Source organism: Impatiens glandulifera, chromosome 7 (assembly GCF_907164915.1).
Source record: "Impatiens glandulifera chromosome 7, dImpGla2.1, whole genome shotgun sequence".
NCBI lineage: Eukaryota > Viridiplantae > Streptophyta > Magnoliopsida > Ericales > Balsaminaceae > Impatiens > Impatiens glandulifera.
This window is the reverse complement of record NC_061868.1, coordinates 32,027,129-32,097,998: the sequence shown is the minus strand read 5'-3', so window position 1 is coordinate 32,097,998 and position 70,870 is coordinate 32,027,129. Positions and strand designations below refer to the sequence as shown.

General features: G+C 34.5%; 9 protein-coding genes across 12 annotated transcripts; 6 read left to right on the top strand and 3 right to left on the bottom strand.

Annotated features, from left to right (window-relative positions):
• The first annotated feature begins 6,500 nt into the window (after positions 1–6,500).
• On the top strand, positions 6,501–7,577 carry LOC124910302 (putative [ribosomal protein S18]-alanine N-acetyltransferase). Of its 2 annotated transcripts, none has more exons than XM_047450930.1 (3): positions 6,501–6,694; positions 6,849–7,107; positions 7,189–7,577. In XM_047450930.1, exons 2-3 carry the CDS (start codon positions 6,861–6,863, stop codon positions 7,416–7,418), a joined length of 477 nt encoding a protein of 158 aa, XP_047306886.1. In that variant the 5' UTR covers positions 6,501–6,694; positions 6,849–6,860; the 3' UTR covers positions 7,419–7,577. The 2 variants fall into 2 exon arrangements, with proteins under 2 accessions (XP_047306886.1, XP_047306885.1); XM_047450929.1 differs by having other exon boundaries at positions 6,840–7,107; positions 7,189–7,576.
• A 3,003-nt stretch (positions 7,578–10,580) lies between these two features.
• LOC124945268 lies at positions 10,581–14,388 on the top strand. The gene is made up of 2 exons (XM_047485668.1): positions 10,581–11,206; positions 12,619–14,388. The coding sequence occupies exons 1-2, from the start codon at positions 10,658–10,660 to the stop codon at positions 14,371–14,373; spliced, it is 2,304 nt and encodes a 767-aa protein (XP_047341624.1). The 5' UTR covers positions 10,581–10,657; the 3' UTR covers positions 14,374–14,388.
• Positions 14,389–24,080: 9,692 nt separating this feature from the next.
• Positions 24,081–24,584, bottom strand: LOC124944682 (histone H4). Its single transcript, XM_047485004.1, has one exon. The coding sequence runs from the start codon at positions 24,536–24,538 to the stop codon at positions 24,227–24,229; it is 312 nt and encodes a 103-aa protein (XP_047340960.1). The 5' UTR covers positions 24,539–24,584; the 3' UTR covers positions 24,081–24,226.
• A 4,410-nt stretch (positions 24,585–28,994) lies between these two features.
• On the top strand, positions 28,995–40,265 carry LOC124909749. Its single transcript, XM_047450396.1, has 5 exons — positions 28,995–29,263; positions 29,648–29,922; positions 32,982–33,019; positions 33,392–33,471; positions 40,251–40,265. The coding sequence occupies exons 2-5, from the start codon at positions 29,693–29,695 to the stop codon at positions 40,263–40,265; spliced, it is 363 nt and encodes a 120-aa protein (XP_047306352.1). The 5' UTR covers positions 28,995–29,263; positions 29,648–29,692.
• A 1,276-nt stretch (positions 40,266–41,541) lies between these two features.
• LOC124944680 (F-box protein SKIP14-like) lies at positions 41,542–44,414 on the top strand. 3 transcript variants are annotated; one of them, XR_007099953.1, is made up of 5 exons: positions 41,542–41,750; positions 41,858–42,041; positions 42,136–42,276; positions 42,365–43,313; positions 43,697–44,414. XR_007099953.1 is itself a non-coding variant. In XM_047485002.1 (4 exons), exons 3-4 carry the CDS (start codon positions 43,236–43,238, stop codon positions 44,183–44,185), a joined length of 567 nt encoding a protein of 188 aa, XP_047340958.1. In that variant the 5' UTR covers positions 41,542–41,750; positions 41,858–42,276; positions 42,365–43,235; the 3' UTR covers positions 44,186–44,414. The 3 variants fall into 3 exon arrangements, 1 of the variants encoding a protein (XP_047340958.1); XR_007099954.1 differs by having other exon boundaries at positions 41,928–42,276; XM_047485002.1 differs by having other exon boundaries at positions 41,858–42,276.
• Positions 44,415–45,726: 1,312 nt separating this feature from the next.
• LOC124944681 (lysophospholipid acyltransferase LPEAT1-like) lies at positions 45,727–46,314 on the top strand. The gene is made up of 2 exons (XM_047485003.1): positions 45,727–45,753; positions 45,874–46,314. Exons 1-2 carry the CDS (start codon positions 45,733–45,735, stop codon positions 46,297–46,299), a joined length of 447 nt encoding a protein of 148 aa, XP_047340959.1. The 5' UTR covers positions 45,727–45,732; the 3' UTR covers positions 46,300–46,314.
• Positions 46,315–48,502: 2,188 nt separating this feature from the next.
• LOC124944683 (histone H4) lies at positions 48,503–48,986 on the top strand. Its single transcript, XM_047485006.1, has one exon. It carries the CDS (start codon positions 48,549–48,551, stop codon positions 48,858–48,860), a length of 312 nt encoding a protein of 103 aa, XP_047340962.1. The 5' UTR covers positions 48,503–48,548; the 3' UTR covers positions 48,861–48,986.
• Positions 48,987–50,598: 1,612 nt separating this feature from the next.
• Positions 50,599–52,248, bottom strand: LOC124946116 (THO complex subunit 4A-like). Its single transcript, XM_047486681.1, has 5 exons — positions 51,945–52,248; positions 51,725–51,853; positions 51,525–51,593; positions 51,245–51,417; positions 50,599–51,008 (listed from the first exon to the last, which is right to left on the bottom strand). Exons 1-5 carry the CDS (start codon positions 52,092–52,094, stop codon positions 50,798–50,800), a joined length of 732 nt encoding a protein of 243 aa, XP_047342637.1. The 5' UTR covers positions 52,095–52,248; the 3' UTR covers positions 50,599–50,797.
• A 5,006-nt stretch (positions 52,249–57,254) lies between these two features.
• On the bottom strand, positions 57,255–57,661 carry LOC124909748. The gene has a single exon (XM_047450395.1). It carries the CDS (start codon positions 57,654–57,656, stop codon positions 57,255–57,257), a length of 402 nt encoding a protein of 133 aa, XP_047306351.1. The 5' UTR covers positions 57,657–57,661.
• Between the last annotated feature and the right edge of the window lie 13,209 nt (positions 57,662–70,870).

The window sequence follows — 70,870 nt, the reverse complement described above, 5'->3', positions numbered from 1 at the left end:
ATGAGGGTCATTACAATATGCATGAGGGTTATTACAACACGCGTGAGAGGAATTACAATATGCATGAGAGGAATTATAATACGCGTGAGGGGAATTACAAAAAGCGTGAGGTGAATTATACAATACCTCATTGTCTTTCTCGTCATTGTCTTCCTTCTCCACCTCTACATCCTCATTGTCTTCCTCCTTCTTTTTCTTCTTCTTCTCCTCTTTCTCCTTGTCTTCCTCCTCCTCCTTCTTCTTCTCTTTCACCTCAACATCCTCCTTCTTCTTCTCCTCCTCCTTCTTCTTCTCCTCATTCCTCTTCAATCTTCTCCTACTTTATTCCTCTAGTTTGGATGATATTATGCATATGTGTTCTTGTAGTTGGTTGAACATCTGAAGTTGATTCTCTTTTATGAGATTTATTTCAGTTTTTAATGCATTTACCTCCTTCGTCAGTTTATCTAATCTACATCCAGTATCAGTATGGGGTGTTGTTATTGAAGATCTCAAACTAGATGTTAGAGTCATTTGATGGACATGTTTTGTTGGTGAGTCATTTGATTGAGTCGCGTCGGTGGGGACAGAAGAATGAGAATGAGAGGTGTTAGGGCTGGGGGGAGTAATTAGTCTCCACTTGGCATTGACAAGTTTTGTAGGAACTACATCTTTAATCTCTTCGTGTTTTCTCTTCCTTGAATCTAGTTCAAATAACGCATCATAAAAATTACCTCCCATATATTCAAACTCCTCACCACCGTATAAGATATTCTCCTATTCAGACACTTCCATCTTTTTGACAACCTTGCCCCTCAGGGCAGTGTGAAGATCCGAGGCAGTGTTCTTTCTGTTGGCTTTGTACGAGTAGAAAGGCTCAGGCGGATGCAGCTCCATCCTCTTGGAAAGTTTGGAGACACACGTTTTCATAACCTCATAGGTCCACACTTGGAGGGCTAATACAAACCCAAATACGGTATAAGAAACATCGACCTTCTTCTCTATGACTTTCTTCTTGGCCAAATATATTGACATGTGGTGTTCCAGGTCTTTATTAAAACTCTTCAGGGTTTCTCTAAAGGAAACATTTTCCCATGGAAATTGGAGGAAAGTGTCGATGTCCTCAATCATGCGGAGGATTTTGATATTTATTATCCTCCTTGCGTCAAGGGAGGAGAGATAATGGGAAGCCAGGAATACCAGCCTCATCTTCCATGCATCTTCCTTAATAGAGTAGAACAGAAATCTTGACTAAAGGTCTGAAGTTCTAACCATCATATTACTCTTAAAATATTTAACTACCAAAGGTGGACATTCTTCAACTTCATTGAAGATGTTTTCCATCGTAGGGAATCTCCCAAAGTTGAGGCTTGTCACTGTGGCATACTCTTTCATCTCAAAGCATAACTTCTTTTCATTCATGAGGAACTTCATCTGCTTGGAATTTGTGTTGTTTTTCCTGATGAGCATTTAATGGATTATCGTTCCTGAGAACCGTAGTCTTGGGGCTCCTTTGAATAAATAGTGGAATTGGGTTTCAAGAACCATTTCCATTAGATTTATTGTAACAAACTTGTTGGTAATGTTTGTCAGGTTGGTTTTCCATGAAACCCTAACAACAAACTCCTCAATTATGGTTGAGACCATCTAAAAAAATAACAACAATAAGTAAAAAATATACAATATGCGTGAGGTGAAATATAATACGCGTGAGGTGAATTGCAATACGCGGAACATTGAAATATGCGGAAAATTATATAAACACTAAACCCTATTCATGATTAGATAATACATGCATGCATGCAGTTGCTATTTTTATTTCTCGTATAGAAATTTCTGAGTTATCTCTTTTCCCTTACCTTACTAGTAAAGTGCCCACGGAGTTAGATCCACCAGAACAAGAACATTGCAATACGCGGAACATTATATAAACTCTAAACCTTAATTATGATCAGATAGTACATGCATTTAGTTGTCAGATCCACCAGAATATGAATATTGTAATACGCAAAATATTATATAAACCCTAATCATTATCAGATAATGCATGCATGTAGTTGTTAGATCCACCAGAATAAGAACATTACAATACTCGTGTGAATAAGAAACATCAGAATATACATACATAAACCCTAAACGGTAGGAATTATCTATTAGAATATATACATACATGCAAAACTCTAAATGTCAGAATAAGAACATTACATAAATCATAAACGCTAAACACACCTGAATATAGGAACGATGAGATAGACGATGAGTCGAAGTGGTGATGATGAGCAGTTAGAAACGGAGACGGAGAGATGATGGGTAGGGTTTCTCAGAACGCACCTATTTTTTTTTGGGGGGGGAAATTAATGTTGTAGAGTCAAGGCGATGATGATGTGGAACGAAGTTGTAGAGTCATGGAGAGTTGGAGATGTTGGAATTTATTGGGTCACTAGTATAATAAATAATTATGCAAATATCATCTTTAATATAAGTCAAAATAATGTGATCTAATGTGAAATTAATTTTATGGTTTATGGGTGTATTTATCATAAATATAAAGTGAGGTACATAAGTGACATTTCTATTTTTATGAAAAGGCTAAATTTAAAGTACTGACAATTCTTCTTTGTGTCCCATCAATAGAGAGAGAAACTATTCACATACTCATAAATTGGAAGAACCATTCCATCTAAAAAAAGTCTAAGGAAAGAGGAATTAATTAAAGACTATTTCCATTGTAAAAATGAAAAGATTCATGATTTTAATTTCTCATAATTTAAATTATGATCTAAATAATTCTAACAATTAGTATTAGAGCCGTCCTAATTTAATTATGAAAATATATATATCATTTGGCGTAATATATATATATTCACTTTAATCATTAGGATATATATTGATTTGAAAATTTCAATCAATTTGATAGAGAATATATATTTTAGATTTGAAAATTTTAATGGAAATATATATATATATATATATATATATATATATTTATCTTTTATTAAGATTCATATATTCTAAATTAATTAAATTTTATGATGTTATATATATCAAAATTGATGGATTAATGGATATTTGAATTCTTTAAAAAAAAATAATGATATAATATATATATATATATATATATATATATATATATATATATATATATATATATATATATATATATATATATATATATATATATATATTATGATAGAATTAAGGATCACATTTCTAAATTAAGAAAAAATTTGATTGTATTATTTGTTTCAAAATTAAAAAGATTATGGTCAATTTTTTTTAATAAATTTGAATGAATTAAAGAAAAATTTTAATTCTCATGTATTGGGTTATAAGGATTTTTTTTTTTTGTTGTTGAAAGTTGGTCAGATAAATCTTGAAGATTTATTATTTATTTAATGTGGGATATTACAAATTTTAAATTCAAGAATTAAGATTTGGCCTACGGTATAATTTTATTTTTTATAATAAAATAAATTACATATTTCTTTGGTAAATTATATATTATTTATTTGGGTTATATACAATAATATGACATTTAAATTCAAATTAATGATATTATTGTTAATTATTTGATTTGTATTGATTGATACAAATAATTACTAAAGTAAAAATGTTTGTTGCAATTAATTCAAGACAATTTTGAATAGTAGTACTGTGTAATTCATGTGATTATATTATTTGGCCTAAAAGCTAATAATTAATTGACGAAATTGCATAAATACTTGTGATGGTAAACATGTAATAATTATAAAGTCTTATTTATGTGAATAATTAATCCATTCAAAGATAGATTGATTATTTGACATGTCTTATTATCAATGTTTGATTATTACACCATAGTACTATTAACCATTAATATTATTGTCCAAAGACTTGATATTAATATTGCATTAAGTATTTTGAGATGAGATAAATCATTATTTGAATTTAGTTATTACTTAAGTTTATAAATGTGAGCAATTATTTTATTGAATATTCTAAGTGATTAAGAACTATAATTTTGATGATGTCAAGTTAAAGATAGGTTTTTTAGAAGAGACTGGAATGTTGTTTTTTTAGGATATTGAGTTTGAAGGAAGAAATGATTTTGTCTTTGAAAATGATTTAGATTAATAATTCTATTGAGGAAGATTTGATTTATATTTCATATGTTTTTGACATTGTTAAGGATTTTATTCCTAGTAATAATAAAGTTCAAAAATCAAGAGTAATAAGATAATATTAATCAAATTCATTAAGTACAAACTCAACAACCTCAAAATTAAGTGTCTTTGCAGTAATCTAGTTTAGTCAAATTACTCTTTATGGACAATTTTATGGCACTTGTTGCATATTTTGATATGGAGCTTCACCAAAACAGATGTTAAGTAGTTTCTCAATGGAGACATTGAAAAATAATTTGGTGTGACAATTTGGTGTGACGAGAAAACTTTGTGTCAAAAAAACAAATTAATATGGTTTGCAAATTAAAAAATTCATTTATGGACTTAAAGAAGCGTTTCGTTAGTGGCACCATAAATTTCACGAAATAGCAATTCTCTCATATGATTTTGAGGTGAATTTAATTGATTATTTGTGTATCACAAGTTCAGTGGGAGTAAATGTCTATTTATGATTTTATATGTGGGTGACATTTTGTTTTCCACAAATTTTGTTTGACATTAAGTAGCCAATGTTATGAGATATTTGAAAAGAATTAAGAATTAAATGTTCACATATAGGAGGTCGGGTAGTCTTGAGATCATTGGGTATTCTGACTCCAATTTTACGTGATGCCAAAACAGTATGAAATTCACTTCAGATTACATTTTTGCTAGCTGATTTAGTCGTTTTTGAAAAAGTGTCAAACAAACACTTACGACTTCATTCACTATTACAGCGGAATTTGTGACATGTTACTAGACATCAAATTAGGTGATATTGACATCAAGTTTCTATTTATGAAAAGAAATGACACAAAGTGGATAGATTTCTATAAAATATTTATGTACAAACTCTATGGTTATGAACACCTTCACAATGGGTTTATCGCCTAATATCTTTCATGAGAATACTGCTTGTATGAGTGTAATAGAGATTAATGATCTCTAACTTTAGTGAGAGTTTGTAGTTTGATTGTCTTTCAATTTAATTATTTTATAGATATTTATGAGCTTTTTATTCTGATCAGAAATTAAGTATTATTCAGTTCATTACCCTTTGTATAATTATGTTTAAAGTATGATCTCACTAAATTCAAGTAGAACCAGTTGAAAAATTGACATAAAAATATCACTTTGCATGGAATTTTCATTCCTCACATTCATGATATGATTTGTCCATTAATTATATTGATTTATGTGATAATTATTGGGTCTAGTTGTGCTTAAATACAAAGACAGCTCTTTGGTCATATATTGATAAAATTGTTTATAAAACATATGATTAAGATGACATAAAACTTCGGGCGCATTATTGTTGACACATTTATTACTTTATATACGTGACCTAGTGGGAGATTGTTGAAATTTATAGGGTCACTAGTATAATAAATAATTGTACAAATGTCATCTTTAATATAAACTAAAATAATGTGATCTAATGTGAAATTAAGTTTATGGTTTATGGGTGTATTTGTCATTAATATAAAGTGAGGATACATAAATGGCATTTCTAATTTTATGAAAAGGCTAAATTAGAAATGACTAAACTATAATAACTAACTTAATGTTGGTTATTTTATAACGGTAATGGTCCTTATTTGAAGTACGGACAATCCTCCTCCGCGTCTCATCAATAGAGAGAGAAACTATTGACGTACTCATCAATTAGAAGAACCATTCCATCTAAAGAAAGTCTAAGGAAATAGAAGATTAAAGACCATTTTCATTGTAAAGAAATAGAAGATTCATGATTATAATTAAGGTACGCTTTCGCCGCATTCAAATTTTAATTTCTCATACATTATATTATGATCTAATTAGGATAATTCTAACAAAAGAGTCGTGGGTTAGAGAGAGAGTCCGGGGTTTTTCGGAACGTGGTTTTAAATTAGGTTTATATATTAGAGTTTGTGCGTGTAGTCACGCGCTCAATATGTATTCTGTGTGACGTGCAATACATATTACGTGTGAGGTGAATTATAATGCTTCTCACGCGTAATATGTTATAATTAATGTCACGTGTAATACATATTATGCGGGCACTCACGAGGCAAGACCGACAAATCGCAGGCCGAAAAGATATTTTTTGTCGAATTTATCAAACGTAGAATTTATCCATATCTGGATCATTTAGTCAAATTTCTCATTTAAATCTAGGTGATGTGAAATTATATTTGTATATGAATATAAAAGTCATAATTTATTATATAACTTTTTAATCAAATCTTGTGATTAGTTAAAAATAAACGAAAAAATATAAAGCGATTTTAAACTCTGCGGATAAATATTTAAAAAATGAACAATGGAGGCCTTTCTTACACATGAAAAAAGATTAACGTCTTAAATAAAAAATAATTAAAATAAAACGGGAGGTTCAATTTTTTCAGAAACGGCAAAGAGAGGCTCAATGCATCTAGCCCTAGTTCTCTCTAGAATCACTGTGATTTGAGAATAAAGCTTGGAGGACTGATCGGAGCCGCTGGAACTGGAGGTGAAGCAAGGAACAGCCGGCACCGGAAATTGTCTCCCGATTATGTTCTTCTTCTCCAAGCAGCTTGGCTCTTCAATCTAAGGTTAGTTCTCTTGGAATTATGAACATCAATCTAAGTTAGAGGCGAAATGATTGATTTAATCAAATAAGATTGGCTTTTGGAGAAGATGGTTCTTCACCATCTAGTTTTTTTTGTTGTTGTATTTTGATTTGTTAATTAATTCTAGGTTATTCAGAATTTGGGCTGAATGGAGGCAAACTGCGTGATCGTAGAGCTTCAGAGGAATTCAACTGATTGGACAAGAGTAGTTGATGAGATAGTTAGAATAGAGAAGAGGGTGTTCCCCAAGCACGAATCTCTCGCTCGATCCTTTGATGACGAGCTGAAGAAGAGAAACGCAGGATTGCTTTACTCTCATGTGGACGGCGATGTTTCTGGATATGTCATGTATTCCTGGCCTACTTCACTTTCCTCTTCAATCACCAAGCTGGCAGGTGAGTAATGCTGTTTAATTTGATCTGATTCATAGTTTGTTAGACCTTAATTGTTGGTTCTGAGTTTGTCTGTAAAAATAGTGAAGGAAAATTACAGAGGGAAAGGAGTGGGAGAGAGTCTATTGAAAGAAGCAATAAAGAAATGCAGAAGTAGAAAAGTACAAAGGGTATGTCTTCATGTTGATCCTTGTAGAATTCCGGCCATGGCTTTGTACAAGAAGTGCGGTTTTCAGACGGATCATCTCATTGAAAGCTACTATTCGAAGGGAAGAGATGCATATAGAATGTATTTGGATTTTGAATGCGACTGACTAATGTCAATCGCACGATGTTATTTGAGTAATTGAGTCGTTATTTTTAAACAAAAGATTCAAAAATGCTTGATTTACCTATAAATATCTCGAGATGTATTTGTTAGGAGAAAGACATATTTTTTGTCGTTATCATTTTGTCCCTTCTTCATATCTTTGGATTTTGATTATATAATGTGAATTCAGTGAAGTTTGAACTAAGAACAAAGAAATGGGTATTCCTTAAGTATCTAGAGGGTGTCAAATACTACATGATGTTGAGGAGTATAGTCGTAAGTCGAGATAAAGAAGAATCACAAGTTGAGGGGAGACATGCAAAGTGCTATTCCACAAAGAATCAAACCATGAGATGAGGTTTTGTTTTGTAGCCAAGAACCGAGACGATTGTCTTAAAATTAATCACACTTGAGAGTTAGTGAACTTATGAAAAGGGTAAGAGACTGGTGGATTACAAGTGAATCGTCAAGAATAATTAATGATTTAATGGATTGAGTATGCTGTGATTAAGTCAAGATTGACAGGAAAATCAATTAGAAGATTATTAAATCCAACTGGTTTGCTAGATTTTGAACTTGATGTCAAGACAATCTATCTCTATCTTCACCGCAAAACTAATGAAACCATTTACATGAGATAACTAGAGTAACTTGTCATTCGAAGTGTTCTAAATAGTTTATTGATGTGGGTTATCTTATATTATAGGTTTTAAATATAAAGTAGTGAAAGAGAATTAAAACAAATAGCAGTGGAGTATTTTTTGATAAGCATTTGATAATTTTTTTATACAAGTAAGTGTGTGCATATTTTTATATTTGGTTTAAATGTTAATTGATAAGTTTACTTTTGGCGAATTATTTGTGTTCAATATGTAACAATATTATGTTTTATGTATACAGTGACACTTATATGAACACAAGGATAATTAGGTGTGCTTTATTTTTCACACAAAATTAAAGGTTCAAAAGATTTTAAAACTGCTCTTTTGTGTGTTTGTAAACCAAATAACTCTAAAACTTTTAAACAAATTGTTATACGATGGAACAACTTATGAATGCTTATATGTGATGATTTTGTTGAATGTTTAATGTTGATTCAATATTATATTTATTAGTTTATGAGAGAATAAAGTTATTGAGATTATATATATATATATATATATATATATATATATATATATATATATATATATATTTTGATATTTTGATATTTTGTTTTTGTAAATTCTAATGTTTCTAAAAAATGAAAAGAGTATGGAATTAAAACTCATATTTACTAAATATTCTTATTTTTGCAAATAAAATATCAATAATGAACGCAAAAGATAAATTAAAATATAGATCTTGCAAAATCAATCGTAAACATCACGTAAAAACATTTGTCAATATAATTGTAAAACTGAACAATATTATACTCTAAAAATTCAATTGCTAATTAACTATATTATTGAATGAAGCATTCAATTCCAATTAGTGACTTTTATCTTTTTCATCATAAATTTTAAAACAAAAGTAATGGTATTTAATTCGTGATGAAAAATTATTCAATTTAATTTTTTATCGCTAAAGAATATTATAAATTTATTCTCATATTTATAAATTATAATCAAAAAAATTATTCTACTTAATAATACTAAATTTTATATTCGATACTCCTTTTATTACAAAATCAATGGATGTTCTTCACATATATTTTATCTCCCAAAATAAAATTTCCAGTAAATAATATTAATAATTAATTTATTGCTATATCAATAGTAATTTTTTCACTATTCTTTTAAAATATTCTTTTAAAATATTCTAATAATAAAGAATAAGTCGCAATATTTATTAATAAAAAATAATGTCAAAATTATGTTGCAGGAAAAATGGTAACTTTGAGTTGTAAAATTATCCACGTCTATTATATTACTGAAATGTTACAAATTATATGGGTAAGATTATTAAATGAAAACTTAGTTCTGTAAATACTAGTGTCACCTCTCAGCCTACTTTTTGAATGGTTCCTTGAATTACAATGTTAGAACTTATACTCAAAGAAAAGGAGAATCAAACCCCCAAAATAACAAAGTCAAAACATGAGATGTGTTAATAGTAGCCCAAAGTAGCTAAAAATCAAACTTGAAGCTTTATTCTTTTATCATATATTCATTGTCATGCACAAGTCTTTTTCATTCACGGTCTTGACTGCTTGTTTTATTCTTTTTTTTTCAATGTTCTCATAAAGAAATTATTTTGGCTTCTTTATTGATTGTACGAGACAAACAATTAAGTTGTGAACTTATTTCATTTGACGTCCAAGATTTGTCATTCTATGTGCATGCCGACAACCCATTCATTCCGGATCTCACCATTGTGAAAAAACTGTGTCAATCAAATGTGGTCTATTTTCCTTCACCACAGTTATGGAAGAAGGTATATATCAATGTGCACAGCTGTTGCCTGTTGAGAAGCACTAAACTCCTTTCCACACATAGAGGAGTATGTAATATGTTAGGGACTCGATCGATGTGTTATGTAATATATTTACTCAATTATATATTGAAGTCTAATCTTTTCAAACCAGACATTTTTAGGGAAAATCAAAGATCAAATATTTTATCTTTTGGACTTCTAACTTTTTCATAATTAATTGTCAAATTTTCATACGCGCAAAAAGAACATGTCAGTTACGTCAATTCCTCCCTTTCCAGTCTCTTGGAATTCATTCATTAACTTGAAACTCATACGTACGTCCACTCATCATCAAATTTACTACCCTAGAGAGCAAGAGAGAGACGGCATGCATGATTGAGTGGCTAATGAGCAATACCTGATGAAGAGGAAACCCGATGACTGTGGACCATTCAAACTGCTTCCCGCTTGCATTTCGATTTGTATGGTTTAATTAGAATGGATTCTAGGCCCCACTCCAATGAAGAATGCTACGTGGCCCCTTACTATTAGCCTTTGCTCTCCATTCGCCATTAATGATCATGACTCATCACCACCCAATCATCGTCTAAGCCGAACCATATTGAAGTTCCCCTTTACTATTCACTCAATGATTCATGTCATACCAAAAAAATAATATAAATATTACATTAATGTCATAAGCCAGCCAGCCAGCCAGCCGGATCTCAACTAAACTTGGCGTTAGTATATATATACAATCACATATTGACAAACCTTATAACTTTCTATATCTTTTTATAACCCCATACAAATTCCATAATTTGATCATCTCCACATATATATACCATCATGGATGAAACCCCGACTACAAAATGGGCTCGGACTCAGTGGAGAATGCGTATGGAGTCTGCTTTGAGAACCTCAGCCGCATGCGCCATAGTGGGTTGTGCCACTATGTACGGGCCTGAACCCATAAGAGCCCAACTAGCTTTTCCTGCATTCTCCTACTTGACAACAATATTGATCGTGCGTGATGCCACTTTAGGCGATGCTCTGAGGGGATGCTGGCATGTTATACTGGCTACCATTTATGTGATTCCGGCTTGTGTTTTAGGGTTGTGGGTACTTGGGCGGGGTTGGTGTTCTATTTGGCCGGTGGCGGCCTTGGTGGTGGCTGTGGGTGGTTTTCTGGTGGCTTTGTCGGGGAAGAATACATCTTTGATGACTAAGAGGATTGGTTTTGGTCAAGTTGTGATTGTTGTAGTTGGGGTTATTGTTCTTGGGGAGAGAGATGGGGTGCTGGAACATCCTTTACATGTGGCGGCAAGCACTGCTCTTGGGGGTTTAGCTTCGGTCTTGGCAATGCTTTTGCCATATCCACGTTTAGCTTATTCCGAGGTAAAGTTTCTATTTGTGGAAAGTTGGTGTTGTTAATTTTCTATGCTTGGGGAGTATATATAATGATTATGTAATTCATTGAGAGAAGCAAACAAAAGAAAATTAAAAATGATGAGGAAATAATTAAATCATATTTTAATTCTGATGCTCAATATTAATTTTGAACATCATTAAAATTTAAGACCAAGGAAACTCTTTTCTTATTTTTACTTTATGCCCTTTTGATTAGTTTTTGGGATGATGTTCTAGGATTAGTTTTATTTTTCAAAGGACTTAATTTTAGTTGTGAAAGTGAGATATTTTCCTATTGAAAATTTATCAATAAATCAAATATTTAATAAAAAACTTTCACCTATACAAAAGTAAATTGTTCCACTAAAAATGTCACAATATCATTTTCTACAACTTACTTTTTAATATTTTTCTCACTCTTTATCATTTCTTTTATAGATGATCTATATTAACTAAGTCATATTTTGATTATCAAATTTTAACTTCATTTAAATAGAAGTATAATTTTCTCATAAACTCTAATATTCTACTATTAACACGTAAAATATATTTTAAAAAGATAAATCATTTTCATTATTTTAATAGTTGTTGAAGAAACATTAAGATCACAACATAAAAAATTAGCAAAAAATAATAAAAATTACTACTCATAATATAACAAAACTTCAAAAAATCTCAAACTTCAATAATTTTGGCCTTCTATTTCTCAGTTTGTGTAAGCTCCTATTTACTCTTTAAATATTAAGAATGTGTAAACTTTATAACTTAAATTAAAGAGATGGTATGACATTGGAATCTCTTTTTCTTTTGTTAAAGAGAAGGGGTGTGATTTGAACTTTGATGCACTTTTCTTGTCTTTCTTTCTTTAGTGTTTGGAATGTTATGGTAATAATTGAATCTAAATCATTTTTTCTATTATTGAAAGGAATATTTCAATCTTCCAATGAGATTCTTTCTCCTCTTGATAGAGAGTGTTCTTATTTTCTTTCTTTTTGTCTTTTAAGATTTGGCATGTAGATAAATGTCAAGTATACTAACATTGGTTATAATTTGTTAAATATATGACTGTCAATTTACATATTTTAAAATTTTAATATAGCTTGTTTGGAAGCACCTCTATCAAATTGTTTCCAATATTTTTTAAGAATAATTAAAACAAATTTCATTAATCTATTTAAACTCTAAGATTGTAACTAATAATAAAAATTAATCCAAAACAATTGAATACAAGTTATTATATAATTTCTTATAAATTTTTTAAGAAAAAAAAAACCATAGATAATTGTGATCACCCTAAATTAACAAAATAATAGATCACAAACACGAGGTCATAAGATACTCATATTTCATAGTCAAAATTTATTTACATTTTCAAATGATCCTAATTATTATCATTACAGGTTAGGAAACTATTGAGGCTTTATGGGGAGAACACAAAAGAGAGAACGGTCATCTTTTTGAGAGCCTTCTTAGCTCCAAATGCTTCAACTGCAGCACAATACATTTCTCTATCTCCTCCTTTTGCTGAAACAGGGGCGAAGCTTCTTCACAACATAAAAAACTTGCAGGGAGGTTTGTTATGGGAGAAACCATGGATTAAAAAACACTCCAAATCATTAGAAGACAGATTACAAGACATTGAGCTTCCAATCAGAGGCTTAGAAATTGCTCTGTCTTCTGGTTTCTTCCCTCTTGATCATCAAGAACTTGCTGAATCTTTGCCAAGAATTGAAATCCAAATCAATCTTAAACTTGACCAAACTCTATCATTCAATGCATCACCAACAACAACTGTCCCAGAATTACAAGAAGATTTCCTTAACAAGTCCCTCAACTGTCTTAAGCCTAATGATCTCACCCCTAAAAATTTACCTTCTTTATTCTTCCTGTTTTGCCTCACACTCCTCCTCCAACCCTCAATTATCACTAGAAAACCAAAAATTCGAAAACCCGACAATTTTTGGCCATGTTTGTCTTGTCCGAGTAAAGAAACGTTGTTGTTTGCTGTCAAGTGTTCGATGTCATTGGGACTGGCGGTTCTGTTTGGATTGACGTTCGATAAGGAAAACGCGTTTTGGGCGGGTCTGACCATCGCGATTAGCTTTTCCAACGAAAGACAAGCGAATTTCACAGTTGCGAATGCCCGTGCACAAGGTACCGCCATGGGATCGGTTTACGGTGTACTAGGATGTTTCTTCTTTCATAGATTTACTCAAGTGAAGTTCTTGGCTCTACTTCCATGGATTGTTTTCACATGTTTTCTTAGGAACAGCCGTATGTATGGTCAACCGGGAGCCATTTCATCAGTTATCGGAGCTTTGTTAATCCTCGGAAGGAAGAATTATGGAAACCCTAAAGAATTCGCTATCGAGAGGTTAACGGAGGCTTTCATCGGCCTGTTTTGTCTAGTATTGGTTGAGAACTTATTGCAGCCGGCCAGAGCTGTCAGTTTGACCAAATTCGAACTTTCCAATAGCTTGAGAGCGCTAAATGAATGCATAGAAGAGATCGTGGATTCAAATTTGAGCGATGAAAAGCAAGAAATATTGAAAACCCATATCAAAAACCTGGAGAAATTTTGTGGGGAAGCAGAGTTAGAACCTAATTTCTGGTTTTCCCCATTTAAAGGAAAATGCTTTTGGAAACTTCACAAGTCTTTGTCAAAGATGTCTGATGTTTTGCACTTTATGGGTTTTGAATTGGAACTAGATGATGATCAGGAGGAGCTTGATCATCTCCAACAATATATAAAGATCTATTTAGAGCGGTTCAAGGACAACATAGCCATCTCGTTGAAACGACTGGAGAGCATCACGTCGATTAAGTCCTCGGCAGTTCATGAAGAAGAGTCGAAACAGAAGGGAACTGATCATGATCTTGAAGCGGGAAGATCAAACAGTGGCGGCGATGGCCTTTTTCTGCAACAGATGAAGGAAGTTACGGATAAAATGCAAAATGGTCAGAAGAAAGGGAATGTAAATGGGGGAAAGATGATTCTCCGTTTGGGGGCTATGGTATTCTGTGTTAATCTTCTGATGAGAGAAATGGAAGAAATTGAGAGAGCGGTTATAGAGCTTGTTCAATGGGAGAATCCTTCAGGCCTCCAAGACTTACATTGTAATAAGATTATTATAGATGAACCCTCTACAAAGTAAATAAATATGATGATTCATAGTGCAGTAATTGGTTGCTAAAAGCTTTCTAAACCATTTATAGGTGATGCATGTACGGATCTAAAATTTTGAGTTAGCGAGAGTAGATAATAAATGTCATATTTATACCGTAAAAAAAATATTATCAGAAGTTTCAACCCACCCCGGGCCTTACATAGATCCACCCCAAAGATGGAGTTTTAGAAAGAACATATCCTAAATGTCTAAGAGTTCAATAAAATTATTTTACTCGGAAGAACTATTATAAAATAATAAGTTATGTAAAATACTTTTATTTAACATTTATGACTGGTCTAGTGTTTGGTTACATGTGGAAAAGACATGAACGGCTCAACGCTAATGGATGCAAGTGTCTAAACTTAATTTCAGCATACATTTAATTTAATGTCATGCACATTATATCCCTAAATATGGTCTAAGAAATTAATGATAATCGAAACTAAAAAAAAATTAAGGATACATTTTGAGAGGGAAGAAGTTTCATAAATCAGAAAATAATCCAAATTCAAAATAAATTTTATATAAGTTAATAAAATATAAGAATCACTTAAGAATTTTTCTCATATTATATGAAAATAGAAAGAAAAAAATTATTAGAGGATAAATGCATGAGCTTGAGCTGAAAATAATTCAAGATAAATGCATGCAACTTGATTTAGAGGATGAGGCTATGAAGTGACATTATCGATTCGGTCATCTTCACTTTAGAGTGTTGACCGAGTTAGTGAAAAAAGGGATGGTGCTTGGACTGCCTAATATGAAATTCGAAAAAAGATTATGTGAAGGATGTGTGATTGGGAAGCAAGCAATGACTTCTTTACCAAGTAGTTCTAAATACTGAGTAAAAGAGCAACTCGAACTGATCCATACCGATTTGTGGGGGCTAGTAACTCTAGAATAATCCAGTGGTAGGAAATATTTTGTTTCTTTAATTGATGATTTCTCAATGAAGAAGTAGGTTTATTTTATGAAGGAGAAGTCAAGAGTGTTTGAAACCTTCAAGAAATTTAAAGTGATGGAGGAGAAAGAAATAAACAAAGTCATCAAAGTAGTTCGATCTGACAGAAGAAGTAAGTTCACTTTTTCTGAGTTCAACAAATACTATGAGGAACATGGGATCAAGCGTTTCTTGATTATGTCATATTCTCCGCAGCAAAACAGTGTAACTGAACGAAAAAATCGAGTTATTCTTAATATTGTTCGATCTATATTGAAAGAAAATAATATGTCGGAAAATTGTAATTAGGCAAAGGCGGTCATTGTGTAGTCTATGTGCAAAATAGATGTCCACCTGCAAAGTTATAAGAGAAGACCCCTCAAGATATTTGTAGTGATATAAAGCCGAGTGTCTTTCATCTAAAGGTGTTCAATAGCATGGCCTATGGGAAAGTATCAAGTTAGCATAGGACAAAATTAGAAAATCAGAACTTACATTTTTATTGGGTATGATGAAAATTTTAAAGCATATAATTGTTTAATCATGTTAACAAAAAAGTAGTGGTGAGCTGAGATGTTCACGTGGAGGAATTAATGGCATGGTATTGGAGTAACCCGATTGAGGAAGAAAAAAGTTCAAAGGTTGATATGCCTCCAATACCAACAATCACTAAGCTTTCAGAAGATGAATATGAGCCTCGGTAATCCAGAATGAGAAGTCTATGGGAGCTATATGACACTACAAATAAAGTCCACATTGTATGTCTCTTGACCGACTTAGAAGATTTGAATTTTGAGAAAATTGTACGAGACGAGAAGTGAAGATCAGTTATGGATGAGAAATTGGGGAATTAAACAAAACAAACCTGAAGTTGACCGACCTTTTTTAAGGAGCTCGACTCATTGGAGTAAAATTAATGTACAAAAAAAGATGAATGTGGAGGGAGAGGTTGAGCGTTATAAGGTTCGACTTGTGGTGAAGAATTATAGATAAAAGGAAAGAAACGACTATGATGAAGTATTTACTCCTGTCACGAGAATGGAGTCAATCCAACATCTAATATCATCAGCTACTTAGAACTAGTGGTCGATTCTACAAATGGATGTGAAGTCGGCCTTTCTAAATGGAGTTTTGAAGGAGGAGGTGTACGTCAGGAAACCACTTGGGTACATGAAGAAAGGAGATGAGAAGAAGGTGTTGAGATTGAGAAAAGTCCTCTACAGGCTGAAGCAGGCTCCTCGTGCCTGAAATGATAGAATTGATGAGTATTTCAAGAAAAATAGGTAAGAGTAATGTCCATACGAGCATGCCTTATACAAAAAAAAAATCATAAATTGATATGATGGGAGTCTTTCTCTATGTCGACGACCTCATATTCACCGGAAACAACGCAAAACTTTAAGAGCGTGTTTTGCGATCTAAAGTTGGTTTGTCTCATGCTTTACATATCCTTTCGAGTGTTCCTCCAATGGAAGGGACACATCGAAGGACTTAACTGGTAAACACGAACCATGTACATTTTAGAAAAATGTTTTTTACAAAAGTTATTCTATAGAACTTTGTGACTTACCTTCCTCTTGAATCTCATTAAAATTAGAAAGGAGAACTATTCTGTTAGGATCTAGATCGACGCTGGTGGACCGAGGGTTGGACCGGTTAGCGGTTCACACTCGAAGGGTGGTGGTTAATCCGGTTAGAGATTAACACCGGGGTTTCAATACTACACAACCTGTCACAGACCCTTGAACTAGGTTCAAGCGCGGAAGAGGTTTGCTTTCAGGTTGAAGCGGCACGATTGTGTGATAGGCAGAATCGGTATTGTATAATGGAAATTTGAAGTTTGATGGATTGGCTTTGGTAATCTGGAAACTCGGCTTGGATAGGATTAGGTTAGTTATAACAGTACGGGTCGGTTAGATAATGAAACCGGCAGACAGTAAATAACAAGACAGATTTTATGGATGTTCGGAGATAAAGCTCCTACGTCACCCTTCCTCTCGAAACCGCGAGAAGGATATTCACTAAGGAATACAAGTACAAACCGATCGAGACTTATTTCCTGCTCGATAATACTCTTACAATTTACACCGAAATTGTAAAACACACTTTATCTTTTAGCACTTAGGCTTTCTAAAACAGCACACTCTTATCACTTGTAGTAAATGCTCTTAGCGTTTCACTTGTCCACTATATCACTTGATATCCCAATGTATGTCCCTTGTCTTCATAATGTATCACACATTTACTCTTCTTCAACTGCCCCTTTTATAGGTGAAATATGCCAACGGTCATATTTCACTGCCTTGAATCTGATTGGTTGAGCAGAGGAGCAGTGATTCAGTGTTTCAGAGGTTCAGACCTGCGGTCGTTTCCTCAGACCTGATGGTCAACCTCAGACCTGGTATTTTGTCTCAGACCTGTCGGTCTGTTCTTCCGGTGTGTAAGACAAGCCTGCCGGGTTTGTCTTTTACTTGATGTAGGCACTGTCTGTTGGACAGTTGTCTGTACTTGGAAGATTTCATTTCTGTCTTATCCCGAAGTGGAAAGATCCGGTAGTACTGTCTTCTGCAGCCTACAGTCTTTCCTCAGACTTGCATGAATATGGAAGTGTTCAGTCTGTTCCTTTGGTATTGTTCTCAACAGATACCCGAATTGTCTTCTTGTACTGGTCGGTCATTTGACTTCACCGAATGGCTTTTGGTATGAGTGATGTAACCGGACTTCTTCCGGTTATTCCTCTGCCTTGTGGATGATCGGTTGTTTGATGATTCCGGTTTTAAGCTTTGGCCGATCCTTTCTTGGTTGGTTTAGTAGCTTGACCGATTAATTTCTTTAGTCGGTTCTTTTGTTCATCCGGTCCGGTTCCTTGTTCCTGCATGGAAAGTTTATTTAAGTTAGGTTTATTTGAACCGGTCTGATTTTATCTAACATATTCATATAGGATGTTGTCTTATCTGTTTGAGATGAGGAACTAAAGAGGAGTTTTATATCATAGACTTTTCCTTGCTTGGCCCATATAGGTTCCATATTAGTATGTGTTCAAAAACGTAATAATTCGGTTGACTTTAAGAGTTTCCACTTTAGTTTACTTTAAAAACAAACTAAAGAAAGAAAATAGAGTATTCAAATATTAAGGGTTCGGTGATTGGTTACGCATGAGGAAATGGTCGTAATAGTTATGTCTTATGCGCCTATCATGTGGGATAGTCTCTACTAAATGTAGTTGGTCATTTGTTTATGAAGGTACATTACACGTTTGCATTCTGAGTTCAGAATTATTTTGCTTGTGTATGTCATAACCTGGTCTCTAATCCAGAAGGAGTAATCCTAGCTCTAATTAGATTCTAATAAAGGTTGGCATCAAGCCATTAGAATTCTTTTGATCTCTATTTATCGTGTTTTAAGTCTATTTAACAAGATACCCTATGTTTAGCTCAAAAGTAATTATGGATTCTCGATAGATTTTTCTAGACTTAAAGAAGATGAAATAGACCCTCAAATGCATAAATTGGGCGCACATGTGAACTTGTGCATTTGCTAATTTGCTTGAAGGTTTTCTTGTTGATATAAACCGTGAATCCTTTCACGCGAATGACTTCACTGGTATATTAGAATGTGGATTAAGAAACGAATAAGAGAAATGGATCCCCGAAGTATGCAACAACCGAAATTGATAATTTTTGCAAAACGAGTTGGAAAGTCGCGAGAGTTTTTATGCATGTCGAATGTATTTTTAGAAACAATTTTCTCATGATTACGGAACATTTCAGGGTTACGAGGCACCCGGTATGACTCCGTTAAAATAATCATTTTTTAAAAAGTATTTCGAAAATTTTGAAAATTTCCAGAGATGTCAAGAATATTTGTATGAATCTACTACGAAAATATCATAATTTTCCGGGCTACGAAGTTCAAGATATGAGTGTTCCAAAATAAGCCGTTTTACAAATGAACCCCAAAAATTATGGGAAAATATTATTATCATTGTCAATAATATTTTTGAACATCCCTAAATTTTAGAATTTTTCTAAAATCATTTAGAGGCTCTAAGTGAAGAAAAAATTGTTTGGTATAAAAGTAACCAAACAACCCTTAAGAAATTTCCCAAAAGTTGAAAATTGAAACTTTATATCCAAAATTGGATGAATATAAAGTCCAGGGACCAAATGTATTCGAATTCTATGAAAATAATTCGAATCTTATAGTTTGAGGTTAAAATTTCACAAGACAAGGAGTTCAACTAAATTAAATAATTAATTTTGAATTAAACTTCTTAGGCAGAATTAAAAGAATGAAGAGAGCATGGACCTCTTTAAACATCCTAGAAGAGTTCAGGGAATCGGAAATTACAAAAGGTTGTAAGAAGAACTCGTTGTCTTGCTCTGCCTACTTCTGCTCCTTCTCGACGCCATGGACAAATTAGAGAGTCTCCGACAGAATGGTTAGGATAGCTACATTCGTCTAGGAATCAGCTCACTTCTTCGTCATTGAGTTTCTCGTCTAGAGCTTATTGGAATCCGACATTGAAGATTAGAGGAACGCTCTATTCCTCCGACCTAAACTTCCAACATTCGATCGCGGTGTCTTTCTGGCTTCTCCTTCCCTCGTCTTCTGGAATATGTCGCGAAAGAGGCTCGTCGAAGCATTAACGGCCTCTAAAGATCATTTCAAGATACAAAAGAAAAGAACAAAGGATTCTAAAGATGACTCCCCTACAATCTGCGGTTACCATCTGTGTTTTCTTCTTCTTCTTCGCCGATGCTTTGGCTCAATGATCAGCACGGAAGCCTTCCTCATTTTCTAGAGCCTCGATTGCACCAATGTAGCACCGAGGAGACGGTATAGAACGCGCTTGAAGAACTGACCAAAAGTTCTTTTTCTGGAGACCAAAACATGATATTTTCATCAAATTCTAGAATTAAGAAACAAGGATAATCTCGACCTGGTTATTCCTAAGTAGACTCAATATATCCTCGAGACTCTAACAGCTAGGTTAACCAAGAAATTAAACAAGCATTCAAACAACAATTCATCAATCAAAATATAAACTGGAATTTAATTAACAAATAGCTATTCAACTCAACGACGACGACGTCGGTGTACGTAACTGACGTCCTAAACGAACTACAAAATCAATAAAATTATATTATATTGGCCTACCTGAAGACAACAGAAGAATCAGAACAGTTGTGGAATCAAATTTTCCAAAAAAAACTTTGAAGCTCGCCGGAATCTCCTTATAGTTGTTCTTGAGTTGGTTGTTTTCTCTCCAATATCTCTCTCTTGTGTAAGTGATAAACCTTGTAAATGAATCAATTGTACTCAATTTTATGAGGCAGCATCTTAAATACCCTTAGACAAGGGTAACTTAGGATCTAGTTTTTATAGATAAATTGGTAACTCGGTTGGCGAGTAAAACCGACCTATTTTCCTTTTGATCCGTGCCTGGGCTGATTTTATCATTGTAGGTAACCGGTCAGGCTACACTTTGAGCCTTTGTTTGAAAAAAATTGTCAAGTGTAGGCCAAGTTACATATTTTTTAAGTTAGGCTTTTTCTAGTTTCATTTTTTTGCCAATATGGATCAACTGAAACTTTTAATGGCCATAAATTTTGACTCATATTACCATTGATGTTGATCTAGGGTGCATTGGAAATGTGAAATTTTTAGCTTCCACATTTGTATTGGAAGAAACCTTCAAGACTGGTTGCAAGTCTATACAATTCTTGATGGAGCGTTGAAAGTCTCGAAGTGAACATCTTGTCTTACGGGCAACCAAGTGTGGGCTGTAGGTCGAACCATAAGTGCTACTTGGTATAAAAAAAAATAACTTAAAGGCTTTTCCAATGTTATATCGTTTTCTCAAAATAGTTGATCCAAACAAAACATATGAATTTTCAAAGTCACCCCATGCTTCAGTTCGCTTTAGGAACAAAGTGGGTGAACCTTCACTAGGTTGTCGGGTTAAATTGACCACCTTGTCCGTTGAATGGAGACGCGGGATTGGCTCCATTCGAAATGATTATGTCTTAGCTTTCCAACCATATGTCACAATCCAAAAACAAGCACGATAGATTTAGTTATGAAAATTAGATACCGTGGACATGTCTGGTTTGCTCCCGTCTTGGTCGCATCATCTTGTATCACCGATTCCATGGGGTTAAGAGCGTCGACTTCATTTTGGATAGAAACGAACATCGTAGAGGACTCTTCAAAATTTTCAAATCATCCAAGAACAGATAATTCCGTTAAGAATAACGACCTGAATGAATTTTCCAATTTGAGGGTCCTTCTAGAATTTCTTCAGCGAAATAACACCAAATATATATGATTTGGGAGTTTTTCAAATAACCTTGTGTCTTGCATCAGCATGACATCAGAACAAGTGTTTTATTGAATTCTTTAGCATGCGACTTGGCACGTTGACCTCTGTTGACCCATTCTTAATTTGCCAACTCGATTTTTGACGTTTTTGCCCTTTTGAAAGCCTTCTACACAAAATTGCTAACAATAATATTATACTCAAAATTCATAATTTTTCAAACCGGCCAATCTAAACGTTTCAGGTTTTCCGAATTTCGACAATTTAAGAAAAATAATATTTGGACACACAAACAAGTCTCGAACTAGTTGTTTGGTACATTTTGCTAACAACAATATTATACTCAAAATTCATAATTTTTCGAATCGGTCAATCTAAACGTTTCGGATTTACCGAATTATGATTTTTTTATGAAAAATGACGTTTGGAGCCCCGAACTAGTTGTTTGGTACATTTTGTCCAATAGCAATATTATACTCAGTTTATGATTATTCAAGACGGTCATAAGCTTGAGTATTTTTAGAAATTGGCGTTTGAACCGCTACTCACGGGTCGTTCTAAGAAAATTCAAAAAGTGATTTCTAATTTTTGCTCCCCGGTCCAATAATAAAGTATGAACGTCATACTAGACCGGGTAGATTTATTTTAATTTTGGGGTGTAAAAATTGAGTGTCTACAAATCCGGTTTCTACTCTAATGGAACTCTTAAAGTTTGTTGGAGGAGAACGAGTTGATGTTGGGAGATATCGAAGCTTAATCGGAAGTCTAAGGTATCTTACAAACACGAGACTAACTTAATGTTAAGTGTTGAGATAGCAAACAGATTAATGGAGGATCCAAGCTATACACATTGAAAGGCTTTGAAGAGAATTCTGAGATATGTTTGAGGAACCCTTTCACTTGGTCTTTTCTATTCAAAATTAGATGACTATCGATTAGTGTGTTACTCGTATAGTGATTGGTGTTGTGATATTGATGACCAAAAAAATATTTCAGGTTATGTATTCCTACTCTACCGTTTTTACTTGGCTGTTAAAGAATCAATATATTATAACTTTGTCGACCTACGAGGTTGAGTAAGTGGAGGCCTCTTGGAGCGGGTGTTATGCAGTCTGGCTTTCAAATTTACTAAGGCATCTGGGAGTGATCTGAGACAAAGATACAGTGATCCGAGTTGATAACAAATCGACGATTGAGTTGGGAAAAAACCCGGTTAATCACGGAAGGAGCAAGCACATCGACGTCCGGTTTCATTTCATCCGAGAACAAGTTAGAGAAGAAAATGTCAAGTTGGTGCATGTTAAAAGTCGAACTCAAGTCGCGGACATATTCACCAAGTCATTGTCGACCACACTAAGGGAGTGTTGTAAAAGGCTGATTGAAATGAGAGATAGGGAGAGTAATTATGTTTAAGAGGGAGATTTGTTAAAAACTTTGTTAAAAACTTAAATTAAGAAGTTTTATTTTTTGATGTTTAATATTGCTATAATAATATTAATGGTTTTTGAGTTGAGTGGGATAACCAAGAGATATACGTTATTTCGACATTTAAACAGGCAAGCATTTGAAAAGTCAATGTTTTACTATAAAGACTTATAAGAATCTATTTGGTATGAGGAAAGAAGAAATATAATGAGTTAAAGAAAACAAAGCATTGTCAAATATTATAGTTTTTTTTTATGTAATTGGTGAAATAAAAGGGTATTCAATTGAATATGATAAAATTTGTGACATTGTTTATAGCCTGTGAATTGTGATTTATCATATATTTGGTTAAGAAATAAGAGGAAACAAATACATATTGTTTATTTGTTAGAATTTGCCAGAGAACTTGTTGATGCTCAATTGAAGTTCCTCAAACTTTGTTAAGATCTCAAAAGTTTCTAGTCGAGCTCGATTGGAATCGTCCCCAAAGATATTAAGTTCATTTTCATATAAGTAATGCTATCTAAAGAGGTGCAGTCGTCGAGCTCCGGACATACCTGGCCTGAGAGAAGAGCCATGTAAAGAGCAATAGTCTCGAGCTATCTCGCCGACAAAGGTTAACAGCTAAGAAACCAGAAATACTCGTTTTAGCAAGTCCAATCAGTATTAAAATAGTGCAATTTCCGATCTCTTCAGGACCAGAGCCTTGAAACTTCAAGTTGTTGTAGGCCTCCAATCCAATGGTGATCAGAATAAATCCATTCAGCTGAAAATAATAAGTTATCTCAAGGTTGTTAAACTGACATTCTAGCATATTCGGATTAAGGTTGTATAGGTTAATTCTTTTTTTTATGATTTGCATATTCAAATTAAGGTTGTATAGGTTGAGAATCAGCTGATTATCATAGCCAACAAATTTGATACTACAATTCTAAAACAGAAAACTAAAACCAAATCGATGTGAACTTATATCCCCATCAAACACCAAAAACTGAAATCTCAATGCACAAAAGAAAGGTCATAAGATTAGGAATAAGTAGAAACTTTATATAAATAATGTAAATATAAATCGCTTTCCACTGAATCAAACTTGATAACATCTACATGAGAAAAAGGAAACCCTAGAAAACAAGAGAATGAAGTAAGCAAGATTAACCGCCGAACCCATAAAGTGTTCTTCCTTGCCTCTTGAGAGCATAGACAACATCCATAGCAGTCACGGTTTTGCGGCGAGCATGCTCGGTGTAGGTGACAGCATCACGGATGACGTTTTCAAGGAAGATTTTAAGAACACCGCGAGTTTCCTCATAAATGAGACCGCTAATTCTCTTCACACCTCCCCTGCGAGCAAGTCGCCTGATAGCCGGCTTGGTGATTCCCTGAATGTTATCGCGGAGAACTTTCCGATGACGTTTTGCTCCTCCCTTTCCAAGACCCTTTCCTCCCTTGCCGCGTCCAGACATCTTTTGAAAATAAAACGATTTCGTTTGGAGAAGAAATAGAGGATGGGATTTGTGCTTTGGACTGTACAGTTTATATAGGAGCTGTTTCACTGCGGGAAACAGGGTGATCGTTCGATGGATAGAGTAATCAACGTTTTAAATTTGTAATCCGCGTGATTGGGCTTAAACAAATCGCAACCGTTGATTAGTTTATATGGATGGCCAGATGATCGCGATCTATAAGCGTATTGGATCGTGGTTTTTTTGTTTTAGTTTTGGTTATTGGTTTGAATTTCCCATCCTCGCGCCTTTTTTCCGCTCAAAATTTGTTTTGGAACTTAACATTATAAATATTTTAAATAATAATCAATTAATTCATAAATAATTACATTTTTTTTTTATTTCCTTTTTACTACAAGAGAAACTAATTTAAACAAAACAGGTGAATTCAAAAGGAAATTTGACTATAGGATTATTTTAAAAAATAACAAGCTTTCAATATATTTTTGTAAAAATAACATTTTACTTATGTAAATTCAAATTATCCTTAATAAATTTTTTTCTGCTTATTCTTTTTCTCTTCTACTCTCTTCTTCTCCCTCAGTAAAGGTGAGTTCCCCTCTAACGGCACGTCTATCTCAAGCAAAATAACGTCTTCTTCTGCCTCCCCTCCCGACGTCTAATATTCCTCGACGACTCTATAACATCTACGCTAGATTTAAAAATTGTAAATAATATTTTTTTTATTTCGTTTTTACTATGAAAGAAAAACTAATTTAAAAAAAAAAAAAAAACATGTGAATTCAAAAGGAAAATTTAATCATGTCCCTCGTAATAGGGTTATTTTAAAAAATAACAAGTTTCCAATGTTATTTGTAAAAATAACCTTTTACCTATAGTAAAAGTACAAATTATTCCTAATAACTTTTCTTCTTCTTTTCTCTTTTACTCTCTTATTTATCTCTTCTTCTCCCTTAGCAAGGGCGAGTTCCCCTCCGACGACACGTCTATCCCAAGCAAAGAAACGCCTTCTTTTGTCTCCCCTCCCGACGTCTGGTATCCCCACGACTACTCTATAGTATCTACACTAGATCTAAAAATTATAAATGTGATTTTTTTTATTTCCTTTTTACTATGAAAGAGAAACTAATTTAAACAAAATGTCGTGACCTGTTTGATCACGATCTTGAACAGCTTTCTTTGGTAAGTGAATGTTATATCTTATATCCAGAATTGTGTAAGATGAGAATGGGTTGAAAAGAATAAGACAGAAAGTAAAGAAGATCTTGATAATAAAGAAGAAGAAAGAAGACGATATATTAGAAGAGATGAAAAGTACAATGTTCAAAGTCATAATCATTTACAGCCATTCTATCCTTTATTTATACTAATATGTATTTAGATTATTATTATTAAAAGCCCAATTAACTTCTTTAAAAGTCCATTTAACTTTTGGCCTTTTAAATGATATTAAATCTAAAGGACCGTTTCTGTTTCTGAACAGGTTTCATTTATAGTTTCTAAATCGGTTCCCGTATTATTCTCTAAGATCTGAAGTGAACTGGTTAAAGTTGCTGGACGGTCACGACATTCCCCTTCTCTTAAAGATCCCCTCGTAGAACGTGGCTTACTTCCAGGAAATCGTTCACAAAAGTCTGGAAATTGAGATCTGAAGAACGTCCAATCTTCTCATGTGTCGAATCTTCTATAGGGGTATGTGTCTAGTGAACTAGGGCTTGAGCAACACTATGGCCTCTACGTCTAATCATCATCCTTTCTAATATATTTTCTGGTTGTAGTTTAATTTCTCCATCTTCTCCAACTAACGGCAATGTTGTTTGTACAGCTTCAAGTGGTCCAATCTTAGCTCGAAGAAGAGAGACATGGAACACCGGATTAATCCTGCAATTTTCAGGTAATTTTAACTTGTAAGCTATTTGCCCTATTTTTTCCAAAACAAGAAAAGGTCCAAAAAACTTAGCAGATAGTTTGATGTTTCTTCGTGTAGCTGCTATTGTTTGTCGGTATGTCTGGAGTTTTAGGAAAACCCAATCTCCCACTACAAATTATCGATCTTGTCAATTCTGATCAGCATACTGCTTCATCCGGTTTTGGGCAATGGTTAGATTGTCCTTCATTATCTGGCATATTCGAGTTCTTTTGGTATGAAGTCTTCTACTGCTCCTACTGAAGTTTTGGTCATTGTTCCCAATGGCAGTGGAAGTGGAGCTAATCCGTACAAAGCCTGGTATGATGTTAGTTTTAATGACGTGTGGAAAGTGGTATTATACCACCACTCTTCTAAAGCCACCCATTTGCTCCATTGTTTTGGTTTGTAGCCGCTCATACACCTCAGGTAAGATTCTAAACATTGATTTACACGTTCAGTTTGTCCAACAGTTTTTGGATGATATGTTGTACTTAATAGAGATTTGATGCCAATAACCTTTAACAAATCCTGCCAAAAAAGACTAATAAATATAGGATCTCTATCTATCACAATAGTCTGTGGTAGCCCATGTAACCTATAAATGTTTTCAACAAATAAATTTGCAATTTGTGTTGCAGTATAAGGATGTTTTAGTTTGATAAAATGAGCATATTTTGTAAATCGATCTACCACAACTAACAATGTTGTAAAACCGTCTGATATTGGGAGTCCTTCAATAAAGTCCATGGATATGTGTAACCACGGTGTGTCTGGAATTGGTAATGGTTGTAACAGTCCTACTTTCTTAGAACTTTCCTTTTTGAAACGTTGACAAATATCACAATTTTTAATTAGCTCTTGCACTTCTCGTTTAAGTCCTGACTAGAAAAAGTTTCCTTTTACCCTTTGATATGTAGCCTGTATGTCTGAGTGACCTCCTAAACTTGTGTTATGCAGAACATTTAGAATTTCTTCTCTTAGAGTTCCTTTACTGCCCACACATATTTTGTTTTTATACTTGATGATATTGCCCTCATTTTTGTATAATGGACATTGATCAGGTTGTGAAGCCAACAAAACTATGATTCCCTGTATTTCTTGGTCCTCTTTGTAGGATTCCTCCACCTCTTTCTGCCAAGTTGACGTAACATTGGATAACATAGATAATGAAGCCGATTCTCGTCTCGATAGGGAAGCTGCAGCCATGTTGGTTTTTCCCTGTTTATACATTATTGTGTAATTGTAGATACCCAATTTTTACACCCTAGATACCTGATAAAAAAAAACCGGCCCGAAATAATACTCATGTTTGTTTATTACTCTGTTTTCCCAACCCGTGACATGTTCATGTTGTACGTTTTAAAAAATCTTGAATTTTGAGTATAATATTACTATTTGCAAATTTGTGCAAAAAATGCTCAAAAAGAAGGAAAACAAGAGAACGGGTCAACCCGAGTCAACCTGCCAACCGACGAGTCAACCCGGGTCAAAGATGGATCAAGCACGTGCCAAGTAGAAGTGGAAAAGAGTGGACTGGTCTTCTAAAGTGGGAAAATCGGATTATTTGAAAAGTGGGTTATTTGAAAAGGGGGATTATTGGAAAAGAAAATCAAGAATCCTTAAGTTTGAAGTCCCCATGGAGCTTCCATTCGAACCCTAGACATCATGAATTTATCCCGGCTTCAATACTGGATGAAATTTAATGATGTTGTATGATTTGAAAAGAGAAATTAGTCCTCTTTTATATGGTGTAGCCCAATCTCCCATTGGTGCCCTATATCTAGACGAAATCCGGTCATGAGTGGAAGGTGTTCCTGAAAGGTTTAAACCGAACACCCTTTCACTTAAAAATTCGTAACTTGATCTGTGCTTGATGGTTTTGAATAATTCAAGTTGGGTTGGAAGGATGACTCGCATATATTTCCAATGGTACCATTTCCAAACCGTGATTCTAAGGTTAAGGCCCTCATTCGATCTGTACAAGGGAAGCAGTACTACCGATTCAAATTCTGGGAGCTAGTTGAAACTATGCCACACTTCAAAGCATCATAACTTTCGAACCAATGATCCATTTCGAATGTATGAGCTACTGTTGGAAAGCTCTTTGAATCAGCTCTCCAATGATATCAAGTAATTTTCCCAGTTCGTTGCATAACTCATCCCAGATTTCCCGTAGTGAAGCTGGTACAAGAACCGAAAGGATAAATAGTTGAAGACTTTGAAAAATCATAACTTGAGATACGAATGACCATTTGGGCTAATTCAAAAAGGAGGTTCATTCTTATTATGTTGGAAATTTGTCATAAAAATTTTAGAGCCATTGGATCCGTGATGCGATCAGGGTTATTCTTTTAATGTGAAGGTGCAAAGAAAAAAAATGGAAAAGGAAAAACAGAAAGAAAAAGGGAAAATACATATTTTTTTTATTTATTCCAAGCGTACCCTCGACTTTATTTGATAATTCCAAATGGACCCCTGTGCAAAAAAAAAAGAGAGATTGGTTAAAGAGGGCAGTTTTTAGTTCTAAAGGGAGGGTTTTCAGATCAGGTTTGGGGAGAATTTTTTAGTTTTCTGGAGAGGTTTTCAATCCAATTCTTGAGAGAGAAAATGGCAGTTCCATTTTAGATTTCTTAAACGAATCCCATTCTTGGAGGCTCCGTTCTGTCGAAGAAGAAGCAAGATTCAATAGAGCAGGAAGAAGAAGCAGTTGCAGCAAACTCATACGAAGAACAACAGTAGGTTCCGGCCAGAGCTCTTTCAATTTCAGTCTATTTGTTTCTCATTTTCAGTCTACTTCGTCTGTATTTGCCATTCAGGTAACTCCTACAACAATGTAGACCTTTATTCAATGATTGAGGCATCAATTATGTACACAGATGTTGTTTATTTGTTTAGGGTTTCTATGGTACCATTTAACTGTGGATATTAAATTGCAGGTTTGCATATGAAATTTGTTTAGTTCGATACTGTGTTACTGTATTTTGATTTGGATTGTTGGATGAACAATCAATTGATAGGTGTTAGTCTGGATTTAGCGTAGTCATAGGATTTGATTAGAGTACGTTCTATCCAAAGTCTCAGTTTCGTTTTGAGAAAACTGTGAATGTTCTCGTCGATCGAAAGGAAGGGCAAACAAGCTGTTTTCTTTCTTTTAGTTGCTCTTTCTGTGGCTATTCTTCAATTGAAATCTCGTTGTCAAGGAAAGGTGACTCTGATTCATACACGAGTTCCCGGTGGTTAGGCGAATGGTCACGGCGATTGCGATCTGGAAGAAAAAGAAGATCCAGACGATGTCGATCCGGTATCGCCATTTGGGAAACAATGTCGATCCCTTCTACTTGAGATCGGGATCTGTTCGAATCGACCGAATGAGTCACAAAAGAGGATGGAGACGGAACCCCTGCGAGATGAACGGAATGACGAAGTATCGTCTTCGTGCAGTCTTCAGTTGCAGGTGCAGGGTCGCCGGAGACAGGTGAAGAGCTGACATGTTTATTTTCTAATTCTGTCACATTCATTTCCTCCAACTTCTGTTGAGGTTGCAAAGAGGCCCCTGGGCCTCTTTAGTTTTTAAAATAGCATAAATACTTTAATTTCAAATTAATTATTTAATTCGAAATTAAAGTAGTCCCTAAACTTTTTCCCTCCTTCAATTGGACCTCTAAACTTTCTTTTCTTTTTATTTTAATTTAAAACTTCCAAAAAATAAAAAAATAAAAAAGTAAAAAAACAAAATTAAAATAAACTTAGGTCATGTGTTGTTTCCCAATTTTAACAAACCACCTTAAAATGATGATTCTAACATTCAAACCACTTTCAAACTATCTCAAATTTTCCCAAAAATTCCAAAATATTATTTTTTTCAAAAATAATTTTTCCCGGAATTTTTTAGGGCCCGTTTGGAAAAATTTATATCTTTGCAGTGTCATATCGGGGGTTCTATAACTCCGAAAATTCCAAACTCAATTCCTATGAGCTCCTAATAATATTTTTGACTATCATATGAATTTTGGGAATTATTTTTGAAAATGACTCATTTTAATGAGTTGTACTTAGAGTTTTTCTTAACTTTGAAAATTCTAAAAAATGGGAAACACTTGGGACCTTGAGTTATTTCATCATCTTCTCTCCTTTGTCCAAAGAGCATTATATTTCCAATCTTCAACCCGAAACTTTGTCCTTGTCGTTCACATTTGTATGTCCTCCCTCTAGAATCGTGACTCTTGTTTTTCCTGAGAACTTTGCTATATGCTCTTCGATGCTTTTCAATGCTTTATCCTCTTCAAACACCCCATGAATAGGACTAGCCCCTTGCAAAATGATTAAGATTTTCTCACACAAACAAAAGAGTTCTGAACTCAGAACGAAAACGTAATAATCTTTCAAACATCGTATGGCCAATTACTTAGGAGTAGAGACTGTCTGTAAAGACAGGCGTATAGGACATAGCGCTGTAGGCCCTTTCCTAATACGTAACCAAACACCGAACTCTTAAAATGAATCTCTGATTTTTCTTTTCTTTAGTTTCTTTTGGAAGTAAACTAAAGTGGCGACTCTAAAGTCAATTAGATCGATACATTTGTGAGTGTATCAATTTAAAACCTGTACGGGCCAATTCAATTAAAAAAAAAGGAGCGTATGCCAATAAAAAAAAGGGGGGGCACACGCGCCAGAAAACGGAAGTGAACGAAAATGAACGCGTACAGTAATTAAACCCAAGTAGTTTAGATAGCCATCTTTGTTGTAAAACTGTAGTAATTTTTTGTTCCATTAGAAATTTCAAACTTTGATGATCCGTTCTAATAATAAAGTGTTGCCCATATAAGTAATGTCTCCACTTTGTAACTGCCATCAATACCGCTAATAGTTCTTTTTTATAAGTAGAGAACCCTAAATGAGCATTAGATAAGGCTTTACTTAAATATGCAATAGGTCGTCCCTTCTGCATTAGAACTGCCCTAATTTCATAGTAACACGCATCTGTTTCAACTTCTAAATTAATGTTGAAATCGGGTAATGCTAATACAGGAGTAGTAACGAGTGAATTTTTCAAATTTGTAAATGCCTTTTCTGCATCCTCTAACCATTTAAACATCCCTTTCTTCAAAAGCCCGTGTAGAGGTTTGCTAATAACACCAAATTTACATACAAACCGCCTATAGTATCCAGTTGGCCCTAGGAATCCTCTTAGAGCCTTTATATTTTTTGGAACTGGCCACTCTTGTATGCAACTGATCTTTTGTGGATCGACCTCAACACCTTGACCACTAACAAAATGTCCTAGATATTCCAACTTCTTTAATCCAAAAGAACATTTGGACAGTTTAACGAATAAACTATTGGCCTGCAAAATTTTCAACACTTCTTCAAGATGGGATAAATGTAATTCTAAAGTAGTACTGTAAATGAGAATATCATCAAAAAAAACTAATACTCCCTTTCTTAGCCATTTTCGGAAAATTCCGTTCATGAGTGCTTGAAAAGTTGCAGGTGCATTAGATAATCCAAAAGGCATAATTCGGAATCCAAAAGGACAAAGTACTGCCACTATCGATAAGTATTGTTACTTTTCTCTTCTTAATTTGTCCCACGATCTTTAGAGTAGAGTTACTTGCAGTACCGTTTATGGTTTGAACAGACAGTTCTCCTCCATCCCCCATTGTATCATCATTTGCTACTTCTTTCAATCTTAGTTTTTCTTCCAACTCATCATCTAATTCAATCATGAACAATTGTCGATTTGCACATATATGACCTCTAGTATATTTTTCATCACATTTAAAACAAAGACCTTTCTGTTTCTTTTTCTTGTATCGATGCCCAGTTTACAGATCGAGCATGTTGTTCTGAACTTGAGGTTATTCCCTTATCCTTAGTGGTATTCGTCCATGCTGGTTTTGGATGATTCGTCTTTATGGTCTCTCCCGCAGTTCTACTCGGTTGTTTAACATTCTTTGGTAATGGAGCTAAGAATTCATCTTTAGCATTTGCTAGTCGAATTGTTTTGTCTAATGTTTCAGGTTCCAACAGTTTCAATGCCTCTTTTAATTCATCACGCAAACCACCCAAGAAACTTTGAATATAATATCCTTCACTTTGAGGAACATTCTTGGAAATGACCAATGATCGTAACTCTCTCCACTGGTCAATGTAATTAGTTAGTGTCCCGGTTTGTCTTAGTTGATGAAATTCAATGATAACATTTTGGTGGCCCACTTCTTGAAATGCTAGCAGAACTTCATTAGTAAATTCATCCCACGATTGAATTGAATGATCTACTAAATAATCTGTGATCCAAATATCAGCTCATCCCGTAAAAAAATATATAGCATAATTCACTTTTTTGTAATCCTCCATTATGAAATTTTCGAAGAATAGGTTTGCCCTTCGTACCCAACCCCTTGGATTTGTTCCATCAAACTTATCAAGATCGATTCTAGGATTTCTTAGTGATAAATTCCCTATTGATTGTAACCCCATCCCTTTTGTTGTATGTGGATCGTATGTTGTTTTAACATAATTATTGTCTGACAGGTTTCCATTTGGTCGTCGGAAAATGCCATCTCCTAGAGGTGTGTCTTTCCTTCTTGCGTTTGAAGAATTGGTCCCTTTTGCTCTTTCATCCGGTTGATTGGTAGATTTTGGTATTGATTCACAATTTGCTTTTATATTCTCCAAAAACTATGATTGCATTGTTTCCAGTCGTCTAGTCGCATCTTGTTGTTGTCTTGCAATTTCTTGTTGGTGTCTTGCGGATTCTTGTTGCATGAACTCAAAATGTTTCGCGTTCTCTTGTTGTAATAAAGTGAATTGAGAAATAATCTTTGATTTTGTTGTTCTTTGTTCTTCTTGAATTAATTGATGTATCTCTTCGACTTTGTTTGTGAAGGTTGCCTCTACATTGTTAATTCGCTCGCCTAATTTTTGAAAATTTTCTTCTGTAGCTTGTGATCTCGTCATATTATCAGCGAAAGTGTTGTCGAGGATAGATGGTGTTAGAATTTGTATCTCCCAAATCCTACCAGCTTGAAAACAATCTGTAAAAACACAAGAAAGAAGAACACAAGAACACACAGATTTATAGTGGTTCACTCAAATTGAGCTATATCCACTTCAACCACCACCAAATTTACTATGAAGAAGAAGGAATACAGAGTTTCTTCCTCACACTTTATCTCTCTAGAATTCTATCTACATCATGTAAACCCTTAATAATTACATATTTATAGGATAAACATTCATGTAATAAAACTAAATAACTTTGGTCAGGCCCAAGCCCAAAACCAAAAAAAGATAAACCCAATGAACTCTAATTAACAATGTAGAGTTTATTATAAGTGTAGGCTCCATAACTCAACAATCTCCCACTTGGAGACTAACTTCATCATCTCTCGATCGGTAGTGGCTTTCCATTCGGTTTCTTAACGAAGAAGATCAACTGAAGTTGCACACAACTTCAGTTTCTCATTTGTCACAGTTTTCGTCAACATATCAGCTGGATTCTCACTCCCGGGAATCTTCTTAAGAGCTAATACTCCATCTTCTAAAGCTGACCGGATGAAATGATAACGAACCTGTATATGTTTCGTCCTGCCATGATAAACAGGATTCTTTGCCAAATGAATGGCACTCTGACTGTCGCATCGCAACACACTTCCCTCATAGTCTTGACCCAATTCTCGCAAAAAAGGTTGTAACCACATCATCTCCTTAGCAGCTTCTGTCACAGCAACATACTCTGCCTCACAACTAGAAAGAACAACAATCTTCTGCAATTTTGAAACCCAACTGATTGCACTACCTCCCAGAGTATAAATGTACCCTGTTGTGCTCTTCCTACTATCAACATCACCACCATTGTCAGCATCAACATATCCTTCCAAACCCATATTAGACTTTCGAAAACACAAAGCAAGACCCGTACTTCCTCTTAAGTATCGTAGTATCCACTTTACTACTTCCCAATGTTGTCTACCCAGATTGCTCATTAATCTGCTAACAACTCCCACTGCATGTGCTATGTCTGGTCTTGTGCAAACCATCGCATACATAATACAACCAATGGCAGAGGCATACGGAACAGTTGCCATGTAATTTTTCTCCTCCTCTGTTGAAGGCGACTGATCTTTAGATAGTCTGAAGTAACTAGCTAAGGGGGTAGTAACTAGTTTTGCATCATACAAGTTGAACCTGCTAAGAACTTTCTTCACATATTCTTCTTGTGAAAGCTTGAGAACTTCTTCATCCCTGAAAATTCTCATCCCAAGGATTTGTTTTGCAGCACCCAAATCTTTCATTGCAAACTTTTCAGACAACTCTTTCTTAAGCTTGTTAATCTCATACAAGCTTGCTCCAACAATCAACATGTCATCAACGTAGAGAAGAAGAATAATGTACGATTTATCAAACATCTTGATATAGCAGCAATGATTAGCTTCACACCTCAAAAAATTGTTACTTTTCATGAAGCTATCAAACTTCTTGTACCATTGCCTTGGAGCCTGTTTCAAACCATACAGACTCTTTTGAAGCTTACACACAAGCTCATCTTTTCCTTTGATTTCAAATCCTTCTGGTTGTCGCATATAAATTTCTTCATCTAGATCACCATGAAAAAAGCAGTTTTGACATCCATTTGTTGAAGATGAAGGTCTTCTTTCACAACCAAACTCAAAATAGTTCTAATTGTCATCAATTTAACTACTGGAGAGAAGATTTCATTGTAGTCAATATCTTCTTTTTGTTGAAATCCTTTCACAACCAACCTTACCTTGTACCTCATGGTTTTATCATGTTCTTCTTTAATCCTGAAGATCCATTTGTTGTGAAGTGCTTTCTTTCCCTTTGGTAGCTCGGTAAGCTCCCAAGTCTGATTCAACATCAAAGAGTCCATCTCATGTTTCATCGCAGAATCCCACTTAACCGATTCATCAGATTGTATTGCTTCCTCATAGCATTCAGGTTCACCTCTATCTGTCAACAAGATATAGTTTAGAGATGGAGACCACCTCTCAACTAGTTTTCGATTCCTTGATAATCTTCTCAACTGTATAACTGGTGTTTGCTGATTTACCTCTGGGGCCACATTCTCAACGATTTCATCTTCAACAACACATTGTTCTTCTTCGACAACCGGTATATATTCAGCTGAAAATTCTCTCAAATCGACTGTACCAGTCTCTTCCAACTTGGAATCACCACCTGATGTCTTCCCAACACAATCTTTGTAGAGAACCTGTTCATTGAAGATAACATTTCTGCTACGAATGATCTTCCGATTTTGATTATCTCAGAAACGATAACCAAACTCGATATTACCATAACCAATGAAAAAACATTTATTAGACTTTGGATCAAGCTTGCTCCTATCACATTCATTAATATGAACATATGATAAACATCCAAACACTTTCAAATAAGAAAGGTTTACCTTTTTATTGCACCAAGATTCTTCAGGAATTCTGAATTCAAGAGGAACAGAGGGTCCCCTGTTTATCAAATAGGCAGCAGTATTAATAGCTTCTACCCAGAAGGTTTTAGGCAGCCCTGCATGCAATCTCATTCTTCTAGCACGCTCGTTCAATGTTCGATTCATTCTTTCAGCTACTCCATTCTCTTGAGGCGTTCGGGGAACAGTCTTCACCATACTGATCCCATTCTCAGCACAATACTCTTTGAAATATGAATTGATATATTCACATCCATTGTCGGATCTCAAGCACTTAACTTTCTGATTTGTTTCATTGTCAACCAAAGCCTTCCACTTCTTGAAAATAGCAAATACTTCAGACTTGTGCTTCATAAAGTAAACTCATACTTTTCTTGTTGAATCATCTATAAAAGTCACATAGTAGTATGATCCGCCAATAGAAGAAACAGGTGCAGGTCCCCACACATCAGTGTGTACCAACTCTAGTCTTTCTTTCTTGAGCTCTTTCTCAGTTTTTAAGAAACTCACCCGTTTTTGTTTTCCAAGAATGCAGGTTTCACATAACTGATGTTCAATAGACTTCAGTTCTGGAATCTGCCCATTCTTCAAAAGAATTTTCATCCATTTTTCGCTCATATGGCCCAACTTGCAATGCCACAGCTCACTGTTCTTCGACTCATTAACTACAGCAGCAACTGATTCTCTGCAAGTTGAAGTCGTATATAACGTTTCAGTTTTGTGACCTCGAGCAACAACTATTGCTCCTTTAGTCACCTTCCACGCACCATTTCCACAACTGAAATTGTGACCTTCTTCATCAAGTTGTGTAACAGAGATCAAATTGCGTATTAAACCTGGAATGTGTCTCACCTTATTAATCTTCCAAACAGAACCATTTGCCATCTTCAATTTGATGTCACCAATGCCAACAATATCCAGTGGCTCACCATCTGCGAGATAAACTTTCCCACAGTTTTCAGCCACATAATTCTCCATTAATTCTTTGTGAGCAGTGGTGTGGAAAGACGCTCCTGAGTCCAAAACCCATGAATCTATCGGGCTATCAACAGACAGAAGTAACGTATCATTGACAGATTCTGTAACAACGTTGGCTACATCATTTTTATCATCACCATTTTTCTTCGGTGCTTTGCAGTTCCTCTTTAGATGACCCTGTTTACCACAATTCCAGCACTCAAATGTCCGCCCAGACTTGGACTGACTCCTCCTACTCCTTGACATAGATATGCTCTTACCTCGGTTGAAATTTCTATCATTACCTATTCCCCTGTTTTCCACATTCAAAGCAGAACCTTTGAATGTTTCACCAGAATCAATTTTACGAACCTCTTCAGCAAGAATACGATCTCTAATTTCAACAAATTTTAGTTTAGCATTTCCAACTGAATTACTAATTGCTGCCCTCATAGGTTCCCAGCTATTTGGTAGAGATGCTAACAAAATTAGGGCACTAACTTCATCCCCAAAATCAATCTCAACAGATAGCAATTGATTCACAATTGTATTGAATTCATTCAAATGAGTAGTGACAGAAGTACCATCAACCATTCTTAAGTAAAAGAGTCTTTTCATTAAGTGTACCTTGTTGTTAGCAGATGGTTTCTCATACATATCAGAAAGAGCTTTAATCAGACCCATGGTGATCTTCTCCTTTGCTACATTGTGAGTAACTGTATTGGCTAGCGTCAATCGGACAACTCTCAAAACCTGTCTATCAAGGAGTTTCCATTCAGCTTCATCCATCTTCTCTGGTTTCTCACTCAAAGGAACATGAAGCTTCTTTCCATAGAGATAATCTTCAATCTGCATTCTCTAGAAGGCATAATTTGTTCCATCAAATCTTCCAATCCCATGTCTATACTATTCTCACTTGCCATTGTTTCCAATGCTCAGATCTAGCCTAGCTGCTCTGATACCAGTTGTTATGATTTGTATCTCTCAAATCCTACCAGCTTGAAAACAATCTGTAAAAACACAAGAAAGAAGAACACAAGAACACACAGATTTATAGTGGTTCACTCAAATTGAGCTACATCCACTTCAGCCACCACCATATTTACTATGAAGAAGAAGAAGGAATACAGAGTTTTTGCCTCACACTTTATCTCTCTAGAATTCTATCTACACCATGTAAACCCTTAATAATTACATATTTATAGGGTAAACATTCAGGTAATAATAAACCTAAATAACTTTGGTCAGGCCCAAACCCAAAACCAAAAAAAGATAAACCCAATAAACTGTAATTAACAATGTAGAGTTTATTATAAGTGTAGGTTCCATAACTCAACAGATGGCTATAATACCAATTGTCGTGACCCGTTTGATCACGATCTTGAACAACTTTCTTTGGTAAGTGAATGTTATATCTTATATCCAGAATTGTGTAAGATGAGAATGAATTGAAAAGAATAAGACAAAAAATAAATAAGAACTTGATAATAAAGAAGAAGAAAGAAGACGATATATTAGAAGAGATGAAAAGTACAATGTTCAAAGTCATAATCATTTACAGCCATTCTATCCTTTATTTATACTAATATGTATTTTGATTATTATTATAGGGATTATTATTTTTAAAAGCCCAATTAACTTTTTTAAAAGCCCATTTAACTTTTGGCCTTTTAAATAATATTAAATCTAAAGAATCGTTTCTGTTTCTGAATAGGTTTCATTTATAGCTTCTAAATCGGTTCCCGTATTATTCTCCAAGATCTGAAGTGAACTGGTTAGAGTTGCTGGATGGTCACGACACAAAACATGTGAATTCAAAAGGGAAATTTGATCATGACCCTCATAATAGGGTTATTTTAAAAAATAACATGCCTCCAATGTTATTTGTAAAAATAACCTTTTATCTCTGGTAAAAATACAAATTACCCCTAATAACTTTTCTTCTTATTTTTATTCTTCTCTTCTTCTCCTTAGCAAGGGTGAGTTCCCCTCCGACGACACATCTATCCTAGGCAAAGAAACGCCTTCTTTTGCCTCCCCTCCCGACGTCTGATATCCCCCAACGACTCTATAACATTTACGCTAGATCTAAAAATTGTAAATATTTTTTTTTTCGTTTTTACTATGAAAGAGAAACTAATTTAAACAAAACATGTGAATTCAAAAGGGAAATTTGATCATGACCCTCATAATAGGGTTATTTTAAAAAATAACATGGCTCCAATTTTATTTGTAAAAATAACCTTTTACACCTAGTAAAAGTCCAAATTACCCCTAATTACTTTTCTTCTTATTATTCTTCTTCTCCCTCAGCAAGGACGAGTTCCCCTCCGAAGACACCTCTATCCCAAGAAAAGCAATGCCTTCTTCTGCCTCCCGTCTCGACGCTTGATATCCCTCCAGACGACTTTATAGCATCTACGCTAGATTCAAAAATTGAAAATATGATTTTTTTTTTCTTTTTTACTATGAAAGAGAAACTAATTTAAACAAAACATGTGAATTCAAAAGGGAAATTTGATCATGACCCTCACAATAGGGTTATTTTAAAAAATAACAGGCCTCCAATGTTATTTGTAAAAATAACCTTTTACCCATGGTAAAAGTCCAAATTACCCCTAATAATTTTTCTTCTTCTTTTTCTTCTTCTCTTCTCTTATCCTCTCTTATTTCTCTCTTCTTCTCCCTCAGCAAGGCGAGTTCCCCTCCGACGACACGTCTATCCCAAGCAAAGAAACACCTTCTTCTACCTCCCCTCTCGACGTCTAATATCCCCCGACGACTCTTTAGCATCTACGCTAGATCTTCAATAAACACCGAAGATTGTACCATCCCGTTAGCCCCCGACAATTGTACCATCCCGCTAGGTCTCCAACAAACGTTAAATCAACGGGTAAGCTAAATATTGCTTTGTTTTAGCTAAAATAGTTGTTATTAATCAATTGGGATCGCAAAGTGCACTTTGCGTTGACGCAAAATGTATCTTACGCTTGCGCAAATTGCAACTTACATACTTTGTTGCAGTTTGTTTTAGTTAGTATAAAGTTGTGACATTGTTCTCTATCCATAGGTTTGGCCACTATCAAGGATGATAATAATGGATGAGATAGGAAATAGGTATGATGTTAAGAATATTACCATTGTTTTCTATTGCCTTACAAAAATGTGTTTTGGCCAAAGGGAGAAACCTTATGATGTGAATTATATAGTCCATTTCTTTTAAAGGTGAAAGAGCCGTTAAAGATTTCATCAAGTCTTTAAATTTTGAATGGACAAGGGAAATATTTTATTCCTTCTATGGAATTAAACATAAACAATAAATGCCTTTTTATGACAATGATTTAAATGCTAAAGAATAAAATTTTATGATAGTGGTTTCTTGTCATGTGTCTGGACAGGTTGAATCTTTTTAGAGACTGTAAATTCGGCGCTGGGTGATGCTTCTCTAGAGAAATATAAAAGCTTCAGCCAGTTGGCTTTGTCTTAACCAAACCCTTCATGGATGGTTATTGTGGACAGGCCAACAAGGGCAGCAACAGATAGACTAACAATTACTTCTTGCTGCTTTTAAACCACCTTTCTTCATGCTCTAGTTTCTTGAATGTGTGAATATTCAAATTTATGTGAACTTATATATGATGTTTAATTGTTTTAGACATTTATATTATGTGAAATTTGACAATTATTTGGGGTACCCAAGACACATGTACTATAAAGTATGGATGCAATTATTTGTTTTACTTAAACATGTTTTGTTGAAGTACAAATTTATAAAAAAAAAATAGGATATTGTTCTTATTTGAATTCAAAGACAAAAGAAGGCAGAAGCATGCAATTTTATATATAAACAAGAGGGCATAATGCAAAGTGTGACAATTCTTAAACCCGATAACCATCTACAAACTAAAAGGAAGCTATAAGAAGATGGAAAGGAGGAGACCACACAATATTTAATACACAAATCCTAAATATTGTTGCTTGAATCATTCTCCAACTGATGAGCATTCCCAGAAGAGGAAGAATGGTTGTTAAAATTACTCTTTAACAAGAAAGACTAAATGCATTTGTTAAGGATGATAAAGCGGTTTGCTCAAACTCGACTCCAATATCTCTAATTTATCGTAAGCTCCATCATCATCAACTCCGACGACTCTTTGCTTTTTGGATGACCTTTCAACTTTTGGGCTTTCACGTGGAGAATTAACATGGTAGCTTGAATTCGGGGTATTCAACCCATGTTGAGAAGAAAGTGATTCGTCAACAGAAACTCTCTTTGTTGACACCATGGCACCATTATTATCCAACAATGGCAGTTCAGATGAAGCTGAAGTTGCTGGATCATCAACTTTCACTAGTAAAAAGGGGAAATATCTAGCAAATATGGCGATTGGGGTTTAGAAAAATCGCTACTACTGTTCACTATTGGAATTAAATCTAATCGCAACTAATCATGTAATGATGATTGTTCTTTAACCAATAGCTACTATCTAGAATTATTTATAAGTGGCGATTGGATAAGTAACCAATCGCCATGTCTTGAGTATATAAACCTATTTTATATGTCTTAAGTATATTAACAAAAAAAAAAAAAAAAAAAAAAAAAAAAAAAAAAAAAAAAGAAAAAAAAGAAAAAGAAATAAAAGAGTTCACTAGAGGAGAGAAGAGTTCTCTCTAAAAAGAATCGCCGCACACATCGATTCAAAGCGGTAGGGTTTCAGGTTTTTGCTTAATCGATCGGAGAAGAAAATGAGGGAAATCATCAGCATTCACATCAGACAAGTTTTACTGTCTCTTGATGGGAACTTTACTATCTCGAACATGGAATCCAGACTAACTGCTGTGGAGAATGTCACTTCTCTCAGGGAAAAGTTGAAGCAGAAGCCTCCTCGATACCGATGGTTTGCATTTCGATTTTCATCTCATTCCTTTCTTTCTTTCTTGCATTTGTCATCGATTTCGTCTTTCTTCTTCTTTTGCTAACTTTAGTATCCGTTGCTAATTACAGTGGCTAGATATTCCTTATCGCAAGGTAAAACTTCGGTCACTTTCGATCTGATGGATTTGGTCTGTTGTAGATCTCTGAAGGGAATCAAAATGAAAACATAAAGAAATGATCATAAACTGAGTAGAAACGGAGGAATGGAACCATATAAAGAGCCTCAAGAGCTCACCAGCTCATCTAGTATTTAGTAATTTCTTTTGTCATTCCATCATTCTACTTTTATCCTCTCTTCATCATCTTCATCATCATCATCGGTTTTTCCATCCATTGTTGGCTCACAGATTGAACGAACGAATTCTTCAGATTACTGCCGCTACAGTTACTACTTCCGCTTGAATCATCTGTTACTTTCTCCGTTCTCCTCACCATTTCCCTTTTCAGTTTGTTTATCCTCGATTGAAATATCTCGCCACTTTCTACAGGTAATCTGATTCTGATCTCAAACTCCTTATAATATATTATGTTTATATTCTTTATCTTATTCCTTTATTTTCATTTCGTTTCTTCTAGGTTCCTCCTAAGGAGGAGGCTGGACATTGTGATGTATTTTGGCTATCAATCATATAATTGAGTGTTTTCCATGTAGCTTTTTCCTCACATTGCGTGTCCGTCACATACACATCGGTTTCTTGCATATTATTCCTTGCTCTAGGTATATGTTGATGACGCAATGAGTTTCTGTTCAACAATTAAGATGAGTGCGGAGGAGGATTGTTTAAATCAGAATCCTGATGGTTTTCAGGATAATAATAATACGAGTTTTAGATTTGAAATAGATAATACCATGGGATACCTACTTGAGAGATCAGAGAGATTATCCAATGATATTCTCGATTTGCTTCCAGCTGATCCTTTTGGTATGGATTTTATCTATACTTTTACTGAAGTTTTTGATATGGAAATGGATTCTCTGGGGTTTATTTGTGATGATATTGAGATGGAACTAGGGGAGGACGAATTCTTATATAGAGAATTGGAGGAGGTTAATGAAATATCAATGGAGTTTCTTGTAGGATTAGGGATAGCACTATCTGATGGTGATCCGGTAATGGGTGATAACATAGAAGAGGTGATGTATTATGGCTACGAGAAATATCGGGATGATGAACCTAATAACGAATGTGAAGGGTGGTCATCGATTAATTGTGCTGGTAAAAATTATTTCGAGGATTGTCCACCTGATGTATTGTTTACTATACTTGGTTACCTTGGTGTCAGAGATCTTCTTAATATTCAAAGTGTTAGCAAATGTTTTTGCGATACTATTCGAAACAGTTCTCGTCTTTGGAACTGTATTCACATAGACCGGACATTGAACACCAGGCTCACTGATGATAATTTATTATAGTTGACTAGTAGGGCACGAGGAAATCTTCAATGCATGAGACTTGTACAATGTACTAGAATAACTGTTGGTGGTTTGAGGCTAGTGCTTGAAAGCAACCCAGGGCTGATAAAGGTTAGTGAGTCTATAATTCTTTGAATTCCTATTCCATTTTCTTTATGTAGTTATGCTTCAAATATGTGATTAACCTTTAGGTCATGCTTGCTTGGGTTTAATTGGAATATAGTTTGCATTGGGGGTCTGGTTCCTATTTTGTTTTTTTTGGTGGTACATATAAACTATGATGGAAAATTCTTAATATTAATAATTCTTCCACTTTTCCAAAAATAAGGAATTGAATTGTAATAAGAAATGGAATTTAAATTCTAAAATACCCTTATCAAACATATGTATTATCCTGGCTGATTGTTTTTACATTTTCTTTATTGAAATTGGAGGTTATATTATCTTCTTTTGGTTATGTAGCGAAACTCACTGATTTTCTCTTCCAAATATAGCTTAGCATTCCTGGTTGCGTGAGACTCGACATGGAAAGTATCTTGTGTTGCTTAAAGTCCTTCAAGTCCTTAGGCTTCCCTGGAATAAAGCAACTTAGTGTAGGCAATGTTCAGATTGTTACACAGGACCAATTTGATGAGCTAAACTTGTTACTAAATATTGATCACAAAAAGCAGGTTGCTTCCTACAAGCCTCGGTTCTACGGTGCTGGGAACTTATACTTGTCTTGCACTGATGATCGGCCTATTGATATTGAGAAATGCCCAGGGTGCCAGAAATTTAGACAGGTCTATGATTGCCCTGCAGAGAGTTGTCAAGGATCTAGTGCTCAATTATGTAAAGCTTGTCTCTTTTGTATTACAAGGTGCATAAATTGTGGTCACTGCATTTCTGACAAGAATTATGAGGAAATATTTTGTCTAGATTTTGTCTGCTTGTATTGTTTGATGAAGATTCTAAAATGTCAGGAGGAAGACAGAGATATATAGACAAACAAACAGAAACAGTATGTGCCAGGGCTTTCCTTGACCAGCTTTGTACAAAAATAGTGGATTAAGATGTGAGTACCACCAGGTGAAGGGAAAAACAAGAGAAAGAAATTGATCAAGATGTATATAATTTTTTTTTACACTGTTCTTTATTGTCTTGTGGTATTGAAGCATATGTATCAGGTGAGTTAATCTTTATATATGGCTTACCTTTGCCTTGTTTTTTTTATTAGTGTTCTTTTTCTAGGTATGAGTTTGGATAATTTAAGTGCTTGTTTTATTTCGGGTTATTTTGGGTTAAATGACCAAACAGTTTTTTTTTTTAAATAAAAATATAAATGTCTATGGCGATTGGTTAAAATACCGATCGCCGTTTCCCACAGTTAAAATACCAATCGCCGTACCAATCGCTATATGATTTATGTAGTATCGATTGGTTATTACACCAATCGTTATAGACATATCTATAACGATTGATTATTTACCAATCGCCGTTGCCAAATTATGCAACAACGAGTAAATTCTGTCGATTGAGAACGATTGGTACATGACCAATCGCTATAGGCCTATAACGTTTGGTTTGGAGGTTAATAGCGATTGGTTTACCAATCGCTATATGGTCTTTTTTACTAGTGTTTATTTGATTCCATGGCTGAGATTTTTTCATCTACTACTTCAGATAGGACTCCAATGCGTCTTTGTTGCTCTTCAATTATTTTTTTTAAATACTTTCCTTGGGCTTCTGCACCTCTAATTGCTCATGAAGCCCTTTTTGCACTTCCATCTGTAGCTTCAACGCTTTTGTGATTTGAAGCCCACTGCTATAGTAAGCCTTGCACTCCCATCATTCTAAGAACACCTTTTGGAGTAACACTTACAAGAAAAACTACATTAAAATCCGTAAAAAACAGTAAAAATGAATGATATTTAATTTAACTCACGATTTGGGTCGCCCAATTGAGCAACAACTTTAACAAAATGTTCGTGAAGCTCGTGTGTCCAATGTAATCGTTTCTTTGAGGAAAGACTATTATTAGGGTTGTTGTTGTTACCACCATTCATGGATTCGTCCATCATTATTCAAACTCACTATTATTTAGTCTGTCCAAACAAAGAAGAAAAAATGATACTTTATCACTAGTAAAAAAAATGTTTTTTATAATGAAAGTTAGTAAGCTGTTACGGATCTAATATATTAATATCTGTAACGACTCTAAATAGCCGTTACAAATATTAATATATCTGTAACAGCGTTATATTGTCGTTATTGATGTATAGTATCAGTAACGACTATTAGAAAAAGATAAAAATATATAATAGTAACCGTTGTATTCGTTACTGAAACTTTGCCACCGCCGGATCATTATATTTCAGAAGAAGCTCATCTGTTGACTATATGTTCATCAAAACGGAGATCTCGTGGACCTACCATGACTGCAAAAAAGCTTAAGGTAAGCTGATTTGTTTGATATGGACACTAACTTTGATTTCTTTAATCCGACGCTGCATATGAATGTGGAGATCTTTTTGGGAATGTTCTCTTTCTCATGTTATATGGGTTGATTGAGGTATGATTTCAATCTCTTAAATTTCTCTATTGATCGAAGAATTATTGACGCAAGGAGATGATGATATGTATACATTTTGAAAAGTGATTTCTGTAACTAATCGTAAACCACCGCCGCCAGATGAAGACGACCGTCCGCTCCTTAAATCTAACCGCAATCCGGAATCTACGAACCCTGCGCCACCGCCTTCCGAGACTATCGAGGAGTTGGAGAAGAAATTTGTTGCTTATGTATGTACAGAACGATGTGTATGGAACAATGGGTCTCGGCGAGCTGCCGCTGACGGAGAAGATACTCATTGGAGTTGTGCTAGTCACACTCTTGATGTTGATTGTTTATTACGTGATTTGTCGGATTTGCACTATGTTTTCGTCTCCAAATCGAGCGGATGAACATGAAGATTATGCGCATATGTGTGGATGGAGGAGGGCTGTGATTATCAGGTCTGAAAAGTTCCTCTCTAGGGCTATTCTTTTTGCTATGGGATTTTACTGGAACAAAGAAATTCCTCTTCATCAAGAGGTATATATATTGAGATGGTTTTGATAGTCTCTTCTTAATTATTCCTCACCATCATTGTTTTCTTCACATAATTAAGCATGGAGATTGTAAAAATCAAGCTGAAGACATTGAAAGACCTGGAGTTATCATATCAAATCATGTACCATATGTCTTACTTCTTCCCAAGCTTTGTAGCTGAGGTGAATTAACTTGAAATTTTGCAGTATCATCAGTTTGCTCTTACATATTTATATTCTTATACTGATTTTTACTTTGTTTGTTTACATCTGATTTCCTTTTGCTGAAGAGATATGGAGGAGCAAGAGGCTCTCTCCTCTGTCTCCGATGTAAGTGAGCACCCTTTAAATTGAGATATCTTCACTACCGCAAACATGACCCTAAACGAGCAGTCCACAATAGAAGAAGCAGTTAACCCATGTTTTTTCTTTGGTATTTCCTCACGCAACATCGCTCTGCTATGAGATCACCAAGTATTGTTGGCACATCTTATCATATAATCAATAGGTGCAAGAGTGATGTCGCACAATACACACTCTTATGATACCTTCAAGCAAATGGCCCTATGCCCATATGCAACTAAGCAAGCAAAATTTGTGTTTTACACCCTCTTATTAGATATTTTTTTAGTGTAATGTAATGTCAATAAAAACTATATGGTTTGTTTTGAGTTAAGCATCTTAGTCTCTAATAGAGTCACCAATTTCTATACGCATTTAAAAATGTCTCATCCCGATAAATTCATTCGAGACATATTTTGGCTCCATGTCTTGCCTTCTTCTCGATTCATAAGTGTAAGGATGATGAATTTTAAGGATAGTGCGTGTGTGTTCGAATGAATCCTCAAAAAGGATGTGTTTGACTCAAAATAGGTGGCACCTTATTTGCTATTTTTTTTTTTAAATTAGGAAATAAAAGTTTAAGAAATTCTTTTGGGTCTAGTGCTTGGTTACGTGTAGAAAAATGTATTGGCGCTTTCGGTCATCTTCTTTAGCTTATTCACTTCGTATCTATCATCCGATAAGGAAAATGGAAGAAGTTATGAGATTGAAAAAGACCAAGAAAAAGAAAGAGAATCAGGGTTCATACGCGGTTTGTTTTTGACTACGCATTGTTTATAAGCCTATGAAGTGCTCTAGGCCACCCCTCTGTCTGTCTTATAGTTGCGTGAGAAGGGCTAACGAAGAGAGATCCCTATGTCGTCTAATCCGACCTCAGACTCTTTCTTCCCGACCAATTTGACTCTTTGACCCCAATTATTTAGGTGGTATCCCGAGATTAAAGAGATCGAATTCCTCTCGGAAACACACGAAAGAAAGATATGAACATGCTAAGGTTCACACGCCCGTCCAAAATAACCGATCTTTACTCCAAAAACAACTTTACATTATAGTTTATTTAAATTTTGTCTAAACTAAATTACAACTTACGTTTAATGGGTCATGCCCATTTTGTCTAAAAACATGCTTATAAGGCATTCATGATAATAAGACGTAGTTATAAAAGTTAAGGATAAATTTACCTATCTTTTATTTGAGATGGAAGAAGTGTCAAAATCTGAAATTACCTAAATTTGAAATTAAATTTTATATAGGTCAAGAAAAATATAAAAGTCATTTAACATTTTTTTTTATATATTTTTGGGAATTATAAAGTTTAAGTTGTGATATCATTCTAATAAAAATAAAGAAAACTCTTATTATTATTATTTATTTTTTTTTTTTTATTGTTGGTACTGGTGGTTTTATTTGTATTTACTATTTGGTTCTCTATTTTTCATTTTATTTGTTGCCGTATTTGAACCTTATTTTGAATTCACCTTTTATATAAATTAGTTTCTCTTTTCATAGTAAAAAGAAAATAAAAAAAAATCACATTTACAATGTTTAAATAAAATTTTGGTTGAATGTAATTATTTATGAATTAATTGATTATTATTTAAAATATTTATAATGTTAAGTTCCAAAACAAATTTTGAGCGGAAAAAAGGCGCGAGGATGGGAAATTCAAACCAATAACCAAAACTAAAACAAAAAAACCACGATCCAATACGCTTATAGATCGCGATCATCTGGCCATCCATATAAACTAATCAACGGTTGCGATTTGTTTAAGCCCAATCACGCGGATTACAAATTTAAAACGTTGATTACTCTATCCATCGAACGATCACCCTGTTTCCCGCAGTGAAACAGCTCCTATATAAACTGTACAGTCCAAAGCACAAATCCCATCCTCTATTTCTTCTCCAAACGAAATCGTTTTATTTTCAAAAGATGTCTGGACGCGGCAAGGGAGGAAAGGGTCTTGGAAAGGGAGGAGCAAAACGTCATCGGAAAGTTCTCCGCGATAACATTCAGGGAATCACCAAGCCGGCTATCAGGCGACTTGCTCGCAGGGGAGGTGTGAAGAGAATTAGCGGTCTCATTTATGAGGAAACTCGCGGTGTTCTTAAAATCTTCCTTGAAAACGTCATCCGTGATGCTGTCACCTATACCGAGCATGCTCGCCGCAAAACCGTGACTGCTATGGATGTTGTCTATGCTCTCAAGAGGCAAGGAAGAACACTTTATGGGTTCGGCGGTTAATCTTGCTTGCTTGCTTCATTCTCTTCTTTTCTAGGGTTTCCTTTTCTCATGTAGATGTTATCAAGTTTGATTCAGTGGAAATCGATTTATATTTACATTATTTATATAAAGTTTCTACTTATTCCTCCTAATCTCATGACCTTTCTTTTGTGCATTGAGATTTCAGTTTAATGTTATGAGTACCTCTGAAATGGATAATTTCAGTTTAAACCATCATAAATGTTCAAACATAATTGCATCTTTCTGCATATGAAACTGATAAATTGCAATTTTTAGTGACAAAATCTCTAATCAATAGGAGGCCGATGATTTAACAGTTTGGTGTTTGATGGGTTATGAGTTCAGTTCGATTTGGTTTTAGTTCTGTCTTAGAATAATTGTGGTATCAAATTTGTTGGCTATGAACCTGGATTGTTTTAGAAATGGCAAAACCTATACAATACCCTATAATCCCATTCCCTTCTTTTCACCTTTTATCTACCAAATTCAACCGGCAGAATGCAATAGGGTGAAATTCTTTGTATTATTGAACGGGGAAGATCTATACCTTATTATTGAATCTGGAAGATTTATACCTTAATTCGAATAGACTAGAATGTTCAGTTTAACAGTCTTGAGATAACTTATTCTTATATGATAATCAGCTGAATGGATTTATTGAAGTTATAGGTAATCGGTGAAAACAAAAACCTTCAAAACTATGTTCCTGAAGAGATTGGAAATTGTACTAATTTAGTACTGATTGGACTTTCTAAAACTGAGTATTTCCAGTTTCTTAGCTATTAGCAGTCTGCGAGAAAGTTGGAGACTATTACTCTTTACACAACTCTTCTCTTAGGCCAGATGACTGCACCTCTTTACATAGAATTACTTATATGAAAATGGACTTAATATTTTTGGGGACGATTCCAATGCTCGTCTAGAAGAATTTGATCAGAACTTAACAAAGTTTGAGGAACTTCAATTGAGTGTCAACCAGATCTCTAGCAAATCCCTGAGCTCGATACTAATCAAATCACGGGTTGGATGGAATCGTAACAATCTTCTAAAGTTGACATCTTGAAATCTTGATATGATGAATCTCTTGTAGAATTTATTGAGGTTCAATTCCTAAAGGATATTCGAGTTGCAGAATTTGACCAAGTTGTTGCTTCTCTCAAATAACTTGTGATTATGTCAGAGGTCGGGAAGTCAGAAACTTGTGAAATCTTAATTTAATTTTATGAATCTTGGTTCAAATTGGCTTATTGGTTGGAGTGATCGTTCAAGGCATTGTTGTCGCTCAAGTTAGTTTTAGCTGATTGGAAAAAAGTGAAAAAGAATTCGGGGTAATAGGGTAGGTTAGGATAAAGGTTAATATTTTGTTTGTTTGAAATAATGTGAAGTTGCAAAACTACACAAGAATATGATGTGACAAGAACTTAAATGAATAATTTTACCACATATAAAATATTTTAATTCATTTGACACATACTCTCAAATTTGTACATATAGATACAATTTTAATATTTAAAGAATAAATTTAGCACATTTTATAACTAACTTTGTCCCTAAAATTGACATTATTTTTCAAATTATAATTAATGTTATTTGTATTTAAAATGGATTTATCTTTGATTTAATTGATTATGTGAAATCAATTTTTATTTTTATTTTTCAAATGCTTTGCAAAGAAACTTTTGAGTTTATTTTATTTTAAATAAGGTTCACCATTTGTCAAAAAGAAAACCAAGTGTATGATAAAAATTGAATGAAATATAAATTGGTCTTCTCTAAATCATTATCCAAATGATAATCAATAACAACAATATAAGCACAAATTTCCAGTCATAAACATAATCCAAACTTTTGAAACTATTTGCAAACAACAATATACCTTGTCAAGCACCAATGGACCCAATGGTTGAACTCTCACCTCGTTGAGAAATCAAGTTAGTTTAATTATTAATATTATTATAGTCTTCTTCAAGTAGTATTTCTTGGGCTGCTGCTTTCTCATAATAATTGTCCAAGTCAGCATCCAGTTCTTCAGCTGACATCTTCTCCTTACGATTACCTCTTCCCCGTCCTCGTCCTCCTTCTCGACCTCTCATAGATCTTCCAACACCATTCTGATGCCTTCTCGTGTCAATTGGTCTTACATGATTCCTGCATTTATGAAAATAACAAAATTAAGGATGGTGGTATTGATTTAAAGTAACAAATTCATGTTTCACAAAACATTGAGATGCTAATGAATACTGAAAAATATACTAACTCTAATATGTTTGCAAAAGATCAATCTATAATCTAGATCATGATGCCAAACTAAAAGAAAAAAAGAGTATCAGTTTTCAATAGGAGCTGCAACCAATACAAGAAGAGGTGAGTTGTGAGATTTTGACCTTGTTGGTGCAGTTGTACTTTGATGGTTTCCATGGAAGAGCATGGCAGCAGGAAGATTTGTTCCTAGTACAATCTCAATTTTCATATGCTTTCCATCAAGTTGAACATCATTGTATCTCTTCACTGCTTCTTCAGCATCTCTTCGTCGTGAGAATACTACTTCACCAGTTCCCTGATAGAATGAACGAAAGAAACAATATTTCTGTTTGTTTCCTCTTATTTCTTAACCAAATATATGATAATTCACATGTCACAAACAATGTCAACAGATTATGATACCTTTGATCTTCCACTTTTATCATAATCTATTGAATACCCTTTCACTTCACCAACCACACCAAAAAGTTCCTGCAAGTCAGAGAGTCTTCTTAAATAAAACAGACCCAGAACAAGCATTTCATAAAAGAAACATCAATTCTTTCACAATGTTCAATTTAGGTCATAATAAGCTTCTAAAACATACAAAGTTAAGATCTTACTTTGATATCCTCGTCAGTGACTCCATAATCCAGGTTAGATATTAAGAGCTTCGTGCCGGTCTCTATTGAAGATACACGGCCGGCAAACATATCGTGTTGCTGCAGATTCGACGTGTCTGGGGCTACAACCTGCAGTTTTTCAACCTCTCGTAAGCAACTCTAATTCATATCACCGCCATCCAACAGATTCTGTGGCCGAATTACAAACATAAATAAGAACCTGTCTAATGGAGTATGGAGCAGCGCGGTTTGAGGTGAGATTATGGTGACGGCGAGATGGACCAGGACCGACGGAGTTTCGTGCTCGGCCTCCTTCAGATTTTTTACTCATATTTATGAGATCGTCGAGAGACTTGTCCAGATTCGACATGTTTATACTTCTGCAAGCAAATCTGGGTTTCAGGAATCAAGCTAAGCTAGAGCTGAAGTAACAGAAGCAGGGACATATTACGTGAAGACTGACAAGTCAACACTCAACAGATGAGTAGAAAGAGAGAGATTAAAGAAGATAATTGTATTTTGGACCCCAAGCTTCATTGAATTTTTAATATAATCTCAGATTCATTATCAGTAAGTTTTTGCCTTTGTTTATATATGTGAAACAATTTTGCAGAGGGAATTGTGTGGCGCAATCTGATTTACTATCTTTTTTTCTCACTTTTTATCATTTTCTGATTAATGATGTGCTGACACGTCATTTTCTTCCAAATCCTTCTCCCAAATTCCTTCCCAATATCACTCCTCATATATTAATAAGGTGTTATGTCATTAAACAGAGTAAAAATAATCATAATTTTTTTATTGTTGTTCAAGTACTTGACAACAAATTAAAAGCTAACCAAACTAAAAAATAAATAGCTACAAAAGTGAAATAGCATATTTGAAACTAAAGTTCTTAAAAATTAATTTTGAAGTTCTAGTATATCAGAGCAAGAAAGTTTTAACTGATTAGACAGAGAAACGAATAAATTTGGCGATATATTTTTATAACATACCACATATTCTTCTGTCATGGTGGATGAAGTTGTAATTGTTAGTTTAACACTTTTCAAAGAAACAACTCAGTCAACTAGTATGAAAATGTAATTTGAAGTGGATCTCATATTAGAGTCAAAATACCCAATGATTTCAAAACTATATGATTTCCTATTATATGTTAGTATTTAATTTTTAGTTCTTTCCAAGTATCTCATAATTGTTTTGCCGATTAATGTCAATCAAAATTTTGTGGGAAACAAATTTTCGTCCACATATAAAACTATAAATATGTGTTTAGTCCCACTGAACTTCTGATATACAAAATTATCCATCAAGTTCACCTTAAAAACCAAATGATAGAGTTATTTCGTGAAATTTATGGTACACTCACTAGACCATATAAACTATTTCTTCAATGTCTCCATTGAGAAACGTTTTCTTGACATCCAATTGGTAAAGTTCCATATCAAAATGTGTAACGAGTGTCATGGTTGTCCTTAAAAAATTATTTAATAAAAATGTGTAACGAGTGTCATGAATTATAAATTTTTATTTTGAGAAATAGCTTACGCTATTAATTAAAAAGACCCGAAAAGGATAAAAGGAGTACAAGAGCTGAAAATCTTACAATAATTTGCTCAAAGTCAACACACGATGACTATGAGAAATCTACAGTTGGACTAAGAAACGCACACATACATGAAATCAAAGTACAAAAGTGAATAATGAATGAATTTAGCAATCAATCAACTAAAACAAGACGATAGGGGTTGATTTCCTCGGACTCGTCTCTCTTGTCTTTGCCCTTGTTCTTTCTTTCTTTATTTTTTTGTCACCCTTAGGTCTTTTTGAGATATATTTCCGGATAGAGTTCCGGCTTCTTCGTCTTCGTTAGATTCTCTTGTCACTTTTTCCCTTTTGGGCCTGAGTTTGAAGTTGAGCATATGATTTGTTTTCCTTAAGGTGGTTTCTTTGACAACGTTGCAACTTTCATTGGTTTCAGAGCTCATGGTTTTCGAGATGCTTTGGCTTTCGCTATCATCCACGTCGACGCTGAGCTTTTCGAAACTAATTAGTGGGAAAATGGCCTTAGTTTCAGGCTTGGTGGGATCGAGATCGATTTGGTTCTTGTTCACGTGTTCGTTGTGGCTTTCATTTTATTTGAGGAGTTCAATATAAGATTTCTTGACCACCTTGACAGTCTCTTATTCGGGGATGTCCACGAGCTTCTTTTGCTTTTCCCCGTCCTCTTTTTCCGGTTGCTCGTACTTGACCTCAATGGTGGCCATGTTTCCATTCTGGCATCTTAGCTCGAATTTTTTCGGTTTTGTACTCGTTAAATCGATCTCAATACAAATACGGGCAAACGTGACCCGTTCAAACGAGTCAAAGTCAAGATTGAGCTTAAGCGGCTTTCCAATGAGTCTAGTGAGGTAGGCAAGTGCTTTGGCATTACACATGTGCGGTGGGATGTTTCTCAGTCTCACCCACACTTGTTCGGATTGTGACAATTTGCTATCGATGTCCATTTTTTCATTCCATTTGGCGAGCTTGAAACATAAGTTGAACATGAAGGTGAAATATAAGTCGGCAATGGCTTGGACTTTGGGCTCTATGCTAAAAGTGAGGAAGAAATAGCCAAAGTCGTTGACTTTGACTTTTTTGAGTTCATTTTCGCTCCATTGTCGGAAAATGGCGGCCTTGATTGCTCGGAATGGGGCCTTGTGGGTGCCTATGAAGTGACCGACGACAACTCGTTTCCAATCATTGACACATCCCTCTTCACTTTCCAGGGGGAGTTCGATTTAGAGCGGGTGTTCGAGCGTTTTAATTTTTAGGCTAGGATCCACATTGAGCTTGCCTCCATTATATGTCCCATTTTTGCCCAAAACCTTGTTGGTTTGTAATGTTCAGTTTGCGTTTATTTGTGTAGTGAGTCATAAGTTTTGGGAAGGCGGGGCCCGATGTATCCAAACTCAAAAGGGGCACTTGTATAACTCCCTCATGACACTAACTGACCATAGAACGATTTCCTCGTATTCGGCTTAACTATTATGTCACTGTGCCACAGTTAGATCCAATATCATATATATATATATTAATTAACCTAGAAGACATAAGTTTATTAAGTATTCTTAAAACTAATTATTATTCATTTGGTAAATATACTATATTATATCAATAAGGGTCCGGATCTTCCGTTCTAGTGCGTGTTCCTTTTTTCAAAATTCTTTTCTGTCTTGATAAAAAATTATTTTCTATATGATTTTGAAGAGTTTTGAAAAAGGACAAATGCAGTGGAATAAGCGGTGAAACAACATATTCGAATCTATCAATGGGAAATTTGACAAAATGACTCCAATAAGAGGTCAAATTTAAAAAACAATTTAGGGTTGATAATATTTGTAAAAATGACATTTTGAGCCTGAGAAATGTCCTTATTATCATTCATCGTCACAAACCAATTTGTAGTTTGTGATGATTTGATGTAGGTTCATGACGATCTTGTAAGTTCGTGACGATTTGATATTGTACGGCGATTCAGATTCAAGCTGAGCTAATGTCTTTTAAGTATTAAATTAAGCCGTCTTAGTTCAGCTGGTAGAGCGCATGACTTTTAACCGTGTGGTTGTGGATTTGATTCCCATAGACGGTGTGAAAACTATTTTTTGTTAAATCCTTTTTTGGATAAATACACTTTTTGAATGCTCAAAGGATCGAATCTCATAGTTGATTTACTTATATAATTTATACATCTTTTATTCTTGAACTTGATTATCTCTATTTGAGCATGCAAAAAGAGAATCTACAAGATCGTCACGAACTACAAATAGGTTCGTGACGATGAAGAATAATAAAGACGTTTTATAGGCTTAAAATGTCATTTTTGTAAACATTATCAACCATAAGTTGGGTCATTTTATCAAATTTCCCTATCAATAAGGCTTTAGAGGGGGGGGGGGGGGGGGGGGGGGGGGGGGGGAATTTGATGAAATGAATAAGGGGTCTAATTCTAAAAAAAGCCCACGCTTGATAAACCTTGCAAAAAGGGCATTTTCGCCCTACGAAATGTCTGTTTTGCCCCTCTCGCGCCCACTTACCACTCATTTACGCGAATTACCACTCTAACATTTTATAAAACGCTAGAGTTCATAAACGTGTTTTATATAAACGCGTTTGATATAAAACGCATTTATGAACTCTAGCGTTTTACATGAAAACGCTAGAGTGGTAATTCGTGTATTTCATTGTATATAAACTTAATTTTCCCTAATTTTAAAAAACTCTTTCAATTCACGACTTCCCTCTCTCTCTCCACGACTATAATATCCAACCCACGAAATCCTATCCCTCCCTCCCGCTCCTTTTGCCACGACGCGTTTGACGACCTCCAGTGATCTCGGTTATCTTGGAGGAGAGGTATATATGTGTTTATATTAGTCAGTTTTCAGTGCTTAGATCTGATGAATCTATTTGTATAGTGCTTGTGATTGTTCGAAATTCTGATATGGCACTGATTCTGGTTTGTTTTCAGTGGAGAAGATATGTTGCCTTTGCGAGTTTTGGGGTAGCTATACAAATGAATATATCTGCAAAGAAGATGATATTTGGAGTATCAGGAATTGATCATGAAAGAAGAACTTAATTGATAATTGTTAGAATCTCTTTCCCAAATCTCATCTTTTGAAAAGAACCTCTCAAAACTTCTTAATTGCTTCTGGTAGGTATTGGGCATTGATCTATCATGGAGAATGCACAAGGTATCTGATGGACAGAGAAGACGAGTGCAGATATGCATGGGTCTGTTATATACCTCTCCTCCAAGATAACTGAGATCACCAGAGGTCGTCAAACGCGTCGTGGCAAAGGAAGCGAGAGGGAGGGATAGGGTTTCGTGGGTTGGAGAGTAGAGTTGTGAAGAGAGAGAAAGAGAAGTCGTGAATTGAAAGAGTTTTTTTAAAATTAGGACAAATTAAGTTTATATACGATGAAAGACACGAATTACCAATCTAGCGTTTTAATGTAAAACGCTAGAGTTCATAAACACGTTTTATATAAAATGCGTTTATGAACTCATGGATTTTACAAAATGCTAGAGTGGTAATTCACATAAATGAGCGGTAAGTGAGCGCGAGAGGACAAAACGGAAATTTCATAGGGTGAAAAGGCCATTTTTGCAAGGTTTATCGCCTTTTTTGGAATTAGACCCCTTTTCAAGGCCATTTCATCAATTTTCCTTTGGAGTACGATATGTTTACCTAGAAAAACCATTTCTCCCCTTAAAAAAAAAGTTGACCCGTTCTTTCCTACTATTCACACACAAAAATGCTTAAAATTGTGTTAAGCCATTGTTATGATTTCTTATTCCATCATTGAATCAGTACTGGTAATTTTACTAAACAAATATAAGGTTTTGGCTTATAGAAAAAATGAATTCAAATTACTATTTATTAAAACAACAATTAATCGTGAAATCCGCATACAAACTATACGATTGATTCATTATCTCTTGTTCTATTGTATAAAAGATAAGAACTATGCTCTTTCAGCTTTACTCCAAACCCTCTTCTACTTCACACAATCCCATCGCTCGGACTGCAAAAGCCGAGGCTGTAACAATCACAGCCGCGAATATTGGCGGAACCATAATATCTAGTTTCGAGCGGCTGAACATGTGAGCCGGGAAGCAGAGGATCTCGCTCGGAATGTCGATGGGTATCCGCACTAAGCCATCCGGTCCGAATCCAGTTCCACAGGGCCTGGAGAAGGAGGAATTCGGATTGATCGCCCACACGAACGCAGCCTCCGGCGCGAATGATGCGACGGCGACAAGAGCTGTTAAGATAGTCGTCCAGGCGGCAGCGTAAGTGAGAATCGGCCACCGGTCAGTGAGCCGATCAAAGATGGAAATTAAGAACGGGAAAACCATCTGGAATCTTAACCTCGTCTTCATCGAGATCTAAGGATATAAGTAGGCAAATATGTTGATCTCTACGTAGTTAGAGTAGATAGATATGGATAGTGGCGGAGATGGACCTAATCTCAACTGCTTTAAAGGCGATAAGGAAGAAAGTAAACAGTTTTAACCAACTCCGCTATGTTTGTGTTTTGTCTCCCAATCCCATATTTTAAATTCAAACCCACTTTGTTTTGATAGAATTTCGAACTCCAAAGGGTATCATCTACTATTTTAGAACTTCTATAAAATTGTTAGAGTTCTGAAGAGAGAATCAACTCGAATTAGGTTATAAAAATGAATCTAAGCTCCAACTACGGTGCATGTAAATTTTTTTTATGTAAAGCTTGGATTGAAGCTGCGGTCTCTCTAGGATAGCAATGAAACATTACCTCTTTTGGGTTGTACTGTATCCGATGGTTGTATTGTATACGAGCCTTCTCTAATTTAAATATAGTTATCAATATCCCATTTTTGTGTTTATCTGTAAAGTGTATCTCATATTTAATCTCCATCCTTGATATTCCCGAGAATGATTCTCCACCTGGCATATCAATACTTGATATTATGATAATTATCTCTTTAATTTTATCTTTGTTAACTTAAATAAAACCGAACCAAAAAGATTAGAATATGTTAAATTTAATATTGGATAGAAGAATACCATGAGAATAAGAAATATCTAATTATTAAATAAACTAATTTTAATATATATTAACAATTTGTATGAATCGGTATGGGTTTCTGGGTCACTTAGGTAACACTACCCTTCCATCAACTCAAACCCTTCAAGTACTGTTTGTTCTAATTATCGAATATTCAAAAATAACCACGAAGAAAGAAAAATAAGTAAAATCTGAGAAACAAAAGTTTAAAAGATTTAAGTGTTGTGTATCAATCTTTACGAACAACTCTTTTTAAAGATTAAATTATGTTAGAAATCCTAAACTACTTATACACACAAGCCAAATCCACTAATAAATAAATAAACCCTAACTGCATAAAATATAATAAAAACAATAACATTCAAGTTGCCGACAATCAATGCTTAGACTCACAATCTCCCCCGTAAACTTGATTTGGTTCGAGATTCTTTACGCCGAGCAACTCTTGCATCTCCACAAATTTGACTCTTGTTAGCACCTTGGTGAAAATGTCCGCACGTTGCTCTCTGGTGCTTACGAATTCTACGACGATCTGTCGGTTCTCGACATATTCATGGATGAAGTGGAACCGAGTGTCGATGTGTTTGATGCGTCCATGAAAAACCGGGTTCTTGATTAATGTTATTGCGGATTTGTTGTCGACATAGAGGGTTACCGGCCTCGGCTCACATCTGAGCACCTCACTCAACAAGCTTCTCAGCCACAAAGTCATTGACAAGACGCTGCAGTAGCTGCCATGAACTTCACCTATAATGATAAAGCAACAGTTCGTTGTTTCTGAGATTGTCAAGTGATCAAATTTTCTGTTGAGATAAAACACCACCCCTCCAGTGCTTTTTTTGTCGTTTGTGTCACCTGTAAGGTTGCTGTTAGTAAAACCAACGAGTTATTCAACTTCTCGTCCTTTTCTTAACTGAATCTTATAGCTCGTCGTTCCCTTCACATAATGAAGAATGTGTTTTACTTCCTGTTGGTGTAGAGTGGTAGGCTGCTCCATGTATCAACTTACTATGTCAATTACATAAGAGATATCAGATCGAGTGTGCGTCAAGTACCTGAGACACCCAATGATACACTTATACTCTTATGAATCCACTAAGCTTCCTTCCACATCCTTTCCGAGCCGCAATTTTGCTTCCATTAGATACTTTCTGGGTTGCAATCCTCCATATACGCCAACGATGAGTACTTCTTCTCCATGATTCCTCGTGTACACATCCTACTCTTGAGTACATTTCATGAAGCCGAGAGTCATCAGTCTCTTATTGCTTGACGTAGTCCGTAGAGAGCCTTGTATAGCTTGTACACAATGTGCTCTTTATTCTTGATGATGAAGCCTTCAGGTTGAGCGTCGTAGAATTCTTCTTCGATGTCACCATTGAAAAATGCTTACTTGACATCCAAGTGATAGATCTCTCATCCATGGTGAGTTGCGATGACAAGAATTAACCAGATTGTGTCAAGTCTCGCCACCGGTGCAAAGGTCTCCTCAAATTCAACGCCTTAAGTAAGCACTAAAAATCTAAATATCCAATTTATAAAATTAAAATAATTATTTTAATTTATTTTTGAATATATAGAATCAAAATAATTAACCCTAATGCCAAAACCTAATTAATACATTAATTAGATTAACTATTGTGATAATCAAAAGCTAATTACTTAAGGAAAATGGCCAAAACAAAAAAAGAAAATTATTTGGAATAAATGTTATACTCATTTTATCTTAAAATAATTTTAGAAAAAATTAGGAGATTAAAATAAATAATTTAGGATGAAAGGAGGTCCCCAAAAATTATTTATTTAACCTAAAATATACAAAAAAAAAAGCAAAATATTTGTCATATTATTTTAATATTTTGTATATATAAAAAGATAAAAATGGTGTATTCAAAAGGGTTAAAGAAAAATCAATTTCAAACAAACCCTTAAGGTTTTAAATAAATAATAAAACCAGTAATCTAGTCGAGCCAAAACCCAAAGGATTCGCTGCAATAGGAATTACAACCTTCGGATGGACGCTGAATCTTCATCCAACGCATAGGAGCAGCCCACGTACCACGCTGTAACGAAGGAAGAATGCGCCCGTGCCGCACAAGATCGACTAACGCGCGCCTCAACGCTATTACCCAAAAACGCTGAAACGCAACGATGCTTAGACGGAACGCTCCACGTCCGCGTTTTCCCTCGAAACGACATCGTTTCGTTCGCCGATCATCTTCTCCATCGCGATGCCGGATGGATAACCATCCGCACCCATCTTTGTTTTTTCAAAGATAGAATTTTGTCGTTTTTAGATGGATTGACTCTATTCAAAGGAGAAATGATCACTCTACAACGGTGACCATTTCCCTACATCTATAGACACAATCAATGCCTATATCACCAAGTTGATCCAAGAACATCCAAAACGCCATTAACAACTTTTAGATGATTCAATCCACTTGAAGTCCTCAACTGACTTTAATAGACTATAAATACCCTCCCTCAACAATTTCGAAGCCAAGAGATAACATCTGAAGCCCTGAATCAAAGAATTTCAAAAATCCTCCATTGAAGCTAAAGATTCTAATTTTTTGAAAATTCTATATAAGACTCTAAAGCTTGGATCCAAGCATCCCAAAAGCTTCCCTAAGGTTTAAGGAGTTCTTCAATCCTTGGTATGCTTCCAATCATCATTTAATTTATAATTCCAGTTTGAATTTGAAATTTTTATATTTCAGTTTTCATAACCTTATATCCTTTCTGGTTGTTAAATTTTAGGATTGGAAATCGATCCTAAGATCATTTCCAAACTTTCTGTTTAGGTTAAAATAAATCAATAACCTTTAAAAGAAACCCAAATTTGAATTTAAAAAATAAAAAAACGGGTTTGCTGTTCTTGGGTTAAACCTCAAGAACAATAACTCAAAAAGCTTCCTAACATGATTGTTATGATGTTGGGAAATTATTTGTATGATCTATCCCGATCATGTTTGATCAAAATCAAAATTTACATATAATTAAAAAGTTTGAGTTCTTAAATTGGTTCAAACAACCATTGTTCTTGTTTTGATATCAATCAATTATATGAGGTACAAGGAAGCTGTTTGCTAGCTCTTTTTACCTCAAAACAACTTTAAAACCAAAATTTCGATTTTTAACTATAAACTGTTTTGAATGAATTAATCATTACCCAGGTCGATTGATACGTTAGGGTGATATTCTAAATGTTCTTGGGAGCTTTATGAAGATACCTAGGCCCTTGGATCGAAGATTCCAAGGCTCAATCAAAATTACAAAACCCACAACTTTGATATTCTTGAGGACTAGTAGGTCCGACCGAGGACCGAGAGGTCTGACCGACGTTCTTTATCTAGGACCAAGAGATTCGAGCAATAATTTTTACATACGACCGAGAGGTCACACCTAGGACCGAAGACCTCCACCCAGGACCGAGAGGTTAGACTTAGGACCGAGAAATTCCATCCAGGACCGAGAGGTCAAACCTATGACTGAGGAATCTCGACCCCGATTGAGGATTCTAAAACCTAGGACCGAGGAATCTTGACCTCGATCGAGAATTCCCAAACCTAGGACGGATAAAGTTATCCTATGGCTAACCTAGGACCGCTGGTTTATACACCCTAACCGATAATCTTAGCCAAGGACCAAGAGTCCTTAACACCCTGACTAAGGCTTGTTAGCATGGACCAATGGGTTAGATCGGGGTCTTGAACGCCGGCCGATGAAGACGAACCCAATGCCTAGGACACGGTCCTAAGGCATATTTGGTTCACCTTTTCAAAATTCAAAATTATTTTTATAATTTTGGAACCTCAAACCATTTTCTAAAAATCCCAAAACAATTAAAAAATGCTTTTAAAATATTTTTGGGATGTTTCACAAAAATATTTTGATAAAGGCTTGTTTGAGTTTTATGTTTAAACCCTAATGCCTTCAAATAACTGATGTTCTGTTGGAAAAAATTAAGAGTTAATTAACTTAGAAGAAATAGTTTGGAAAACTAAGTAAAGAGTTAATTAACAGAAAAGTGCTAAATATTAATCAATTAAGGTTTAATTATGTTTAGACATGAATGAAGCTAAGCCGTCTAATTGTTTCTATGCAGGTGCATCAAATGTGGCTAAGTTAGACGTTGTCTAAGAAGACTTATTAGACGACATACGTAGTTAGACATATCAATTTAACAGATACGTAGTTAGATATACCAGTCTAATAGATACGTAGTTAGACGTGTCAGTCTAACAGATACGTAGTTAGACGTGTCAGTGTAATAGATACGTAGTTAGACGTGCCAGTCTAACAGATACATAGTTAAACATGTCAGTCTAACAGATACATAGTTAGACGTGCAAGTCTAATAGATACGTAGTTAGACGTGCAAGTCTAACAGATACGTAGTTAGACGTGCCAGTCTAACAGATACGTAGTTAGACGTGCAAGTCTAACAAATACGTAGTTAGACATGCTAGTCTAACAGATACGTAGTTAAACGTGTCAGTCTAACAGATATGTAGTTATACATCCATAAACATATTGCTGTGTTCTTTCCTTTTGTCTTTCATTATTCATTGGTTCAAGGATTCAAACCCAAACAAACAATTCTGTACTTGAATCGTTTCAAGTATTTGTGAAGGTTTGCGAATAATAAAAAATGATATTAATCCCTAACGAGATTTCTATCAATCCGTTTGTCCGAAGTTGTTATCAATAGTCAGACTCCCGCCTCTATTGATCACACAGATCCTATCATGTTCTTTAGGTACTTTCATCCATAAGTTATCATCAACAAAAAGTACCAGCATTTAAATAATTGTTTTTAGAATTATTTAAACAATGCACAATCCTTATGCATGTTTAAGACCGGAAGAATAATCGGTAAAAATAATTATACAACCGAATTTCAAAAGCCATATTTATAAATTAGAATCTGGAAGATGAAGCACAAAAGTCTTTTCTCGAGTATCACAAAACTACGAATTTAAAGAAACTCTAACCAGTACGTTTGTACATGTATGTCAGTTTATTGATTTATTCAAAAACCAATTGGCGACTCTATTTCAAAATAAATGATTTTTTAAATTAATTAAGTTTAATTAATTTAAGAGGAGTAATAAAGGGAGGGAATTTGGGGATGAGAATGATGTGTTAATTAATTTAAAAGGATAAAGGGTGTGGAGAGAGAAGAGAGATAGATTTTGTTATTTTTTCGGCAATTAGATTGCGTCACATCATTTCATCTTCCAATCATTTCTCTTAATTTAATTAATGGATTTCTAAAAAATCAAATTGTAATTTGATTACCGGAAATTCCCAAATTATTTAAAATTGAAACCCAAATTAAATATTTTAATTAATTCCATAAGTTGTCAAGGATCATTTGAAAATCTTTTAAAAACAATATTTTAATTTAAAAAAGGATTCCTAACACACAAACCGAGGTTGAAATTCTCGAATTTCGAACCTTGAGCTTTCAACGAAACTGAAACTTAAAGGTTTTTCCGAGGTTTACAAATTTTTGGCAAGTCTACTATGGATTAAGTGTTTAACTCTAAAATATAAACTTGGCTTTTAAAACATTTGTATCACGTTTTCAACTTAATAGGCCTGTCTTGAAAGGTACAACACCTAAAAGACACATATGTGTAAATCACCATCTTCTTACTTGCAAAGAAGTACACAATTGAGATTGATACTTCTACGACTACACCTATGTCCAAAGATTGTCAATGAGGAATGACAACTTGTTACAAAACGAGTGATGTTGCGAGAGTAAAAAATAGAATGCACGGGATCGACCCCACCTTTTGGCAATGAGTTGTCCAATAGGACGTAGGCATTGTGGAGGTGGGGGAAAATTCCCAATTGTCCCTAGTTTATGGTGGAGGTTTTACCCCGTCCACTATCGACGAATAATACTCTCTTATGATTCCCTTAGAACAAAAAACTTGGATACTATTACCAAGCATGTTATTTGTCATGCCTAGACAACCAAAACCTCGTCACTACAACCTTTACGTGACTACTATATATGTATTATGTGTATGCATGTATAGTCTAGGTGAACATCTCAAACATGTTTCCTTCCTTTCAAAACAAATGCATTTTTGTAAATGTTTTGAATTTCTAATCACAGACGATGTCCATGCTAACGGATATCGCACTGGTTCAATGGATTGATGCTTTCCATGAAAACGAGTGGAACTATAGATCCTATGGACTCATTCTTATCATGAGGTTCATAAACTTTGAGATAAACTCAACCTTCATGATGTAAATGCAAAGAAGGTGTAACCTAGTAAAAAAGGTCTACTTTATGGGAGAAAGACACATGTGCCCGACCATAGAAGAATTCTGAGCTATCCTAATGATGGACATCAAGAACATTCTGCATCTGAAACCATTTGTAGAATTAATGTCCTTAATGAATCTCTTGCAAGAGGAGTACAAATACTCTAAAGTAACATCCGATATTATCCTCGCAAAGACATATATTGACTTTCAAACATGGACAAGATGAAAGTAAGGAATGGAGAAATTCCATTGGCTTTAGGATCATCCATGATAACAATCATTAAGGAGAGAGAAAAAATTATAATATTAGTTTTAAAATATTTATTTTTGTAATTAATTAAAAAATATATATAACTCTTATTTTTTCAAAAAATCTAAAATTTATTTGTTAGACAATATGGAAAAAATATTTATATAAAATTAATGATGAAATAAATATATATATAATGAGTGATAGAGAAGGAAAATTGAGAGAGAATGTGAGAGATAATGACTTAAATTTTTTTTGAAAAAAAAATATATATAAAGAGGTAGAGTAGAGAGATAAATTTTATTATTTTTTCAGTCAAAATATATATATATATATATATAAATTAAAAAATTAGTTAGGAAAGAAAATTAATATATATATATATATATATATATATAATTTTGGTAAGAGAAAAAAAAAATTAATTAGGATAGAGAAAATTAATATATATATTTTAGGATTTTTAAATATTTATTTTAAATAAATTAAAATTGATATATATATATAACTTTTATTTTATTAAAAATATAAAAATAGAATATATATATATATATATATATATATATATATATGATAATAGAAAAAAATAATAAATTAATTAATTATTAGAGAACAAATTATAATGTATGAGGGAAAAAATTAAAAAATTAATAATTAAGAGATAAATTAATATATATAAATTTTAAAAAAAGAGAGCGTTATTATATATATATATATATATATATATATATATTCAGTTCTAATAAGTTAATATATGAAAAAAATAATATTTTGATTGCAAAGGTGCGATATCTTTTCATCCTAATCATAGACAAATTATGTCTATCATATCATAACAATATATTATCAATGTTTTGTGTCCATATATTTATTATTTAAATCAAAAGTCAAATAGGAATTTTATTAAAAGATTATATTAAATTGTTATATCAATAATCAATAAACTATGAGTGAATTTATATGCTCGTGATTAAATGAAATTATAAATTAAAACAAAAAGTATAGTTTTTTTTAAATACAAAAATATATTTTTAAAATATATTTTACACAAATTTTAATTAATTTATATTTATTTTTGTCAATGATCTCCCATCAGCTTACCCTCATTGAGAGTTCAAAATTTTACCAGGAAAATCAAATTCTTTAATTTGTGTATTTTGTTAAGTTTGAGAAGATGATCGGATTCATTTTTTTTTATAAAATTAAACGATTTTTAATTTTGTATCATTATATTTTTTTAAACATATATAATATAATATTTTAATGTCAAACCATCTCACTAGCAATATTCTAGTTTGATTAATAAAAATAAAAATATAAATTTAATCATTAATGTATTACTACATCTTTTACTAATAAATAAATGTATATTAGAGTTAATTCTAACTACTTTTAAACTTTAAATTTTTTAACTTGAAAATTTTGATCCTTATTACAAATTTACTATGTATTTAACTAACAATTATATATATATATATATATATATATAAAGTACTTAATTTTATTAGATTCAATAAGCTCAAAGAATTCTTAATATTATTTTATTAAATACTTACTTTTAACTCTTATTTAAAATATTGGATAATTTATTTAAATTAATAAATTTCTCATTATATATATATTATGTTTTAAATGTTCTATATATTATAAAAAATATTTAATTATAATGAAGTCAAACATTACAAAATTAAAATTAAAATTCTTATTATATTTTTGTATTGACATTTTAAAATTATTAATTAATCTAATAAATATATAAAATATAATAAATACTAGTAATATATATGTATTCAAATATAAAAAAAAGTATCTGTACTATATTTTACCTAATTTATATATATTATTATTTTAATTTATTATGTTATTAATTATATATTATAATTAATTTTATTAGTTAGTAAGAGAACATATTATTTTTGAAAGAATTATTAAATAAAAAATATATAATAAAGTTGAAGTAATTATATTAAAGAAAGGATTTCAGTTTTTCTGCTATCGATTGCCGTGTTCCCCTGTGGCGGACCAATCAGATTGCAGCATTATTATTTTAATAATAAATCAATTTGGGTAGGAGACGGAAGGAGGGAGTATCCGGAATCCGGGTTTCGGCCTGGGTTCACACAAGACGCCGTTAACGGCAGCGCCTGTTAACGCCAGGAAATTATATAATATTCATATGACACCCAGATAAGATATCTTCGCTCAGGGCACCGTGTCAGAGGGAAGGGTGAGATGCGATGGGAGCGAAGATCTACACGCCCGTTGCCATGACCCTCATGTAAACCCCCCATATCCACCCATGAGAAGACCGCTTGCCGTTCATGAAAATACACTTACACGTCTATGTAAAGACAAAATTGACAGGGATTTTATATTTACGTTTATTAAATATTAATTTAATTATTGAAAATCGAATGCAGCGATATAATATTCGCTTCAAGTAATTCAATCTTTATTTTTTTCATTTAATTTTTTTGGCCTTCAGACACTCGGGAGCGAAGATATATTTGCTTCAATTAATTTGAATAAAAACCTCATGTAAACCCCTCAACCCACCCCTGAGAAGACCGCCTGCCTTCGATGAAAATACAATTACCCGTGCATGTAAAGACCAAAATGACATGGATTTTATATTTCCGATTATTAAATATTAATGTAATTTATTAAAAATCACCTTCCGCAACCGAACAAATCTTCGCCTCAATTACTTGGCTATTTTTTTTTTGTTAATTTTAAATTTCCGTTTATTAATAAATGTAAATTCAATTAATATAAAATGACATGCAGTAAACGACCAAATATTTGCTTTAATTTTGTTTTTCGAGGAGACGATTGAAAGCGAAGATTTCTTCTTTTCAATTATTTTTAGCCTGATGTTCATGTAAAACACCCACCCCTCCCATGAGAAGCCAACTTGCGTGTCATGTAAATTCACTTACCCGTGCATTTACATCCCGCGAATAAATCTTCGCTTCGAATAACAATTTTTATTTTCAATTTTATTTTTGCATTTTTTTAAGAAGTTACGATATCGAACGAATATTTATTCGCTTCCATTACTAGTTGATATAATTTCAATTTCCCGCTACAATCCCACTCTCCATCATTTTCATTTTCATAAGCAACTGTTCATATTCTTCTCTCTCTATCTCCCGGCGATAATCCAAACAATCCACGTCGAAACCCTAGATATTTCTTTTATTCTACAAGGATTTCTTCTGAACATGTCGGGGAACCAAGGCAACAACATGGAAGTGGATCCCATCGACTCCCGAGAGGTCGTCTTGCAAGTTTGTAGGAGCATAAATGAAAACGAAACTGCCCCCACTCCGGCGTCCAACGTCGATCCCAGCAATAAACCAGAGAGGTATGTTAATCTTATTGTGTTTATACTAATTTGACACATGTTTATTCAATTTATTTCGTATAATACTGATTTATGCTATCCCACCAAAATTAATGACTTCGAGGTTTAATACCTTTACATATGAAAGGAAGAGGAAGAGAAATCCGAAGACGAATACTAAGTCGTCATCGACTGCTGAATCAGTTTCCACAGTTGCTGTCGAAGCTACTGATGTTGCTGCAGGTACTGATGAGATTTTACCACCACCTTTTCCCCCTAAAAAAAAACCCAATGTTATTCCTACCTCCACTCCAACAGTCGATGAAGAGTTACCAGAACTACCCCCAGAAACCACTAATATTTCTCCGTCTACTACCCCATTCGATGAAGAGTTTCCCCCATCTCCCCAAAAAACCAAAACCATCAAGAAACGTAAACTGACATTTCTAACCAGATCATCACCTCATGGCCTCGCTCAACTCATTCCTAAATTGAGCGTAGAACAGAGGGAAGCCGTGAAGGAAATCGGGTTTGGTTCTCTTCTTACAATGGGCGTCTCCAAGTGCCTGGCTCATTTTTCCAGACACGTAATCCAATGTTTTGACCCGGATAAGAGTTCTCTGGTATTGTCCAACGGTGATGAGATCCGTATCGATGAAGATCTCGTACAGCTCGTGATGAACCTCCCTAGAGGGGCAATGAACGTAGTCGAGTCCGTTGGGTTGGACAAGACTAAGGACCCTGATTATTTTAATTTCTTGAGGGATTGGAAGACCAGATGGACCGGGGAAGACTCAAAAGCTCCCGAAACACTTTCTATGATCCCCAAGATATTAAGTAACACAAGTGCAGACAACGATTTCAAAATAGACTTCGTTGTCTTTGTTGTCTCAAGTTTTTTATGTCCAGTTCAAAATTCACGAGCCAGGTAAACATGTATTCAAACCTATTATATATCTAATTGTATTTGTGAATACTGACAAATGTATTTTTTTCATTTCAGGTTCAAAATTCTCAAATCCTTAATGGAGGTTGATAACATAAAGGAACTGAACTGGTGCCACTTTACACTACAACGATTGGTTGACAGTGTAAGATGTTGGAAAGAAAAAGCAAGTAAAGATAAAAATCCATATTTCGATGGACCTATAACCCTTTTATCGGTAAGTATTGTTGCCTCTCTTATATATGATTTATAGATATGTAATATTTTCTAACATGTTTCCCACTCCTTTACTCCAGATTTGCTACCTAGATGGTGTTTTTGTGGAAGGTGAACGTATCCCCTACGAAAGAAAATTTCCAATAATCTCGTGTTGGGATGACGTCACCGTGTTAGAGTTTACCAACTTAGAAGTTCGTGCCGGTGGTTTTGGGCTGGGCAGGGCAAGGGCGCGCCTAGCAGTTAAACAACCCGAGAATCCAGTTGACTCGGTTGAAGTAAAAGAAGACGATAATGAGGTATGTGGAAACAATAAATTGACTCCCATTGTTCTTTATTATCCTGTTTTCAAGATTAATGAAATCTGTTTTTCATAATGTACAGATGTTGACAGCCAAAATCCTGCAAACTTTTAAAGATACAGCCCAACAGCTGAATTACCTATCAGGGGAGTTGGAGAAACGCAACATCGATCCGAAGCCCTTTTTTGAGGCCGGTTTCCTGAACCTCAGAGAGTCTGAAGGGTTCATGAAACACTTGAAGGTGGTGAACGATGGTGCGGTTCATGTAGGTGTGGAAGATCCTACAAGGGAGGCACTTGGGGACACTTTACAGTGTGCGGGCTTGAAAGTCAATAGTCCCCGGGTTGATTACACATGTGAGACTGCAGTGGAGGACCATGCAGACAATCCACCAGCACTGGCTGAACTGAATGATTTTGAGGATGCAGTGATGTAAAATCAAGAAAATCCATCAGATCACGTTGAACAGAATGATCTCGATGTTGCCGTTCTGCCCAATGAAGCTCCGTCACCCCCTGTTCAACCGAAATCTGTTGAGGATGTAGGTGAGGACATTGAAGATGAATCACTCCTTCTTGAACAGGAAGATGTAGAAGCTGTATTTCAGCACAGTCAAGCCAAGTCACCCCCTCCTCAGCAGGACGAACATGAGGATTCATTTCTGCCCAACAAAGATGACTCACCCATTGTTGAACCAACTGATCATGAGGGTGAAGGGAAGGAACCGGATGGGGCACACAAAGTGCAGACAACCACTGTTGAAGACGATGATCAGGGTGAAGGGAAGGAACAGGTTGATGAACCAATATCTCCGCATGTTGAACGAAATGATCAGGGTGCAGGGAAGGAAAATGTTGAGGAACCCCAAGCTCAGTCTGTTGCACCAAGTGATCAGGGTGAAGGCAAGGAACAGGTTGAGGAACCCAAATCTCAGCATTTTGAACCAAATGATCATGGTGCAGGGAAGGAAAATGTTGAGGAACCCCAAGCTCAGTCTGTTGCACCAAGTGATCAGGGTGAAGGCAAGCAACAGGTTGAGGCTTCTAAGGACGTTGAATCTTCTGAAGATGAAGATGAAGGTGATGGGGGGGGGGGGGACGCATCAATATTAAAGAATATCCTAAGAGGAAGATCTCAAAAATTCCTGTGCACCTTCGATCCCCTTACATGCAACAGGTTGCGGATATGT

Coding starts and splice junctions, on each gene's coding strand:
- LOC124946116 (XM_047486681.1), bottom strand. CDS start 52,094: ATGTCGAATCTGGACAAGTCTCTCGACGATCTCATAAATATGAGTAAA. Junction 51,418..51,524: donor ATAAAAGTGGAAGATCAAAG/GTATCATAATCT, acceptor TCATTCTATCAG/GGAACTGGTGAAGTAGTATT. Junction 51,009..51,244: donor AGTACAACTGCACCAACAAG/GTCAAAATCTCA, acceptor TCATAAATGCAG/GAATCATGTAAGACCAATTG.
- LOC124944682 (XM_047485004.1), bottom strand. CDS start 24,538: ATGTCTGGACGCGGCAAGGGAGGAAAGGGTCTTGGAAAGGGAGGAGCA.
- LOC124944680 (XM_047485002.1), top strand. CDS start 43,236: ATGAGACTTGTACAATGTACTAGAATAACTGTTGGTGGTTTGAGGCTA. Junction 43,314..43,696: donor GCAACCCAGGGCTGATAAAG/GTTAGTGAGTCT, acceptor TTCCAAATATAG/CTTAGCATTCCTGGTTGCGT.
- LOC124945268 (XM_047485668.1), top strand. CDS start 10,658: ATGGATGAAACCCCGACTACAAAATGGGCTCGGACTCAGTGGAGAATG. Junction 11,207..12,618: donor CACGTTTAGCTTATTCCGAG/GTAAAGTTTCTA, acceptor TTATCATTACAG/GTTAGGAAACTATTGAGGCT.
- LOC124944681 (XM_047485003.1), top strand. CDS start 45,733: ATGTTATATGGGTTGATTGAG. Junction 45,754..45,873: donor TGTTATATGGGTTGATTGAG/GTATGATTTCAA, acceptor CACCGCCGCCAG/ATGAAGACGACCGTCCGCTC.
- LOC124909749 (XM_047450396.1), top strand. CDS start 29,693: ATGGTCACGGCGATTGCGATCTGGAAGAAAAAGAAGATCCAGACGATG. Junction 29,923..32,981: donor TGCAGGGTCGCCGGAGACAG/GTGAAGAGCTGA, acceptor ATTGTCTGACAG/GTTTCCATTTGGTCGTCGGA. Junction 33,020..33,391: donor GAAAATGCCATCTCCTAGAG/GTGTGTCTTTCC, acceptor TTTCTTCTGTAG/CTTGTGATCTCGTCATATTA.
- LOC124910302 (XM_047450930.1), top strand. CDS start 6,861: ATGGAGGCAAACTGCGTGATCGTAGAGCTTCAGAGGAATTCAACTGAT. Junction 7,108..7,188: donor TTCAATCACCAAGCTGGCAG/GTGAGTAATGCT, acceptor CTGTAAAAATAG/TGAAGGAAAATTACAGAGGG.
- LOC124909748 (XM_047450395.1), bottom strand. CDS start 57,656: ATGAAGACGAGGTTAAGATTCCAGATGGTTTTCCCGTTCTTAATTTCC.
- LOC124944683 (XM_047485006.1), top strand. CDS start 48,549: ATGTCTGGACGCGGCAAGGGAGGAAAGGGTCTTGGAAAGGGAGGAGCA.